This window comes from Nicotiana sylvestris, chromosome 9 (genome assembly GCF_000393655.2).
Source record: "Nicotiana sylvestris chromosome 9, ASM39365v2, whole genome shotgun sequence".
Taxonomy (NCBI): Eukaryota; Viridiplantae; Streptophyta; class Magnoliopsida; order Solanales; family Solanaceae; genus Nicotiana; species Nicotiana sylvestris.
In genome coordinates this window covers 113,199,983-113,272,071 of record NC_091065.1, presented here as the reverse complement: position 1 = coordinate 113,272,071, position 72,089 = coordinate 113,199,983, and the positions used below count along the sequence as shown (strand labels likewise).

General features: G+C 38.8%; 2 protein-coding genes across 2 annotated transcripts; both read right to left on the bottom strand.

The window, feature by feature from the left end:
* Window positions 1–13,009: 13,009 nt before the first annotated feature.
* On the bottom strand, window positions 13,010–18,154 carry LOC104241933 (putative disease resistance protein RGA3). Its single transcript, XM_009796901.2, has 2 exons — window positions 17,426–18,154; window positions 13,010–13,271 (listed from the first exon to the last, which is right to left on the bottom strand). The coding sequence occupies exons 1-2, from the start codon at window positions 18,045–18,047 to the stop codon at window positions 13,249–13,251; spliced, it is 645 nt and encodes a 214-aa protein (XP_009795203.1). The 5' UTR covers window positions 18,048–18,154; the 3' UTR covers window positions 13,010–13,248.
* On the bottom strand, window positions 17,204–20,892 carry LOC104241934 (putative disease resistance protein RGA3). Its single transcript, XM_009796902.2, has 2 exons — window positions 20,474–20,892; window positions 17,204–20,374 (listed from the first exon to the last, which is right to left on the bottom strand). Exons 1-2 carry the CDS (start codon window positions 20,642–20,644, stop codon window positions 18,152–18,154), a joined length of 2,394 nt encoding a protein of 797 aa, XP_009795204.1. The 5' UTR covers window positions 20,645–20,892; the 3' UTR covers window positions 17,204–18,151.
* Between the last annotated feature and the right edge of the window lie 51,197 nt (window positions 20,893–72,089).

The following is a 72,089-nucleotide window of genomic DNA, read 5'->3' as shown; positions in this document are numbered from 1 at the left end:
CCTATGGGTGAAACTAACTTAGGAAGTGCGTTTCCTATTGGCAAAACTAGACTTAGGAAGTGCGTCTCCTATTGGTAAAACTAGACTTAGGAAGTGCGTCTCCTATTGGTAAAACTAGACTTAGGAAGTGCGTCTCCTATTGGAAAAGACGTGAAACAAACTTAGGAAGAAATGCATCTCCTATGGGTAAAAACTTTAATGATTTCAAATTAGGAAGTGCGTCTCCTATTAATGACATATTCATTTAGGAAGTGCGTCTCCTATGAGTGAACCATTCCCTTCTTTTTTTTTTTTGAATTATTTACTTACATGTGTTGTCTTCCCTCGAAACTGTTGGGGATTATTTTGATGGGGATGAATTTTCCCCTTTTTTCTCTTTTTTTCATTATTATCTTTTTTTTTTATTATTCTTTTTTTTTGTTTTGTTTTTTTCATAGCTTTTTCCTTCGAAGACTACCTCCCTTGAGAGTCGTTTTGTCTTTCCCCGAAAGGAACCGCTGTGGATACTGACTTTCCAACCTTGTGTTGGACTCCTCGCAACTGCTAGGGATAACGCTGTTGGGGAATTATTTACTTACCTGTTGGGGGTAAAATGTTATCAGCTGGGGGTACCTGACTTCCAGAAAATTTTCTAAATGGAAGGAAAATTTTCTGCCCCAGTTCGATAATATCCCTTGTGGCATGCAGTTCTGGCATCAATGCCATTTCCGTTACCTGCTTCAAATCAAACAAAATTTGTTAGTTTAAAACATGGTGGTTGGTTGCGATACTCCTACTGGGACGATGACATTTGCTGGGGATAATCCCTTTCTACCGGGGGTATCCCTCTTCTTTTGTGGCATAGCTCGGAAACTGGCATTTCCCCGACTTTTAGTCTTGTATGAATTTCCCACAAATTCATGCTCACTGCTTTCCTTGCTTTGTTCACGGGCCTTGGCCTTGAGGTTTATAACCTTGGTTTTGGCAAGGGTATCCCTCTTGACACTCGTCAATCTTTTTGTCAATTCCCTTTTGCTGGGGATATTTTTGTTGACACTTGCCTCACGCTTGTTCCTTGCTGACTAAACCACTTGGATGTACTAGTCAGATCTCATTTTGGAAAGCTGATGGCCTATTTTGAAGTCAATTCACACTTGTTCTGACCAAGCAGACTCTATTGGGGATTTTTCTATGAAAGGAAAAAGATAAAAAGGGACAAAATAAAAAGACAAAGGAAGAAGCTGACTCTTTAACGAAAGAAACTATAAATAAAAACCTATCAAATGCAGATACCGACTCTAATGGTCATGACATGCACATGTGGCCTATCCTCCGCCGTCAATCATCTTTCAAGATCTTCAATTGGCGATTCCCCATCTGATTCTCAATCTTATTCGACTTGTAGTACCCGAAGGGTTTTCACTATCAAGTCTCTCTCATTTTTTGTTCTTTTCTCAGCTTTCATCGCCTTATGGTGCCTGTGAAGGTTTTCACCAATAAGACTCTCTCGTTTTATATCTCTCTCCAGCTGGGGGATTTGGAGTGTTGTCGGTACGACTCTTTCTGTTGGGGATTAGAATCCTTTCTGCTGTGGAACAGAATGTTATGCTCACCGGTAAGACTCTCCATTTGTCTGACTTGACATCTTTTGAAGATTGATCAGAAGGTCTTTCTTTGGACTGTAATGTGGGTTTTGGATAGGCTAGAAAGAAAGGGTATAAAAGGCTCAAAAAATACATTAATTTTGGGTTATTAGTTACAACCTTCGGAATTAGATTTATTTACAACAAACGCAACTTTTGCCCCAGTTTCTTGTTTGGGGATATTTTAATTGATTTTTTCATTTTTTCTTTCAAAACTATGACCGAGCCGTGAAGCGCCTACGTATCCTCTTTGAGGAATCAGGTCAAACGTAGTTCCCAATTCCTCTTTTTTTTCATTTGACTTTCTTTTCACTCATTTCTTATCTTTCTTTTCTTTTTCCTTTTGCTTTTTTTTTTTTTGCTTTTTTTTATATTTTTTTTTGCTATTCTCTTTTTTTTTCTTTTTTTTTTTATCTTCCATGTTCGCATCTTCTAGTCGTTGCTACTTATTCCGAACGAGGGGTATGAAAGAAAATAAATAAGGCTCAAAAGGGGTAACGAAGGATAAAAGTGTTTGGGTAGCAGAACAAAATGCCTTCGTCATTCCAGTCTTCAAAACATGCCAAGTGCAAACAACACAATTTAAACTTGTAGTCTCTTCTGATGGTGCTGGACTTGACAATTATGTTAAACGTTTTATTTTTCCTTTGTCATTTCTAAAGCACCGTTGGGCGACACTCTCATTATCATGACCGACCCTCATGCCAATTTGGCGAATCTTGCTTTTAACGGTTTTCTTTGTGTTTTACTTGCCCCAGTTCCATATGACTCGAGCTCTGAATAATCTCAACCGTCCTTATTTCCTTTAAATGGTCTGATCGCCTTTCCAGGGTTTTATGATTAACTTTTAAGATTAGGCCCAAACTGTGTGCGCATATCATGTCACTAGAATCGGCATTGAATAAAATGATAAAAGGACTAAACCAAAGAAAACTGGAAATAAAAGGGACCGAATTTTGCATTAGATTACCGGTGAAATGGTTTGAATGACAAGACAAACAAAACAACCAGAATAAAATTCTAACACAACCTCGACGTAACTTAAACAAACTTATATGACAAAATGGAAAGATAGGAAGGTTTGACACAAGACAATATTTGGATTACAACCCTAAGAATAATCCGGACAACAGAAATGACAACAAAATAAGCCACCAACATCTTCTCTCTTGCTAACCAAGGAACGGAGCGGCCTCCCATTTCATCAAAAACTGGCATCTTAGCCACTGAGCTTTGCATCAATACTACCAAGACCATTACCAGCTTCAATATCATCAACCTCCGTCAGCAAGTCCCCAATAGGATTCGAGTGCTTCTGTTATCAGGCCTGATCCCAGCAGAGTGTGTATCATGAGATGCAAGTAAAGGATTCTGGGTGTCATTGTCTGGCTTACCACAAACCAACCACCTTAACTTTATTTGCAAAACAAACAGGTTAGAATGGACTCAGTCGGTCCTCATTATTGACAACATCTTTTTTTTCTTTTTCTCTTTTTTCGATTTTTTTTTTCATTCATTTTTCCCTTTTTTTTTCTTTTTTTTTCTTTTTCTTTTTTCATTCTTTTTCATTTCTTTTTTTTTCATTTCTTTTTTTTTTTGGCTTTTCTTTTTGTTGTGGTCGAATCTTAAGGAGATTGCCTACGTATCATGACCTCGCATGAATCAGACCTTGCGTAGTTCGGACCAATAAAAGATAAACAATACTAAACATTTTTTTCAATTTTCATATTAAAACAAACTGGGTTTCAAAGGTTTGAAGATGACCTACAAGCTGGAAAAAAAATCAAACAACCCAAAGATTTACAAACTCCAAAAACAAATGACCAACTCCCTTTCTCCGTTTGACAAATGCAACCAAACGGTTATTTTTGCAAATGTGGCCCCTTCCAAATTCATATGAATTTTGAGGCCGGGGAGGATTATTTTATGACACTTTACAAACTTGTCCGTTCTTTTACGAAAATAACCTTTCGACAACTGAAAGATACTCTAAGGCTATTTCGGCAAGAACGGTTTAAGACGCGACCGAAGCTGGCTCGGCTTATTTTGACCAAAATCCAAACGGTATTCACCTGACCGCTGACTCTTTGTTTTTTTTTCTTTTCAAATTGCAATAAAAACCTGGTGTTGCAAACACGGCCCTTCAGCGCCTCGGGGACGAAGATTTTTAAGGCTGTGTGGGTTCATATCTCAAAATGACCCAAAGGTGGCTGTTTATGCCAAGTCAGCCTTCCGGCGTCCCTTTCGGGAACATTCGGCTATTTATGACAAAACAGCATCACCTGACTTATTTATAACTCTTTTTTATCGTTTTTCAAATTAGAAAAGTCAATATTGCAAACACGGCCTTTCAACGTCTCGGGGACGAAGATTTTTAGGCTGTGGGGGTCAACTGGACCAAGTCTTAAAAATGACCCAAAAGTGGTTGTTTATGCAAAGTCAGCCTTCCGGCGTCCCTTTCGGGAACATTCGGCTATGTCTTGATAAAACAGCGTCACCCGACTTCTTTATGAAATTTGACATATATATTTTGCTATTTTTTTTGTAAAAGGGGAAGTTGGACATCACCCGACTTATTTATGAAAAAATCTTGACATGTTTTTTTATTATTATTATTATTTGTTTTTGGCTTTTTAGCAAAAGGGGGTTGGACCCGATGAGGGTTGCCTACGTATCTCACATCCGGTGAGAATCAAACTCACGTAGTTCGGGTAATCAAACTATTTTTGGAGAAGACATTTTTCCATTTTCTATATTTTTTTTTTTATTATTACAACAAATAAACAAACTATAAACATAAAACATTCCTTCTTTTTTCATTTGTTTTTCTTATTCTAAAGAAAAGAAAAATGTTTTTTTTTTGGATTTTTACCTTGCTTAAAAAAAATATTTTTTGAATTTTGAATTTTAAAGAAGAATCAAAATATTTTCGGATTTTTTTATTTATTTTTTTATTTTTATTTTTTAAAATATATTTTGAATTTTGAATTTTCTTTTGATTTTTTTTTTGGATTATATATATATATATATTTATTTTGGAAAAAAACAAGACAGAACAATGATGATTTTTTTCTTCTATTTTTCCTTTGCTACTAATAAGACATTTTTTCTCGTTTTCTCAAAATTTCGGCAGAGTTTTGATACTACTCGGACATTGGTTTCTTTTTTCTAACAATAAGTAGCCACATCTCTACACTGTTATTTTCTCCTCTTTTCCACTATTTTCTAATTTGTGGATGATGAAAACATACACCATCCTTTTTTTGAATTTCCAATGTTTCTTTCTATATATATACATATATATTTTATTTTTTATATTTATTATATTTTCAAAAATGTGGCATGGGGGACATAGGGAATTTTAAGATTTCTTTGGATTCCGCAAATGTTCCCCATGTGCTTTTCAAAAATGAAGCGTGGGGGACATAGGGGAATTCCAAGGCTTCTTGGATTCCACAAATGTTCCCCATGCTTTGATTAAAATAACACCATGTTGGAGATGACCAAATGACCCATTCGCCCTTGACTAAATACAACATGTAGCACATAGGATGCCGAAAGATGGTCTATTATTTTCAGGTTGCTTGTCCTTGACGGACCCAACCCCTATGTTGAGTCCCCTAAGTCAAATGCACATGATGCAAATAAACGTTCCTACTAGGGATCCGTCATGTGGCTTTGTTATACTAGGTTCAAAAACTTGGGTCGGTGTTCTAGACAGTGTACTCGAGCGGACAACTCGAGCTGAGGAAGGAGCTCCTTTCCGGGAACCAAAAGGCCAGCCGACTTAGAAACTTTCCGAGCCTCTTTTATTTAGGGTATGACACTAACAGAATAGGGAGTTTCAACCAGTAAGCACATCCCCGGAGGTAAGAAGAGAAAGGTTTCGGCACAGTTTATATACAGTTCAAATAATATCAAAGTGGTAAAAGCAGCATTTAGCACATTAGGCTCAAAACATGTAAAAATCAGATAAAGCCAAATATAACAATTTATCTAAGCTCGAATTCTTAACCCTGAACCATTGGTTCTGGGTCCAAATTCCCCAGTGGAGTCGCCAGAGCTGTCACACCTCCTTTTTACGCACCCGCGAGGGCGCAGGGGAGTTTTTTCCAATTAAAGGACAATCGAAACGGGATTGGTTTATTTATTTCAGAGTCGCCACTTGGGATATTTAGGGTGTCCCAAGTCACCAATTTTAATCCCGAATCGAGGAAAAGAATGACTCCATATTACAGTCTGCGTACCAGAAAATCCAAATAAGGAATTCTGTTAACCCGGGAGAAGGTGTTTGGCATTCCCGAGTTCAGTGGTTCTAGCACGGTCGCTCAACTGTTATATTTGGCTTGATTATCTGATTTTATACATGTTGGACCTATGCGCAAATTTTAAACTCTTGACCGCTTTTATTATTATTTTTACGAGAATTGCAATGTCGTGAAAATATATCTCGAACCACGTTACATCAATGCATCCGTGGTTATTGACATATCTCGACTCGGTTGAGATTTGAATTTGGGTCACATAAATGTGCACCCGAATTACGGAAGATAAATTATTAAAGACGTGCCTAACGCAACTAGCGTATTGTTATTTTGGGGAAGGCCGTAAAATTCGCTAAATGGCATGTCCCGAATTCTAAGTGTTTTAATATATATACATTCAGAGGGCCCCGCGACTTGTACATTTGTTTGTCGAGGCTCGTCTCATTTATTATTAAAGAATTTGCAACGTCATGGAAATGCATCTTCGGGCCACGCCATAATCAATATACCCGTGATTTGAGACACATTTCGATTCCGTTGAGATTTGGATTTGGGTCACATAAATGTGCACCCGAGCTTAAGGAGATAATATTATTACAGGCGCGCCTAAAACAACTAGCGCATTACTATTTTGGGTAGGGTCGTGAAATTTGCTAAACGGCCCGTCCCGGAATCTAAGTATTTAATACGTATATTTTTGGGAGGGCCCCGCAATCTGTGCGTTTTCATTTGGCGAGGCTCGTCTCATTTTTATTATTATTATATTTTTTGTTTTTTTATTTTTATTTTTTTTAAAAGGGTAAACTTAAAGTTACTACATTTTTATTTTTATCTATTTAAAGAGTTAATTCAAAGTTATTAAAATATATTGCAAGCCATGTTGTACGTAACGCACTAGTGGTTTACGACAAGTTCTATTTAACTATGTTCCAAATTGGAGCCGGGTCACATGAGATGCACCCCCGGTTCCTTTAATCTAATTAAATACAAACAACAATATTGCCACAAATCACTGATTTGACGCTATTTATAAACTATCATTCTTTTTCCTCTTAATCTTGTTTAATGAAATATAAGCTGATAATCTAACAATAAATGACAAACATCTAACAATTAGTGATAAACAAAAATATAAAATTAATAATAGAACATAACATTAACAATCAATGATAAACTAACATGACGAGATAAACTTTAAAATACGGCAAATATATTACTACTACTCAAATTTACCGAGACAAGACATGGAAGCAAGGAACACACCGAGGCAACAAAAATAACATGAATACTCACGTTTAACAGCAACGTCGAGTTTCAACATCTCGAACTCGCCAAAAATGGACAGCAACAACCTTGACGTACCGGACCTCGACGGAACTCATCCCGGACAGAACTTCTGGGCTGTTTTTTGAACGTTTTCGTTAGGTTTCAACTTGTGCGTATGTGTGTTTTCTTGGTCAGTCATGGCAAGGGGGAAGGGTCGTTCATGACTGAACTCTGCAAGCAGTTGTTTGGACGTGAGGGTGACGACGGGCAGTAACGACGGAGAAGCTGGACGAGATGGGTGGAGTTGGTTGCGATGAGGGGTGTGACTGGGTTTTGGTCGTTGATGGTGGCTTTGGGGTGGTTGACGGACTGTTTGGTGGAGCTGGAGCTGAGGGACAGCGACGACGCAGCAGGTAGCGATGCAAACTGCTGGTTTTTCCGGTGGTTGACGGGGAGGGCTCCTAGGTTTTTTTGCTAGGTTTTTTGGTGAGGAAGAAGGTGATGGGGGGAGATGGCGTCGAGGTCGTTAATGGGGGTGGATGGGTCGTGGTGCAGGTGGTTTCATGGGGTAGCTGGGCTATTTCGGACGTGAGTTTTTGGACGAGGTCAACGGAGGGAGCTGGATGGAGGTGGGCGATGGAACTGGTGGTTTTGTTGGTGGGGCAGACGAGGGAGGTGGTCGTTTGGAGGTGGTCCGTTTGGTGATGCCTGGTGATGGTGGTTTTGGTGACGGGGGTGCGAGGATGGTGAACGACGGAGGGAGCTGGAGTTCCGGCGTCGGGGGGTTGCGACTGTAGGGGTGTCGGGGAAGGTGACGGGTGGTGGAGTTGGTGCTTGGGTGGTTTGTTCATTTTTTTTACAATAGGTTTTCTCTTCTAGGGTTTTTGTTCTTCCTCTCTTGAGGAAGAAGATGATCAACAGTGGAAAAAAAAACCAATCCCTCAAAATCCTGTCCGTTTCTCAATTTTTCAAAAGTCCCGTCCTTCCAAATGTGTTTTGTCCGTGTATTTAGTACCCTTGCCCAGGAAAATGAGCCCCACGCGTGGTGGGGTTCGAGACTTGTGTCCCCCACGCGTGGTGGAGTTCCCCGTGTGTCGTGGACTCGGATTATTATGAACTAGGTCCGAAAATTAGGCCTAAAACCGGGTAGTTTGAACCCGAATATTATTCTTTTGCCCGGATCCAAGAATAAGAACACGACGTTACTTAACTAGTCCTATGTAAACAAAATAACTACCAAAAATAAGACTAATATTTAAACAAAACTATATCTTTTTAAGTATATTTTTCAAGATTTAAAATAGCTACAAAATATTAATAAAACTATTTTTTGTAATTTTCGTTTTTATATAAAAATAAAATATAAAGCAATATATTTTTATATTTTTCAGAATTAAAATGACCATAAAACATTAATAGAACTATATATTTTTGTAATTTTCGAATTTATATAAAGTACCAAAATAAAGTGCAATTTTTTGTATTTTTTCAAGTTTATGAGAAATACATAAACTAAAATTTATATATATATTTTTTGTAATTTTTCTTTTTGCAGCGAAATAAAGCAAAAATAGTCAAAATAGCTATATTAGACCTAAATTACATATTTATGCTTAAAATGTGAAAATTCTCGAGGAGGGTCAAAAATCAGGTGTCTACACAGAGTACCTACATATGATAGTAAAAGGTTTTTAGTTACTATTGTAGATGATTTTTCCAGATTTACTTGGGTTTTCTTACTTGTTTCTAAGTCTGATACAGTGGTTGTCCTTAAAGAGTTTCTAACAAAGGTGAAGAATGTGTTTTCCACTACAGTTAAGACTCTTAGAACTGATAATGGTAGTGAATTCTTTAATCAAGAAGTTCACAGTTTATTGTCATCCTTGGGCATTATTCATCAAAGTACCTGCACCTATACACCTCAGCAAAATGGAGTTGCTAAGAGAAGGCACAATACTATCTTAGAAATGGCCAGAGCTTTGAGTTTCAAGTTGTTGTGCCTTTGAAATTTTGGGGAGATTGTGTATCTACAGCTGTTTACTTACTCAACAGACTTCCTTCAAGGGTCATTGGTGGCAAGTAACCCTTTGAGATGCTTTATTTGCATGCTCCCAACCTCACTCATCTTAGAGTATTTGGCTGTTTGTGCTATGTAACTTCACCCAAGGAGTTGGACAAATTTGCTTCCAGAGCAGTACCTGGTGCGTTTCTAAGTTATTCCTCAACTCAGAAGGGATATAAGGTATATGATCTTCACTCAAAAACCTTCCTTGTAAGCAGAAATGTGGTGTTTAAAGAAGATATCTTTCCATCCAAATGCTCACAAACATCTGGCACACCTATGTTTCCTGTTCTAGATCTCCTTCCTACAGTCACTAAAATACATCATGCACCTGAATCCTATGATACACCTATGAGTCCACAAACTGACACATATCCAACTGACATACACCTTTCAGAGGAACCTCTCTCCTTAGATCCTTCTCTCCCTCCTTCTCCTTTGACAGAAGAAACCAATACCTCAGAGTCCTCGCATGCTCCCTCTGTGAGTCTGAGAAGATCATCCAGACCTAGCAGACCTCCTTTGTGGTTACAAGATTATGTGACTCCTATCTCCACTCACACCTACCTGTATCCTATCTCCTCATGTGTTTCCTACAATGCACTCAAACCTGCTCACCTTCATGCCCTATCCTCCTACTCCTCTATTACTGAACCACAGCCCTTTAAAGAAGCAGCCTCAGATCCCAAGTGGATTGCAGCTATGAAGCTTGAAATAGCTGCTCTAGAAGCCAATCACACATGGAGTATTATGTTTCTGCCTATTGGAAAATATCCCATTGGATGCAAATGGATTTTTAAGATAAAGTTCAGGCTTTAGGGGAAGTTGAGAGATACAAGGCAAGACTGGTGGCCAAGGGCTATAGCCAGAAAGAAGGCTTTGACTACTTAGAAACCTTATCTCATGTAGCCAAAATGGTTACTGTGAGGACTATCATTGCCTTAGCAGCTGCTAAACAGTGGGTTATCTATCAAATGGATGTGCACAATGCCTTCCTCAATGGTAACCTAGTGGAAGATGTCTATATGCAGATACCTGATGGGTTTGCTAGACAGGGGGAGTCTCACAAGGTCTGCAAACTACACAAGGCCTTGTATGGGCTCAAACAGGCCCCAAGGCCATGGAACAAGAAATTGACAGAAGCTTTGCTACACATGGGTTTTCAACAGAGCCACTTTGACTACTCCATGTTTACCAGACACAATGGCAGTGATCTAGTTGTTGTGCTGGTGTATGTAGATGATCTACTGATCACAGGCAACAATGTGATGCTATTAAATCAGACAAAAACTGATTTGCAGAGGAATTTCAAGATGAAAGATCTAGGTGAGCTAAAGTTCTTTCTGGGCATTGAAGTTGCTAGATCAAAAGAGGGTATAGTTATGTCTCAAAGGAAATATGCCTTGGAACTTATCTCTGAGTCAGGTCTAGGGGGAGCCAAGCCAACAGGCACACCTCTAGAAGTGAATCAGAAGCTAATATCTCAGGAGTATGACAAAGCTATAACAGGCACAAGAAGTTCAGAAGAATCAGATGTTGCATTCAAGGATCCAGGTAGCTATCAAAGGCTTGTAGGGAGATTACTCTACTTAACTCTGAACAAATCAGAAATAGCATTTGTGGTTCAAGTCCTGAGTCAGTATATGCACAGTCCAAAAATGTCTCATATAGAAGCAGCTTTGAGGGTAGTGAGGTACATAAAAGGAGCTCCTGGACTAGGACTCTTCATGCCAGCACAGAATACAAATGAGTTATCTACATACTGTGACTCTGAATGGGGTTCTTGCCTACAAACTAAGAAGTCAATCACAGGGTATATAGTGAAGTTTAGAGGTGCTTTGATCTCATGGAAATCAAAGAAGCAAGAGACTGTCTCCAGAAGCTCTGCAGAAGCTGAGTTTAGGAGCATGGCATCATGTACTGCAGAAATAGTATGGTTAAATGGGTTGTTCAAAGAGCTTGGAGTTCAACTAAACTCACCTGTAAAGCTTATGTGTGATAGCAAGGCTGCAATTCAAATTGCAGCAAATCCCATTTTCCATGAAAGAACTAAACATATTGACATAGACTGTGATTTTGTTTGAGAAAGGATAGTGTAAGAGGCATTGAAAACTCAGCATGTAACAACTAAGGAGCAATTAGCAGACTTACTGACAAAGGGCTTGGGCAAGGCTCAACATGACTACCTTCTGAACAAGCTCGAAGTGAAGAACCTCTTCAAGCCTTCAGCTTGAGGGGGAGTGTTGAGAGAACTGGAGTTAGTAAACTATGGTTAGCTAGCTATAGTTAGTTAATCTAATTATTGTGGTTAGTTTGGCAGTTAGTGTATGTAAAGTGTATAAATACACAGTAGGAGCGTATGTACAAATTAGAGAATTCATTTTTTCAATTCTCAATAGAACAGTTACTCACTTCCTCTTCTTAGCCTTCTTTCTAAGCTAACCACGATCTGAGAACTTCCAAAACTATGGAAGCTAACAGCCTTTGGAGTAAAGAACCTAGGAGTAGTTTGTTATATTTTCAAAAAGCAACTTAAGATTAATATGGTCAATTTAATTATTAATTAATATTAAAAGTTGAATTTCTTAATATATATGAAAAGTGCCAAAAACTTAAAGTGGAGCGAAGAGAGTAATCATTTTGATATACTATGTGTAATGTAGCAAACAAGTGGGTACCACGAGAAATGCAACTGTAAAAACAGAGACTTAAAGCAGTGTAAAACAGTAAAATTCCAAGTATCACAGCTGCCAAATTCCCTTTACAGTAGGAGACAAATTGGAGGTTCAGTTTTCAAGATTCAAATACGAAGTTGAACTTGAAACTCCAAAATAATTGGGCTTTTAGCTCCTGTCTCCTTGCAAGAAAATTACATTCCTTTGCCTACTTTCATATGGTTTTACATTTGGCATTATGAGCAGATCTGAATGCTTCACTTGAAATTCTTCTTGTTCAACTTTATGTGAAGTGAAAATGATAATGGTAAAAATAGAAGGGCAGCCCGTGCACATAACATCTCGCGTTCTTCGAAAAAAGGTCGCATCCCATGACTCCAAGGGATGTGATGCAAGCATTAGTAGTTGCATCCACGGCTCGAATCAGTGATCTATACATAGTAAGGAGACAATTTTACCATTGCTTCAAAGCTTTCCTTTGCAATAATAATATGGGGGAAGAAAAAACCCTAAGAGGTCTGGTTTTTCTCTTAGTTTTTATTTTTCTTTATAGAGCGTGGGGAAGTCTATAAAGAGAAGAGAAAGGAAAAGGACTGCTAAGAAACTCGAGTATAGGACTAAATAATTATTAATGGATGAAATGAAGATCTAATAGGGATACTATTATTAGAATATTAAGGTTTAGTACATTACTTGACCTTTCGGAGCTGGGTAATCCCTATAAGGCTTGTATGGTTCATAATATAAAGATACAAAGAAGACAGAGTTAGATAACATTAATTATAAATAAATAAATAAAAAGAAAAAAAAACATAGATTCATTCAGCCTACTTCCATATTTGTGTAATCCATCAGCTACTTGGTTGGCGTTTCCGAAGATAGAAAATATGGTATTGTTATATTTCCTAGCCTGGTCAAGGCTAACTTGCAATCATCAATATTAGCATAATGTTCATTTTTATTCAGTTTACAAAAGTTAGTATGTCACGATCCGGAATTCCCACCATCGAGACTGTGATGGCGCCTAACATCTAGGCAAGCCAACGTTAGAATATTATAAACCAATTTTCTTCACGTTTCAATAACTACGAGTAAACAAACTTAAACAAGTGGAAATAATTGCGGAAATAAGTAAAGAGTCTCATTATTTACATATACTATTACCAATATTGTTGCTATTGCCACCCAGAATTCGGTGTCACAACTCACGAACATACTAGAATTTTCTACAAACATCAGTATGAAAGAAATTACAACTGTTTTGAAAAGAAGGAAAACAATAATGTAGAAATGTAGAAGGGGACTCCAGCAGGACTACTTTGGGTCTCCAAACTGTGAACCGATAACCAATCTCTCAATCAGCCACTACCTGCTCCAAAATCTGCACAGAAAGTGCAGTATAAATACAACCGACCTCATGTACTGGTAAGTGTCGAGCCTAACCTCAACGAGGCTATGGGCAGGCAATTACAATATAACCCACGCATACAGTACATAATAAAGCAGAAAGAAGAACGGAACAAAATAAAATAGTAACTTGCAAGGAATGAATACATAACTTCAGTATCTCATCAGTACCCAACTATAACCAATCCTTATGTGAAAGGCAAAAGTACAGAATAACTTCACAGTAGAAGAAAGATACATAAACACATAAACTGATGCGGCGCGCATCCCAATCCCACCATATAATCAATATCAATATGAACATTCACCCTTATTACTCCATATCAATCCACCCTTATTCCTCCTGTTGCAGCGTCCAACCTGATCCCACCGTACAATAGTAATTCACCTTTATTTCGCCTCAATATACCACCCTTATTACTCATGTTGCGCCGCACAACCCGATCCCACCATATAATAACATTTCACCCTTATTCCTCTTGTTGCGACGTGTAACCTGATCCCACCATATCAGTACCAATCACACAATAAAAACAGAAATTTTACGATTTAGCTCAAAACTCTTCACAATATTTAAACCTCAAACTAAAGCAAATGGAAAGCTATACAATTATGAAACTTCACTCAAATTGTACTACTCAACGGAACCAATCCAAAATATACCATAAAGCACCGATAACCGACTTGAGCCAATAATGTGAGTCAATGAAACTACGAGATAGCTATACCTTCAATAATGAAAAATAATATCTAATAAGTAGCAATTAAGTATGGAAATACCAGTGAAACATGTAGCAGTTAAGGCAGGAAGCAACATATTATGAACGGAAAGAAAACAAGCAAAACAGATAGATTGGGCGCATAGGTACTCGTCACCTCACCTATACGCCACACACATGGATTTTCACATAGCAATTACGTCGGGGATCCCTAATCCCTGGAGTCAAAGTTAGACACAACACTTACCTCAATCCAACGACCAACTCAAAGCTTAATTACCGCTTTTCCTCTAGTTTCCACCTCCGAACCACCCGTATCTAGTCATAATTAACTTAATAACATCAATTATCGCTAAAGAAATCAATTCCAATACGTAATTATAAGTTTCCCAATATTTCCCCCAAAAAGTCAAAAATCGACCCTGGGCCCGCTTGGTCAAAACCCGAAATTCGGACCAAAACTCGATTATCATTCACCCCCGAGCCCAAATATACAATTAATTTTGGAATCCGACCTCAATTTGAGATCTAAATCCCCAAATTTCGAAATCTCCAATTTCTACCAAAAAATCCCCAATTCCACCATGAAAACCTTAGAATCTAGGTTGAAATCTTGGGAAAAGAGGCAACAGATTGAAAAAAACTAGTTAAGAATCACTTACTTATGATTTGGGGAAGAAAAAGTCTTTGGAAAATCGCCACTTGTGTTTTAGGTTTTGAAAAATTGAAGAATGAACGAAAAATCCCGTCCAAAATTATTTTTGACCGGTTGCAGGTATCGCATTTGCGACCATTTGCGAACCAGGCAAATGCGAACTTTACCTCGCAAATGCGAAGACTGACCTGAACCTGCTAACATCGCAAATGCGAACAATTATTCGCAAATGTGGCCAGTGCTGATTGCAATTGCGATCCTGAGCTTCGCAATTGCGAAGGTCTCCTCCCAGCCCCATTGCTCGCAAATGCGAGGCTCACATTTGCGAGATGCGAAATCAGCAGACCTGAAGAATACCAACAAAATTTTCTAAGTTCAAATCACTCTGTAGCCTATCCGAAACTCACCCGAGCCTTCGAGGCTCCAAACCAAACATGCACACAAGTCTTAAAACATCATACGAACTTGCTCGTGCGATCAAATCGCCAAAATAACATCTTGAACTACATATTTAACACCAAAACACATGAAATTCCTATTTTCACAACCGGACGTCCGAATCACGTCAAATCAGTTCCGTTTCTCACCAAATTTCACAGATAAGGTATAAATATTATTTTGGAACTGTACGGGCTCTGGAACCAAAATACGGACCCGATACCAACAAGATCAAACATTAACCAAATTCTTAAAACCATTTGATTTTCAGTCTAACAAATTTCATCAAAAATTCATTTATCAGGCTAGGGACCTCGGAATTTGATTTCGGACATACACCCAGGTTCCATATTTTACTACGGACCCACCGATACCGTCAAAATATATGGGTCCAGGTCTGTTTACTCAAAACGTTGACCGAAGTCAACTAAAATCAACTTTTTAGGCTAAAATTATTATTTCATCAATTTTCCACATAAAAGCTTTTCAAAAACGTGTTTGGACTGCGCACGCAAATCGAGAAAAAATAAAATTAGATTTTGAAGGCCGTTCTAAAACATAAGATGACCTTTTCGGTCATCACATAGTAAGAGGAGGGTTTTCATTTCAGTTGTTCAGCAATTTGGAGGATCATATTGGTACACCATACACGTTAGGGCCGTACATTCAATTGACATTGTAACAACATTATGGATAGTGGATACCAAGCACTTTTTTGTTTATTGTTAAATATATTGTTGCATCTGTTTAGCCAAAAGGTACCAAAAACAGAAAGGGAATAACTCTTGCCACTTCAAGTTATGCCTAATATTATCATTCTTACTTTCACTTTCTATCCGAGGAAAAAGGGTTGTGGATGTGTTCGTTGTCAAGGTAAATATTTTTCTATTTTTATCTTTCAAGATATTGCATATAAAAAGAAAGATAGCCAGTCCTCTTGGGCGGTCAAAAATTTCATGTTAAAAAAAGGACCAAGGGGGCTTCTATCATAAAAGAGGAGTAGGAGCTAGTTTCAGGGGCAGAAATGAATGATTACGAGATGGACAATGAGACAAAGGAGAGCACTTAGACAATTCACATTGAGTATGCTCATAGGAATTCTTCAAGGCGTATTACGGTTTTCACCGAAGGGTGGATCGAAGCGATTGCAGTAGTATTGATATTTTGTTGAAACTCCCCCATTGGTCCAAACAGCTTTTTTCATACTTACATTATCAGCATTTTCCACCTAATTGCAGCCTATGCAGAATAAACAAAAGCAAAGGAAGTGATCTATCTTGTTCACAGCTTTTAATTTACAGAACCATATGTAGTTAAACGTGTGATCTTTAACAAAAAAATCAATTCAACAAGAATAAAAAAGTTACATGTATAAAGATACAGGGAAAACAAGTGTACAAGGAAAGATCTCAAGGGAAACAAATGAATGGATAACAGTATGATTCTATATGAACCTTTTAACTGAGAAGTCAATTTGCCAACTCAATAAAGCTTTTGAATGAGAAACCAAACTGATACTGCTATCTTCAATGTTCAGACTGTCACTTAATCTGCTAGCTCACCCAAACTAGTCGGCTATATGAATCCTTTATATCCATTCTACTCTAGTGGGATGTATTTCATTTCAATACTCAATAATTTATTTTTTAAAAAGAAATTAAGGATTCTCTCGACGTTATCTACAAAAAAATGCAAGGGGTCCCTCAAACTAGAGGTTCTTTAACTCCCACTATAATTCTCTACTAACATACAAATCTACGACGAAACATAAAATTCTCCTGGCAAACCCAATAAGTAATGTAAGTTTAATAACAATTACTCTACCTATGCTCGCAAAGTATAGTTGGTCTTAAGTCCCAACGAATAACAAGGGTGGCAGAATGTTGCTAGCCAACGTAAACCCAGTCCGATATGAGGTTCAGACTATTAAGGACGAATTCTTTTCCATATCAAAAGCAAGAAACAGTGCCTTTGCTATATGTTATTCCATGTTGGTTTTACCATCTACTTTAGCTTGTCGAATAAAATGACCTCCTTCTTAAAATGCAAAACTATCATCAAGAAAAGTCAAACTAACATACAACAAAACTGGAGTACTTTATATTAATATTATATTTGATATAACATCTTATCCTGAATTAGTATTATAAGAAGTATCTCAATACATCGACAATAAACTCAATCATCTTCAACATATTTCTTTTAATCTCTGTGAACCTCAACTCCGGTTGAACAAACTGAGAAGTAAGAGTATATAGTGTTCTGATTGTTTCAGCGAAACCAGAAAAAGTAATTCATCTAAAATGCATCACTTACCTGTCATAGCTTGGATAAATGGGCCATTAATCTTGATGAATGGAACATGTTTTATCTTGTGCCAATCTTCTCCGACATCCTTTCTGCATCTTAATCCCAAGTTTGGACAGCCCCATATAGACAGAAACTGAAGCTTGGTTAGCTTTTTCACTGATTCTGGAATAGAACTTAGATTTTCACAGTACCACAGCTCCAATTCTCTAAGAGAAATGAGATCTCCTAGCCATTCTGGGAGCATATACATCTTAGGACAGCTCCATATATGCAGAGTTTGGAGATATTTAAGGTTTTGCATAGTCATCGGCAAGGTTGTCAAGTTTTCACAGTCAGAGAGTGATGCATATTGAAGAAACTGTAAACTTTGTAATCCTTTTTCCAGGCTAATGTTACGACAACCATGAATGGACAAGGACTTCAAAGTTTGAAGTCCACATGAATCGAGCACAGAACTGAGACTGTTACAGTTACTGATGCTTAATGACTCGAGACAAGGAAGACCTTTCAGCTCACTCGAAAGACTTTGAATCTCTGCACAATCTCTAATTTCCACGGACAACAGATTGATATTATTTTTCAGCAACCCTTCAGGTAAGTGTAGAATTTCCAAACATCCACTGATCATAAGATGAGTAAGGGAGGTAATCTTGGCTGCTGCCTCTACTAGTAATTCACTGCTACAATCAGACAATTCTAATGAGTCAAGGGAGGGAAGATCTGGCAATTTATTCAAATAGGGACATGCCACGTAAATTTCTTCAGACAATGAAGAATAGTATGATCTTTATTAACTGACCATCCCAATAGATTGGGCATATTACGGAGGGTCAGTTGCTTCAGTGATGCAAATTGAGTTGCCAAATCCTCTTCACCAGAACTATTGCAGAAATACATTGCGGAATCCATCCCGTCAACAGTGAGAACCTCAAGAAAAGGCAACTTCCCTAGTTGACGCAGCTCCACACACCTGTGACATTTTAAAAGCCAGATTTCCACAATGTGTACCAAGTATATATTCATCAACCAACTGGGGAAATTTGCACCAATATAACCCTCTATGTGTAACTTGCTCAAATCAGAATTTGGTTGAAGGCTCTCAACAATGCGCTCAACATTTTCTCTTGTGCCCATTTCTTCAACTTGATCCCATATTAACTTTAGAAATTGGATGTGCCTCTTCCCTTTCAAGTTAGCATTTTTGGCACATATCTCACCGGACAAATTCTCAAGGTTCTTTATCATTAATTCACCATGAAGATCAAGTCTCTGCAACTCGGAAATGTCACTAGCAGCAGCCTTGCTAACAATGTAAACTGGCAATGTTTGCAGGGATCTCATTTTTCCAATGCCACGAGGTAATATGGTTAAGGATGTGCATCCGTATATATCCAGATGTCTAAGGTTCACCAACTTTCTAATTTCTGCAGGAATTTCTATCAGATGGTTGCAATGCTTAAGTATTAAAGCTTCAAGATTAAGGAAGCAACAGATAGACTTTGGCAATGTTCTTAGCAGAGCATGTGAAAGATTGAGGTATCGTAGATGTAATAAAGTACCAACTGACTTAGACAACTTCTTTATCCGACTACCACTGCAATCTAATTCCCGAACAGATTTAAAGCTCAAAAAGAAACTCTTGGATAGTTTCGTGATATTTCTCTGCCCATCCAAAAGAAGAAACGATCGCAGCTTTTGAGCACTCCTCAACATGCCAAGTTTTTTGGGTACCAGCTCACTTCCAAGCATTGATAAGTGGCGTGTGGCCACAGGAATGATAACTTCCTTGCCAAATTCTGTTGTTAAACAATCAACACCACCTACAGATTTGGAAAGATCATGGACAAGATCATGCATGTCACAGTCAACTATATTCCCATCAAAATCTCTTCTCACATTTTGGAAGAAAGAGTGCCACAACAACTCATTGAAATAACCATTCCCAGCTTCTTCAGGTGGCATGCTTTCAGAGGATGGAACAAATCCTTCCGCTATCCATAGGCATATCAAGGTGTTTTTATTTATCCTATAGCCCTTAGGAAATATAGAACAATATGCAAAACATTGTTTCAGATGTGTCGGCAAGTACTCATAACTTAATCTTAGGGCCAAAAGAATTCCAGCTCCGTCTTCATGTCCCATAAGATCCCACATTGCACAATCTCGGATGAAAGACCACTCAGATTTCTGATTCTTCAAGCACATTAAACTTCCAAGGGCCTTTGCCGCTAAAGGAACCCCCCTACATTTCTTGGTGATCTCTTTCCCGAGCTCTTCAAGAGCTAATAATTCTTTTTGCCTATTCTTGTATGCCAGTTCCTGAAACAAGGACCAGCAATCATCATCCGAAAGGCCTTCCAAACGATATGGATTTGCTTTGCCCATCAGTAGCGCAGCCTTCTCATTTCGAGTAGTCACTAACAGCCTACTCCCATCCAAACCATTGTGAACTAAATTCTTTAATCTCTCGTATTTCTCATGATCATCATCCCATACATCATCTAGGACAAGCAAAAATTTCTTGCCCAATATTAACGCGTGGACACGCCGCAGGATCGCCTCCATCTCTACAAGGTTACAACTACTACCAGTGGCATATTCTATGATTGCGTTAAGAAGCCTTTTCACATCAAATCCTTTTGAGACACAAACCCATATTCTTGTATCAAATCTATCTTCTACAACAATATCATTGTAAACCAATTTTGCAACTGTTGTCTTCCCAATTCCTCCAATTCCAACAATGCTAACAACCGGTACATCAGATTCTATAAGTAGCTTGACTATGTTTTCTTTATCCTTATTTCTACCAAAAACCTTTGATTCAATTACATAAGAGTCTGATTGTGGTCTTTCACAAGAAAAACCTCCCTGATAAACGACATCCCTAAAATGGAATTTGGCTCTCTCATTTGCAACCAATTCTAACTTTTCTCCAACTTCTTTCAGTTTCAACTTCATACGGTAACCCAGACAAAGTAAAGTACCATTCAGATAAAGAGAACTCACAGCATAGGAAAAACAATAATGGGTTTCTCGGTCATCAAGAATTACCTTATGGCGGAGCAATTCAGTCAAGTATTCATCCAATAAATCATCTGCTTCATAGACAATGTCTTTGAGCTTCACCAGCCAGTTCTTCAAAGATTTATCTCTCATTTGCCTATCCTCAGCATCTTGTAGTACAGCTTGAATTGTTGATAGTGTGCTCTGCAGATTTATCATCTCCTTCTTTGTACTTCCTAGCTGTCCATTTTTTTGGAAAATTTGGGAAGTTATCTTTTGGAAAGGACTTCCATTAGAGCTGAAAGTACTGCTTCTGCCATGGTTGGTACTGAAAATTGTGGCTGCCTGTGAGAGTATCAACAACAACAAGTAATTTCCTTAGATGAAATACTACTTTTCTTGATCACACTGTAGTGAAGACTATGAGTCAAATAAGCTTCCATGCTTATTACATTGAAATATCTTCTTCTTTTTTTTCAACTACTTGTACTAAAGTTAGTAAAAGAAGACATGTTTTAAACTAATAAACTCCACAATTTGTTAGTGTATACGGTCAAAATCGAGGAGTATGATTTTGGAGTCTTAAATCGGGGTATAGACTCGAGTCCGGGAGACTCGAGGGTAGGGCAGATCCGGCTAAGGGACACCTACCTCGAGAAAGCTGATCAAAGGCCTGACACAGCCTGCGTCGAGGACACGAGGACAGTATAATCTCGAAGTCAATCAAGAAAGAGAGAGAATTTCTCAAGCACGAGTGGATCTAAGCATTAATTATAGGATAAGGGTTGTACAAAATAGTACAGGTCCATACTAGACCGTCACACACCTGTACCAATAGGATTCTTTATCTTTATGAGCAAGGTACTATATTGGAGTTTTCCCCTCCTATATAAAGGGGACCCCAATCATTTTGTAAGAATCAAATTATTTATTGCAATAGAACATTCTTATTCTTCTTGTTTAACGTTCTCTCCAATTATTCTTCAGCTTTATTGCATTTACTTCATTGTTCATACTTTATTACTCTTAGCTGACCTCGAGGCCCCCTACTGTTCCAACAACACTGATTTGGTTCTTTATTTCTTCTTACTTAAGCTCAATATTACTTGTATAATCACGAGTATTAGAATATATCACGTATCTTTAAAACCACAAAATATCTTTAATTGTTAAACTCATTTTTTGAGGCAAACAGTTTGGCGCCCACCGTGAGGCTAAAAATAATAGTGATTATTTTAGTGCTAGTTTTCTGATAACACACGTTATTCTTCACACTTTTTCTTGTCAAAGATTCTTTGAATTCATGTTAAAATATGTCTAGCATACAAAATGCACCTATTCATGACAGTGAAGGACTTGGAGAAAACAACGGCATAGGGCTCGGTCCTAAGGGAGTGTCAAACGTGGAGCCAGTTAATATTAGCTCTCACAACGCTCTAAACCCAGAAGCAGGTAAGGAATGGACGCATGGAAGCCCAGGCTGGAGGTCAGGAAACACGAGGACTGGCAGAAAGAGGAGTCAGTTTCCAGGTGATATTCGAGACGCTACAAGCTCAGCAAGTCGCCATCGCTCAACTTCAGATTCAGAACTGGACTCCTAACACCGCTGAACCGGTAAACACACAGCACAAGCCTGTGCTCGAAAGGCCCGATGAAAGTGGCATGGGGACTGACCCCACAATCATGAAAATGCTCAAGAAACTGACTAAAAGAATCGAGTCAGGAGAAAAAAGTATAGAATACAACGATAAAAAGGTGGAAACTTACAACTCCCGGGGAGACCAAATACTAGGAGCACCTCCAGTTTTGAAGGGACTAGATGCCAAAAAATTCGTACAGAAACCTTTCCCCTCAAGTGCGTCTCTGATGCTCATTCCCAAGAAGTTTCGCATGCCTGATATACCGAAGTACAACGGGACAACGGACCCTAACGAATATATTACTTCGTACACTTGTGGGATCAAGGGAAATGACTTGAATGATGCCGAAATCTAGTCAGTATTATCGAAAACGTTTGGAGAAACATTATCAAAATGAGCTATGATCTGGTATCATAACTTAGCTCCTAACTCTATTGATTCATTTGCTATGATGCCTTCGTAAAAGCACACGCCGGGGCCATAAAAGTGGCCACAAGAAAATCAGACGTATTCAAGATAATGTAGAGGGACGATGAAATGCTAAGGGAGTTCGTGTCCTAGTTTTAGATGGAAAGGATGGAATTACCCCCGGTCTCCAATGACTGGGCGGTTCAGGCCTCCATGCAGCATTTGAATGAAAGGAGCTCGATAGCATCTCGATAGCTAAAACAGAACTTGATCGAGTATCCAGTTGTGACATGGTCGGATGTTCACAATCAGTATCAGTCAAAAATTAGGGTCGAGGATGACCAGTTAGGAGCCCCCTCGGGCTCAGTTCACCCGAACAAATTCGCAGTCAAACCCCCAAGGGATATAGATCGGGGATCACGATTCAACACGGAAAGATATCAACCGTACGTTGAAGATAGAAGGAACATTTCAAGGTGCAATGCACCCCAGAATGATCGTAGAATAGACCGAGGCCAGAGCTCCCGGGGATTCTTGGGTAAAATCGGGTCTGACAGGCGCCCGGGGCCAGTGGAGGCCCCCAAGTTATTAGAATACAACTTTAGTGTTGACACCTCAAATATCGTCTCAGCAATTGGCAAAATTAAAGATACTAGATGGCCTAAGCCCATACAGATAGATCCTTCTCAAAGAAACCCCGACTTAATGTGTAAGTACTATGGCACTCACGAGCATAAGACCGAGGATTGCAGACAACTCAGGGAGGAGGTAGCTTGGCTATTTAACGAGGGGCAACTTCGTGAATTTCTCAGTGACCAGGCCAAAAACCATTTCTGGGAAAGAGATGCAAATAGGAAGAATGAACTTGAAAAACCCCCAGCATGTTATTCATATGATCATCGGAGGAGCCGACGTCCCATTGGGACCTACATTCAAACACACTAAAGTGTCCATCACAAAGGAAAACGGGGCTCGGAGCTATGTGCTCGAGGATGCCCTATCATGTTGCGACAAGGAAGCAGAATACGTATCCCATCCTCACAACAACGCCCTGGTAATTTCTATCCTTTTTAATAAAATTCAAGTTAAACATATTTTAGTGGATCCAGGTAGCTCGGCGAACATAATCAGATCGAGGGTCATGAAACAACTCAGTTTGTAAGATCAGATTGTACATGCGTCTCTGGTGCTAAATGGCTTCAATATGGCAAGTGAAACGATGAAGGGAGAAATTATCTTGCCTGTAAACGTAGTCGGGACCATATAAGACACTAGATTCCATGTCATCGAAGGTTACATGAGGTATAAAGCACTCATTGGGAGACCGTGGATACACAATATGAGGGCAGTGCCTTTGACTCTCCATCAGATGGTGAAGTTCCCGACAGAGAAAGGAGTGAAAACAGTCCACGAAGAACAGCATGCTGCAAAAGAGATGTTCGCAATCGAGGAAGTGGTGCCGATACCGGAACCCTTGACTTCGTAGACATCGACCTCAAAGGGTAAGCAGGTGGCAAAGTAGTAGTCACAACTCCGAAAAGGAATTCTCCAGATCCTCGAACCCTCGCTATTTCCGGAAAGCCTGATGATACCAAGCCAACCGCTGAAAGGAAAGGTACACCTGAGAATGGGAAGTAGTCCCCGCTCTCAAGAAAATAATCATTTAGTTTCTTGATTAATGATATAGATTACATTGCTTCGATTTGACAGGGATTCCGCTCGATAGATAAATAGGTAAAATAATTAAATCTTATATTGATGATATGACTAATTAAGTCCATGTGCGCAGAGGACCACTCTAATTCATTTGCAGGAAACAATCAACATTTCGGGGCAATACAACACAAAGCTCATTCTAGAAAAGCGTTCCCTCAGAGCTAGGGCGACTGAGCTTCTCGGCCTTCGCGGCATCAAATCAGGGCACCAAAGTCATCCCTGATCAGGCCAAGGTCCTCGGAGATATCATGGCCACGAACAACAAGACCTCGAAGTCACTGGTACAGGAACTTACAAGCTCGGCACAGTGGAGTCTCTCAAAGACTCGTGCTCTCGAGAACGCCCCTTCCTACAAGAAGGCCGCAGGTTATAGAGCATATGTTGAACTCTTTTTCTCTTAGTTCGGATTTTGTCCCAACTGGGTTTTACCGGCAAGGTTTTTAATGAGGCAATACCTATATGCTACCCAAAGAACGACCGACAAGTATTCAAGGTTTCTTTTCAATCAACCTCGAATACTGGGGGCATCACCCTCGGAGGTCACATTTTTGGGAAAAATATTTCACGCCTAAATGGGCCTCGATAGGAAAACTTTGTAATGGGCCAAACGGTCAAACAATCCATGTCTATATAGAATAGTCGAGCCCTGGTAGCTAAAAATGTACGCATGTATCGACTATTCGAAGAAACATTTAGGTTATATCAAAAATACTTTGTGTCTCGTACAAGCTCTACACTTACAATCCTACGGGAAACGGCTTAAAAACCAAACATAGAAGCACCCGAATACTCGAGGATTGCCATCGAAATTCGAATTAATAAGACCTCAAAGAGGCACCCGAAATTCGAATTAACAGACCTCAAAGAGGCACCCTTTCGAAACAAAGGCCAATACCAATACTCTCGGGGTTTTAATTTCTCGAACAAGTTCGGGAAGTTATCAGGGAACAAGTCCAAATGACATGCCCAAGGCTACGACCATACAAAAGACTACGATCATATAAAGGCTACAGCCAAATAATGTGGCTCGGAGACGTCCGACTTCCGCTATAAATTAAAAGGCCTTCAAACACTTCATAAAAAACGGTTAAATCAGGCTACCCTCGGCAAAAGCTAAATACAAAGGGCTTCGATAAATTCAGCCCTCGAAAATTCCAAGGGCTTTGATAACATCGACCCTTGGAAGCACCTTAAGAGGTGTTCGATTACGTTTACACAAACAAATCACCAATAAGGTTCCAATACACGAGACCTTCGAAAAACCTAGGGGTACAAAAAACACATGCCAATGCATAATTAAAATTTTCACTAAGTCTTTTAAGCCGAAATGAGAGAAAAATTATATAGCCATACTAAGAGGCCGAATCAGCCATCTTAAAGAGCTTGAGGGACAACTTAAAGAGCCTAAGGGCCAACTTAAAGAGCCTAATGGGCCAAATTAAAGAGCTTAAGGGCCGAGATATAAAAGCCTAAGGTCCATAGAGCCTAAGGGCCGAGATATAAGAGCCTAGGGGACAATCTAAATAGAGCCTAAGGGCCGATGTATAAGAGCCCGAGGGCCAACTTCGAAAAGCTTGAGAGCCAGAAACTTATAACTCGAATCTCCGACCCGAACTCAAGGATTCACAATATCCCGGGCTTACCTTGGAACAATTTAAAAACTTAGCTCGAAGATTATTATATCTATCAATAAAAATCTAAAGGTTTATGACACCCCGAGCCCTAAAGACCAATAGTCAGATTGGTCATTCAAACGAAGTCTTCCATAAATAAAGGCAATGTTAAATCCATCTCAAACCAAATACAAGACAAAAGTTCCCCTTGTATTTCCATAAGATGATTACAGGGAATATTTACACAAATGGGGGTCTACAAGAAAGCAAAATGGAGTAACCTAAAACTACTTCGGGGTCACATCCTTAGCAACCGCATCTTTAGGAGTTGCATCTTGGAGAGCCCCATCCTCGGCGTCCTCATCCCCGTCTCCTTCACCCTAGGAGGTACTGGCTGAATCATCCTCATCGGTAAGTACAACGGCTGCCTCTTCTTCCAAAGCCTTCTCTGCTTCAATATCGGCCGAAAGGTTAAAGCCGCGGGCATGTATTTCCTTGAGGGTCATCCTCCGGGACTGTCGTCTAGCATGGTCGAGGTCATTTGCTAATCTGACCCCCACCGTAGAAGAAATCTCCCTTGACCGAGCATTAGCTGCCTCAGCATCGGCTTGATACAAAGCAATAATTGCCGCAGCATCGAATTTGGCCTTGGCCAGCTCAGCAGCAGATCTGATTTTAAGCTCCTCGATTTCAAGACCCCGATCTAGGCTCTCCTCCTTCGCATCTCGAAACTGGCATTCAAATGAAGCTAACTACTCTTTTAGAGTTTCCTTCTCAGAAGAGAGATCATCCATACCTCAACCCAAGGGCGTCAGCTTCTTTTATCTTAAGCTCCTCCCGAAGCTGTGCCTCCATATCGACTTTCTGACTGAACTGCAAAATTAACAATGTCATCCACTAAAACAAAATGAGTGCTTAACAAACTCTGTGGAACTATCTTACCTTCTCAACATATTCGGCTCGATCTTGGCACACCCGCATCAACTCATCTCGAAGAAGGTGAATCTCCAATTCTTTTTTAGCATATAAGGCTTTGACGGTGTCCCTCTCCTCCGAAGTTTTCTTAAGCTCGGCCTCGCACTGAGCAAGCTCGTCTCGGGACTTGGAGAATGCCCTCTTATGGAGCACTGCTGCCTTCATAAAGAGGGCAGAAAAGAACATTTAGAACATCTAAAATAACGGCACAGGCATAAAAATAGAAAACTTGTTCAAAAATGAAAAAAGCATCTGGGTCGGGGCCATCGTCAAGCCCTGCGAGGCATTCTTGAAAGATGTCGTTCCATTCATAGTTTACTTGCACTCCAAAAGATTTCATATTCAGAGCCTCCTGGATTTTCCTCTCGAAGAACTCGAGGCCAAGGGGAGAATCGTCCACGTTGATCACCCGAGTGATCCTCTCGGGGCATTTTCTTTCATTTAGAGAGGCTCGGGGTTAGGACATTTAACCTCGCCCTCTTAATGATCCCCTAAATGAGGTGTCTTCTTTCTGGACAATGGTTCGGGGACTTTGTTTGAACTCCCTTCGGAGATCTCTTCAGCTCTAGAGTGGGCCTCATCGACTGCTACCGACTCGATAGGCTTTGAAGCATCGACATTCTTTCCTTTACGGTTTACCAACAAGCAATCATCATCTTCTTCTTCCTCCTGTTCCCGAAGACGTTGGTCCATTTACGGAGATAAGGCCATTGCATCAACCTTAGGCTTTCGAGCCAAGCTTTTCTTCGGCTTCGGAGGATTTTCAGATGCCTCTCTTCTCCTTTTTCTTTCTTTAGGAGGCTTCGGAACCTCCGCTTCATCAACTGGGGCCGGCCTCAACTCAACGGCATCTCCGAGACCTACTTGAAACCAAGGTAAGTATCCCATAAAGAAAGTGTTGGAAAACTAACGAAGAACTCGCCATGGTTTTTCTCCTCCCATCAACCCTTGGCCAAATCTCGCCAGCAATGCTCCGAGTAAGGGGAGGGGGAAGCCAGCTTCTGAACCTAGCCCTCGAGGTCCAAGACCCCACTGGGAAACCAAGCAGCAGCTACATTAACATAAAGAGTTTAGGACAAAGGAAAATATAAAGTCAAGAAAAGAAAAGGAAGTAGGGTATACTCACGCTTCATGTTCCACTCCTCGGGGAACGACATCCAATTAGCAGGAATAAGATCGGAGGTCTTGATTCGGACAAACTAGCTCATCCACCTACGGTCTTTGTCCTCATCGATACTGATGAATAGATATTTTAAGGATCGGCATTGAAATTTTATCAAGCCCCCATGATAAAGTCGGGGACTGTACAGTCTGATCAGATGATCGAGGGTGAAGAACATACCCTCAATTTGGTTCGAAAAGAATCTGATTAAGTAAATAACTCGCTAGAAGGAGGGGTAGATCTGGCCGAGCGTCACTTAGTATCTATGGCAAAAATCGAGGATAACTGGGTCTATGAGACCTTGAGTTGGGATTGCATGGCCCAGCATAAACGGGTAAGTATATATGCTTAAGTACCCCGCCTTAAAAGTAGTAATATCCTCCTCAGATAAAGGAATCACTATTTTCTTATTGTCCAATTTGCAATCCTCCTCTACTTTCTTGAGCTCGGCCTCGGTCACCAGACAAACATATCGAGGCATGGGCTCACATCGGCCTGGTGTCGAGGTAGGTCTCTCAATTTTAAAATCGCCTGTTATTTCACATGGCAGGGGAATACACTCCTCGATACTAGGAGGCACTACCGGTTTACCTTTGGTCGATTGAGAAGATGATGAAGCTTTTTCCTTTTTAGGGACAGATTTAGAAGTTTTAGCCATCTCTAAAGCGAAAGATCCTAGAAGATGGAAAATGTTGTTATAAAAGAGAAGGGAGAGTCCAAGGAAATTACAAAGGATAAATGAAACTTTGGAAGCACTGAGGGAATAAAGTTTGTAAGGTTATGGGGTTTGTCTATTTATAAGGATCGTTTAAACGTGCTAAGGAAGCCAAAGGGCCGACCGTCAGCCGCCTACAATTAATGCTTTTGGGAATCGTACAAAAAGCAACCCTTCAGTTACTTCAACCGCTTATGTCATGATGTTGGCATCAGGACCTATGCATCGAGAATTAGTTTGTCAGAAATCATTAAGGGCCATCTACAAGTTGAGTCTGAGTGGACACTCACTCGATTATTAAGCCCGAGGGCTACCCGAGTTCGAGCAAATTCTCATTCGGGGTTTATCTATAAAGCCTAAGGGCTATCTTCATTTCAAGTTTGAGAAAATACTCATTCGATTATTAAGCCCAAGGGCTACCCGGGCTCGATAGAATTCTCACTCGAGGACTACCTGTGCAACCTAAGGGCTATCTCTATTTCAGGTTCAAGCAAATTTTCACTCAATTACTAAGTCTAAGGGCTACCCGAGTTTGAGCAAATTCTCACTCGGGGACTACTATAAAGCCTAAGGGCTACCTCTATTTCGAAGTTCGAGCAAGCTCTCACCCGATTACTAAGCCCAAAGGCTGCCCGAGTTCGAGAAAATTCTCACTCAGGATCTATCAACGAAGCTTGAAAAGGCTAGCTTTATTTCAAAAATCGAGACCTTGCTCTCACTCTACTCGGACTCAAGAGTCCTGGTGACCTAAGCTCGCATCAAATCAATCCGAGCTTAGTCTGAGGAATAACGAAGAACTTTAAGAAGTATTATATTAATCAATTAAAAACCTAAGGGTTTATTAGGTTCTGGGTCCAGTATTCGGACTAATCCTTAGAGTTATACACTTGGATTTTTCACAAACAAAGGCAGAATGGAATTCAACACGTATCAAAGAAAAAATTGAGAAATTCTTATATTAACAAAAGATGTTTACAAAACCCACGAGGGGCCCCGTACACAGAAACAAAGAAGCAAAAACAACAACCAAAGGCCTAATCTGCTTTCGAGGGTATATCCTCAAAAGCGACATCTTCGAGAACCTTTTTTCTAGGGGACTCCATTTCGATCTTTAGAACGGCGCCTTCAGGAACCTCCTCCGAAACAACAATAGATGAAGAAAAGACTATAGTTGTCATGACCCAAACCGATGGGCCACAACGGAACCGGATACCTTACTCAATCGAGTACCAACATAACGTATCTTTCATATTATTCTATCATAGGTAAATTAACCGGAGTAAAGCATGAGAGAATACAAATTCATAGATATGAAGTACGGGCCTATAAGACCGGCATGATTCTTTATATACTTGAAACATAGGCTGATAAGGCCATACAAGTATCTGTAACATAACATATGTCTGCAAACCTCTAAGAATACATAATATCATAAAAGTTGGGATAGGGTTCTGCCATCCCAATCAATACATGTATTAATCATACTTACCAAAGAAGCAACTCCAGAGCAAATGGAGCGCACCAACACCTTCCGTTGAGCTGATAGCCTACTTGGAGGACTCTCTACATGTCTATCAGGACCTGCAAGCATGAAACGCAGCATCCCCAGGCAAAAGGGACGTCAGTACAAATAATGTACCGAGTATGTAAGGAATGAAAATCAGTAACTAGAGACATCTAAGAAATATGGAGTAAAAGACTCAACTTATATATCTGAATAACTTTGTGAATCATTTAATATTATAGTTTCGTGCATATGCGTATAAATGTCATGTAATGCATAGGTTTGTACGTACATAACATCATCAAGCCTCTGAGGGCATTCCATCATATCATTTCAGCCACTGTGGGCAATGTCATCATCGTATACCGGCTGATCAGGTGGTGGTGTGTATATAACACTGTAACCTTTTTCCATATCTCATATACATATAATATACATATATATGCGTATATAACGCTATCTGGTCAAGGGTCAATGTACATGAATGCAATGCATGAGAAGTACATCAATAAAATCTCTTGGAGTGTCATAAGACCATTATGCCTTTGGATAATATCATGAAGTAAACTTTTTCAACTTACGTATTTTTCTGATACCCATGAACAGACGATAGAATAATATGACACATGGAGAATCAAGAATATAAGCATCTCTAGCATTTCTATGAATAGAGTCATTTATGGAAGTTGTGCATTTGCATGTTTCGTTTTTATCGTATGGATCATGCCAAAAGAAAGAAGGGATAGCCTTAACATACTTGAGCCGATTCTCTTGACAATCCCTCTAATATGCGTCAATCACGACAAAACATGTAATGGCGGATCGAAGTAGGGGAAAATCCGTATAATTTTCTTGAGAAAGATTGCATTGTACTCCCTTAGAATCGCAATCCTCACGTTGCTAAGTTGTCTTGTATAAATTTTGTAGCAAATTATATTGCTAACACTTTGTATAATTTTACACTTCATACATGTTATCTTTGAAATTCTTTAGGACAAAAACAATTTCAAGACTTCGTAATAATACAAAATTGCTAGTACATAGCAACAAAAACGTCCAAAAGTCACTAAAGCAACAAACCAAAAAGAAATTTGCTGCCATCTTAGGTATTTGTGTTGATTCTTCAATCAATCCATATAAAGCACACAAACATTGAAGCTTCCATATTTGCTGAAGCATTGTTTGATATTGTAGAGATTCAAATATGAATTTATAGAGGTCTCTTTTAATCTTTAGGTGTGGGCCCCACTTAAGATGACTTGGCTACCAAAATTCATCTAACTTAGCCAACTTGATTTGTGAATAATGAGTCATTTGACTGCTTATATCTTGCTGCCACGTTGGAATTCAAGGGCTTATCCAAAAGACCCTAATTAATTATCCACCAAATTCTTAATTAACTTGGTAATCCCCCACTAATCCAATAATTAATCAATTACCCGTATAATTAAGAATTATCTCAAATTACTTCAAATACTACTCACTTTTAACACACTTTGTACACCTTACTATTATGGCCATGTGGTACTTTGTATGGCACTACTTCATAAATACCGAGTATTATAGCTCGGACCGTATTTTATTCCAAAGTGTCAAATTTCGATGAAATTCTTTTTCTTCGATTTGCTTACCCTTTCACCTTCACGAATTTACTCATCTCTTGTTGAAATAGCATAATGCTTAGAATCTCAAAATAATCTCTTTCCCGAACTTACGTCGATTAACTTACAACGAAACTTCAATGTACGAAAATGCAGGATGTAATATCTCATTTCTGAGCTTATATCAATTTACTTATGGAGTAATTTCACTTACGAAAACATGGGATGTGACATCATTCCCCCTTTGGAACATTCGTCCTCGGATGTTGACTGATGCACTTATCGTTTTCATAACTTATGTCTTCCGAATACTTTAGTACTCTCCTTGCCACCCAGAAAACTGTTCTGTGAATAAATCCAAAGGCCAGGGCATTCCCCCCTTTAGGACTATTCCTCACACCATGACTTGTGGTCGGAATCCTTCCAATTTCGTAACTATTGCTACCTTCTATCATACAATATGTACGCCTTTGTCCTTGTATGTGGGCATATGCGACTCTTCTTTCCTCCAGCTTTTAGCCAATCTCTAGGTCTCACTTTGTGAACATATACATAACTATAACTAGGTTCCCCTCTGGGAATCTATAGGTATATTGAAGTTCTTCACTTGGTACTTTGTTGAACTTGCGAATATTGCTATACTTTATTTCATAGATGTGTTATCCCTCCGTATGACTTTACTGCATCAAGGTAGGTCATATTATACCATAACTCTTACTTTAATTTATCGTTACTAAGGTCTGCTACCAAACTCCAGGTTAGTTTCGTTGTTTATCCTATTTATATAAATCTAAGCCCTTTAATGTTTCTTTATTATTGTTCATCTTAAGAATGATGGCCTAATCACATCTCATACTTTGTAACTTTTATTCATCCATTATTGATTCACCTCAATATTGATCTACAATTTACCACTGATAACTTGAAACCTCTTACGTAATTACTAGGGCTCACGTCTTATCGGGGAACATCTGAAATGATTAGACTGATCCACCTGGGGCGATACCATGCTTTCATAACCGTATTTCATAGCATCCAAATATGATTCACCTTATGCGGGCATTTTAATCCTGTACAATTCATGAAATCCCTTTCTTCTCTTTTTTTTCTTTTCCTCAAATCATAACTCAATCGAAGGCCCAAATGTCATCCTTTATCTATCACAATTACATCCTCATTCTACTACCAGGGAAACATTCTTTTTTTTCTAGATATTATTAGTCTTAGACTCCTTTGGGTTCGTTCAGGCTATACTGAACTTTTTGTAATTTAGGGAATCCATTAGCTCTTTTATTTTTCCTGGGCTTAATTCCGAGGACTTATGTATTTCTCGTCACCTTCTTACTCGCCCTTTCTTGTCATTACTCCTATCTTCCTAAAGCCTTGTCGCTTTACCATACTTCGGTTTGCGTCCTACATATATCTATTCATACTACTCATAATCTTCCTTCAACTTGCTTGCATCATAGATTTCCTTATGTCATTCGGGAACATCAAGAGAGACATTACATTGTTTTTAACTCTTCATTACTCCCTTAATTAGCCCTTTTGGTACTTACAAACCATAGGTTGGGAAGTATTCCACTGACGACGCTGCTATTATTCATGGATACCGAATCCCCGCACTTCTAGCCTTTTATCCACAGTATGGACTATTCACGACCTTCTACATTTTGAGTATCTTGTATGTTGTTCCCTTTTTCCTTTCTTACCTTAAAATCTTGTATCGTATCTTCTATCTCTTTCATGACCTCCCTTCCACATAGGTATAATTCACGTTCACAACTTGAAGCTCTATTATAATACTCGCACCTCTAGACATACACAATTCGGTGGGAGCTTCATACTGACTTCTTATGAAGCTAATACTTCTTCTAATTGCCTTTATCATAGAGCCGTTATAGAATACGGTTGTTGTAATATCTCCCTTGTACCTTTGATAGTAAGAGTACTTCTGCAATATTCTCAGTCACGATTTCTATAATTTCTGGGTCCAATAACCGAATTCATGATGTACTTCGTTGATATATCTCTTTAGTTTCTTCCTTCTTCTTATCAACATTTATGTCGGCTTAAGTTATCTCCCGCTTAGGGGTTCATGGTATTAGTTATTCTGTTTAGCTATTTATGGGCGCTGAGGAATATGCATGCTACAATCCTTTAACAATTTAATCCTTCGTTTATGACCTGGGCTCAATTCTTTCTTTTAATATATACCAGAATCTTCTACGGCTGTATATGTTGCATGCATAAACTCCAAACCCTTAAGTGCGTTCATAACATAACCAACTCTGGATCATTGATCGAATAATTTCTTCCGTTCCATCTTAGCTTTCTTTCAAGGTAAGCTATTACTTTTCCTAGTCTTTCTGCCCCCATGGTTCGTCCATACGTAGCTTATCTTTGTGCCCACACATGCTAGAGTTTTCGTGCAACTCATATTATCTCAAATATTACTTTTAATTTTACTTCACGTTCATTAGCCACAGTAGGTTCCACTTTCCTTTGGAGTGCTTCCAATGTTGTTGTAAGACTGTTGTTACACGTCCAATTCCTCTTTAGGTCGTTGTGCTTTGGTAGAAGTCTTCTTCCTTATTTCCTCAACTAGTCCTTCATTGTGGTAATTAGGGAGGGATCCTCTGACTCTTGTAAGGCTGCGAGCTTATCACATCATATGATTGACGGAATTTTTGATGTTCTTCCTCGCTTATAATTACCCGTAGTTACTTATCTCCACGCCCTTACGCATGTAGGGTTACTCCTGAACTAATGTTTTGACTGTCTTCATGGTGGAACTTTCTTTTATTTCCATAACACTCATACATTACCTTTTTAACTTCCCCAACTCCTATATAGATATTTTTCAAAGATCATTATGTCATAACTGTGAGGCTGAATTCCCCATATTGGGGTTCCCTATGTTTATCTTGCACGATCTGTTGATTTGTCTGTATTCTCTTGTCTGGACATAGCCAGGCTTTTCTTGAATCAACTACTAATTACTTGTTGTCCCATTCACGTATCAATATTCCGTGTACTCTTTTTTTTTTGGTCATTTCCTTTGTCTTAAGTTACCTCTCACGCTGGCTCCTTATTAATCAATAATATCTCAGGCAGGAACCCTTACTTCCTCTCCTTGACGTCGTGTTTGCATAATGCCCTGGTATTGTAGCATATCTGTAGGCTTTGAATAAGTGCAATCTCATCCCTTTTTTGTTTTATCGCATTCTTCCTTTACCATTCCATAATTACTAGAACCACTTAATTCTGACGTAATTTCACGCCATTCAATATTCCCCCTTTAGGGGAGTACTATGAGTTGGAGCTATGACAATCTGCCTATAGATGTTCTACCTCTTTATTTTTGGCGTCCTTTCACATCATCGATGACCCTTACTCTCCTTGTGGTAATCCTTCTGTACCAAAGATAGCAACTTTCCTTAATCGTGAGGGTGACACTTAGTATAACTGGAACATACAGTCCCTTAAGCTTAACTTTGCTCACATTGCTTGCTTTAGGGAAGGGTCTTCCTGAATGATCATTCTTTAAATTTCTCATGAATCTTCTTCTGTTCTCCATTCTATTATCGCCGAAACAAAATCAGAAATTCTCCTGGTGCCGACTATTATCCAATCACTCAATCCCTAATTCATGTTTAGTTTATCTTGTTCACTGACCCATACTAATTTTTATTATCCTAGGGTCTAATTTTTCTTTCCGGTAGTTGCGTTAGAGTCACGAACTTATTTCTCGAAATGAGGATGTGACTTTATGGCCTATACTTTTTTGTTGTTTCAAGGCATGTCATCTCTCATCTTTTCCTTCACTTGACTATAGACTCTGTAATACTATCATTTTTTTGTTCTATCGTTGTCATCCACGTATCACATTTTACTCATAATGCTTCATTGACTCTCTTCTTATTTCCCGCTAACTTCTATGTCTATCACTTTATTCTGAAAACTCGAACAAACATTCTTCTGCCTCTAGCTCCCCTTGCTCCATCCACTAGCTCTTCGGGTTGCTAACGTTCTTTGTTTACTAGGAACGAGAGCCATGCTAAGGTAATATTTATCCCTTCTAGGCTTTTAGTGTCTATCCTTGTAGTACTCATATCTAGCCATACTATTTTGGAGTGCACCATCTGGGTATCTCACGAGGAGATCTATTAGCATATTTGCAATATCCTTTCGATATGTCAACTAACACAAACATTTTATCCTCTATTTTTGGGTCACTCTAACCCCAGTCGGATCCTGATATTCGTCCTTCTCTTATACTGCTTCCGTTGGCTTCCATATGGAGTAAATAAGATAGGTGTGGCCAATTGTACATACCTCTGCTACCGTTGAAGGTAACTCAAAATGCTTATATCTCTCGTCTTGAATGGTAAATAATGATAGTCTTCATTAACTGGGCGCCTCGTACCCTTCTTCACCTTGCTTCTTTTATTTGTTGATACTTGTATCTATTTTCTGAATCTCTCATTGCCTTTCACCATAGGGGTGGATAGATATTCTTGCCTTATGGATCCTTATAAAGAGGCTTACATGGCACTGTAGCCTCTTGCTTATAAGTGTGGTGCATGACACACTCATAAACAAGACTCTACTAGACACGACTTGTACACACAAGATCTAATGAAGACCTTACATTTTCTCATCATAAACATCATGAAAAATCGAGTTCCTCTGACTCAACTCTTCCACAACCGCATTCAATCCCTTACCAACCGCCTTTCTGGATGTAGGCATCGTCGTATTATGAATAAGATAGAATTTAGGAAATTGAGTTCTTACAACTGAGCTCTACCACACGATCTAGAGTAAGAAGAAAGAGTGACAGTCCTAAAGCCACTGTAGCCTCTTGCTTATAAGTGTGGTGCATGACACACCCATAAACAAGACTCTACTAGACACGACTTGTAGACTCCCTAGGATAGAACTACTCTGAGATCACTTTTTTCATGACCCAAACTAATGGGGCGCGATGGGCACCCGATACCTTACTCAACCTAGTACCAACATAATGTATCTTTCATATCATTCTATCATAGGTAAATGAACCGAAGTAAAGTATGAGGGAATACAAAATCATACATATAAAGTACGGGCCTATAAGGCCGGCATGATTCTTTATATATTCGAAACATAGGCCGACAAGGCCATACAAGTGTAGACATGTGATTTTTGACCCTCCCCGAGATTTTACCTATTTTAGCATGTAAATATTTAATTTAGGCCTAATATCGCTATTTCAACTAATTTTGACTCTTTTACTTTATTTTATCACAAGAAAATGAAAATAACAAAAAATAGTTTCATTAATGTTTTGTAGTCATTTTTAATCTTGAAAAATGCCAAAAATAGTTTTTCTTTAACGATCAGTCTTATTTTAATAGTTATTTTTACTTAAGTAGGATTAATTAGTAAATGATGTAGTATTTTTAGTTTTGTTCACGGAGAAAGAATAAAATTTGGGCTCAAACAACCCATTTTAAGCCTAATTTTCGGACCTAGCCCATAATTCTCAAGCCCATAATTCCTAGGCCCATACCCCCTAACTTAAAAACCCTATAAAACAGACAAGACCTAATTTCCTAGACCCTAAGAGCTTCAGCCGTTGGCACCTAGAAGAATCGAATCAAATCTATCTTCTTCTAAAAACAAAAAAAACCTAGAGCAACTAAAAGAGGGGAACGCCGATCAGCCGCAAAACAAAAATAGACCCTAACCCCTTTTTTGCTTATAGCCTTATATACACATACTAACAATATTCTATGGTTTTGTCTGTTGAAATCCATAACTAAGATTGTAGATATGTAAATTCCTTGATAAAAACAAAAGTTCAGTCCATTTGGAATTTTGTCCCTTGTTGGGTCTTTGTGGCTTCTTCGAGCAGAACCATTTGAATAAACCAAAGCAACATTTACAACAGGCGTTTGGTGATTCGGGACTTTAAGAGCAGCGATCCTTATGTCATTCTCAACCTGGGTAATCAAATTCGGCTGGTATTTTAATTTTCCGGTGAGGTTGTCCGTCGAGGTCTTCGTACGTGGTCCGCGAGATCCAAACGATTTGTTGCCGTACATTTGAGGCTCATTTGTCAATATATCGGAAAGCTTATTCAAAGGTTCTTCATTTATCCTCTTGTCTAATTTTACTTGAGTATAACTATTCCATTTTGTGTCCGAATGATGTTTATATTGTTTTGAAATTCATGAATTTGGTTCTACTGCCTTAGGTCGTAGCATCTCTCTTGGTTATTTTAATTAGTTTATATTTTGGTGAAGTATATGGCCTCTATTCTTGAATAAATGCATTAATTTGTTAGAGGAATTAAGTTGGCAAAATCAGTAGTTCGTGTTAGAACCTTTAATGAGCTTCTGGAATTTATTTTTGAATAATAAGGATTGGTTCTGCCCTTTAATTTAGAGTTGTCATAAGTTCTTCATAGAGAGACTCTATGATTCAATCATTGGTCACAATAGGTAAGCTACTGCGTAATTGATAATAGGTTAAATCTAGGTAATTTGGCGATTGTTTATGCTCCCACTTGATTATATTCCAATATCATAATATGGTTAATTGATGAAAAATAGGCTCTAATTGTGAATTGTATATATTGCAGGATGAGGAGCCCAGGTGATGCCTTAAACAGTTGTGATTGGAACCATTTTGGAGCAAGAAAGACCCCTAAGAGCTGAGTACGCTTGAAGACGAGGAACAGAAGTGATGAAACACAGAACTGGACATGCGCACCCAGGTGCGCGACCGTGCTACTTTTAGCGCCTCCATGACAGAATCTCAGCCAATTAGCGCGGCCAGGTGCGCGGTCGCACTAGTCCAAAATCCGGGAAGAGTTATTTAGGAGCAGAATTAGAAATCTGGAGGAAAACTCACTTAACCTATATAAAGTCAATCTCGCCCAAGGAAGAGAGGAGAGTTTTTTCATAGTCTAGTTCAAGAAATAGAGAGACAAGAGGCAAGGAGGAGATTTACCATCAAGTTCTTCTTTTCTTCTCTTGGTTTTTGCTATTTGGGATGAAATTGAATCTATTTGTGATGAACACTAGCATGAGTAGCTAAAACCCATTGTTCTAGGGTCATAGGTGAAACATGAATGTTGTTGTTTGAAGTTTAATTTGACAAAGTTGGTTTATCATATTGGGTTGTTTATTTAATTCTGCTTTTAATTATTTTGCTGAGTAGCTAACAGTGAAATACTATCTACGAATCTTTAGTTGAACTCGAAAGTGGGAACTTTAGATTGCATATAGAATTAAAAAGAGCAAGTTCTTGAACCCGGGCCTCGGGGAACGGTTTAGCAATTGGGATAGACATATACCCAATTGCCTTGTTGGTTGAAATTCAGGAATTGTAAATGCATTCTTGTTAATCTTAATTCCATAGACATATAGGCATTGAGTTTACTTGAATAGGCGAGTAACAACTCGACAGATTCTTATGAGTAACATTAACCCTGTCAATCAACAACCCAGGTAAATCGATTAGTCATTTTAAACTAAGAACATAACACGATTGTTAACTAGCCTGTGATCCTGGAATATCCTCTCCTACTGTTTGTTACTCGAAATTGTTATTTGTTTGGTTAATCGCTCTAGTTAGATTATTGCTTGGTAGTTTAGGTAGTAAAACAATTACATCTCTATTTTGTGAAAAAACCTCTTGGATAGACAAATTAATTGAGTTTGAATTAGTCAACAGTTAATCATAAGTCTTCGTGGGAACGATACTCTACTCACTACTCTATTACTTGACGATCACGTGCACTTGCGTGAGTGTTTTTGGTCGCAACAAGTTTTTGGCGCCGTTGCCGGGGACTTAGAAATTAGCTACTTGATTGAGTTGAGCTTTTATTATTTATTTATTCAAGTTTTAATTTTCAGTTCACTTTGTTTGTGTCAATACAGGTTTTCTTTTCTTGAATGCGAAGAAGTAGAAGCGCAAACAATCTCCTTCCTCTTGATCCCGAAATTGAACGAACACTTCACAGATTGAAGAGGGAGTGGACGCTAGAACTATAATTGAAAGAGAGGTGGACATCGTAGTTCAACCACAACCAATTGAGATGGCAGGTTATGAGGAACGCGCGGTGATCGAAGCCGCAAGGCCCAGTCTGGCTAATATGACTCAGGCTATTGTGAAGCCTGATATCACTGGGCACTTTGAGCTAAAACAATACATGGTGAAGCTGATCCAATCCACAGGGCTATTTCTAGGCTTACCTCATGAAGACCCGCAGAGGCACATTCAGAATTTCTTGGAAATACGAACACTTACAATTATCTGAACGTTTTCAAGGACTATGTCAGGATGACACTTTTCCCCTTTTTACTGATCGGGGAAGCTAAGGAGTGGTTGAATAAGGAGCCAGCGAATTCAATCCGCACTTGGGATGATCTGGCAAGGAAATTCTTAATCAAGTTTTTCCCCACTAAGAAAACAAAGATATTGAGGAGTCAAATTCTTGGGTTTGAACAACGAGATGGCGAGACACTTCGTCAAGCATCGAAATGGTACAAGAAGATGCTCAGAGACTGTCCTCATCATTGCCAGACGGACGAGGTATTGTGTTACACCCCATATTTTCGTATATGAAAATACGCCATAAATAAATTAATGAGAACCCGAAAGTGAGATCTCATGTCCTGCAATATTACATTACGGTGATGTCACGTTTCGCAATATTAAGTTACAACGATATTGCACCCTGAAGTATTGTACGTTAAAGATTTCATTTTCAGTTAACCGACGTAGAATCGGGAATAAGATCGTCTTGAAGTTAACGTACTTACGCTATTTATAACAAGCGATAAATAAGTGTTATGAAGAATAAGAGGGTACACGGATTAAAGAAAATGAGTTTCGTTGAAAGTGGTCAATTTAGAATAAAATACGGGTCGAGCGATAATACCCGATAATTATAAACTAGTACCATGTAAGGTACCATATGATCACGGTAGTATAATATATAAAGTATATATGAAGTATTTTAAAAATAAATAGAATTTTAAGTAATTTGTAGTAATTTTTAAATTATGCGGGTAATCGATTAATTACCGGGTAGCGGGATATTATCTGGTTAACTAATAAGTGGATAAAACTTAATTAATTATACTCGAAAAGACATGTGGCAACATATGAGTTGACTAAGCAATTAAAATAGCCTATGTGGCAACCTAGGAAATGATATTATCCAAAAGCAAGATATTTGTTCAAGTCTTAAAATTCCAAAGACTAAAAAAGTGACGTTACTCATTCAGAAAGAAAACAAGAGAGATTTCTTTCATAAATTTGAAACGTTATCCTTACAAGTCCTCTTTCCAAGATTATTTCATTTCAAAAACAAAAGTCTTCATTCCAAGATTATTTCATTTCAACAACAAACTCCATTCAATAATATTTTCGTTCCAAACTTCAAACAGATAACGTTTTCCTCTCAATTTCAAGGAAGCCAAAACTTTTAATTCGTTCCAGAATTTTTAAGAACTAGAAATAAGTTTTCATCCATGAATTTCTAAGGAGTAGAGGCAAATTTCGTTCAATCTACGAAGATTTCCAACGAAATATTATACGGAGTTTTCCCTACTCCAAGTATGTTAAGGTCCCCCCTTCTTTTCTTTTGGCATGATCCATACACTAAATTTAAATAGCATACTTGCAAAGTCGTGATGTCTATTAGTATTACCCAGAAGGGTACTTAGAAATTTAAGTAATGGAAAGGCTCACTCTGTTGCTACACAAAAAAAAAATACAGAATATGACATACCATAGAGTAATATATATTAGATTGGTAAAGAAAGAGGAAAAGGAAAAATGATTTAGTTATGGTTATGCATGACATTGGAGGATACAGTTTAATCGTAAAACAAATATGGATCTTTAGGAAAAAGAAAATGATAGACAAGCTATCAGCACCTTTTTATAACAGTAGTCTCCATAATCATAGTAGCTTCTTTAAGTATGAAGTAAATGAGCTTCCGTCCCTTTAATTTCAAGACACAACTAATGATGGTTAAATGCTAATGAATTTAACCTTTTAGTATGTTAAGGCTAAGCTCTTCTTTCATTTGGCATGATCTCGTCATTACATTCACATCCCGGAATTTACGTATATTTTGCTAGTCTTGCAAATTGCGTATATTTTTCTAATGTTGTAAGTTATAATATTCTCCTTATCGGGATTTCATATTTAGTTGAGTATTTCCTTCTTCCAATCAAGAGAGCAGAGAAGTTACATATATACAATATTAAAAGTATTTTCATTACCATCGAGCTATAATCGATGGGCAGGCCCCTATTGGGCAACCTCTGATCAGATGACAAGTTATATGACGATCCTACTGTGGTCGAGCGCATATGAGCGAGCCCAGTTGGTCGGGATACATAGCCTAGTATGGCCGAGCGCTTATGAGCGAGCCTACTACGGCAGAGCAGATATATATATGTATACCGAGCCTTATAGGGCCGGACAACTATTTTACTTACTATATTGAGGGAGTTGAGTCAGTATCAGCAGGTAAGCATATCTTCAGATTATCTTTGACTTCTAGCTACTTGCAGTTATTATATTATGAGTTCAGTTTCAACTTTCAGTATATTGCCTTACATGCTCAGTACATTATTTCGTACTGACGTCCCTTTTTCTGGGGGCGCTGCATTTCATGTGTGCAGGTCGGACAGACAGATGAGTAGGCCTCTTCAATAAGTGTTGCCCGAGTTTAGCTTGATCGATAAGCTCCATGCCTTTCGGAGTTTCCAGGTCTAGAGCCTTATGTATATATTGTATATATATGTATATATATCATGAATAGGTCGGAAGGCCATTCCGATCACAGTGTATCCATCAGTAGAGGCTTGTAGATATATCTTGTCAGTTAGTGCAGTATGTTGAGCATTTAGGCCTTGTATGTATATTTGGTTGGTTTGTCAGCTGTAATAAATATAACGGCCTTGTCGGCCAAGTTTTATATTGATATTTAGTCAGCATTCGCAGTTGTCTTGCAATGTGGCCCATGGCCAAAGTATGAAATCACATGTGCAGAGTTCCTTAGTCGTAAGTTGGTACGCAAGGATAGGTGAGGCATTGAGTGCCGGTCTCGCTTCTAGGTTTGGGGCGTGATATATTGGGTCACACTTTTGTAGATGGGTTAGATGATGTTTCAAAGATGAATCTTGATTCAGCTTGTGGGGGTAGTTGCATGGCCAGACCGTACAGTGAAATCCAAATCTTGCTGAATAACTTCACTGCTAATGATAATAAATGGCAAGGTGATGGTGATTCACGAAAGGCAGTTAAGCAAAAATCAGCTGGGTTACTTGAGCTCGACGAACTGTCAGTCATGAGAGCCAATATTGCAAAGCTGGCCAATCAGATGACTAGGATGACAATGCAACAGCCACAGACAATGCAACATGTACAACAAATGACTATTTGTTGTGAACTCTGTGGCGACAGTCATATGAGTGATATGTGCCCCACAAATCCAGAATCCATCTATTTTGTGGGGCAATAGAACAGAGGTCCACCGAATCAGTATGCACAATACAAGAATTCTTACAATCCAAATTGGAGGAATCACCCCAACTTCTCATGGGGTGGAAATCAGCAGAATCAGAATCAGCATAAACCCCAAGGGAGTTTCAATCAGCCTCAGAGACCACCCCAACAAATGGAAGAACGTACCAATGATTTGCTAAAGAAGTTGTTGATTGACAATCAGCAACTCAGGACCGACTTCAGAAATCTTGAGAGGCAAATGGGGCAGTTAGCAACAAATCAAAACACTAGACCTACAGGCGCTCTCCCTAGTGATACAGAAAAAAACCCTCAAGTGAATGCAGTTACACTTAGAAACGGGAGGGAGCTAGAGGAAGTGCCAAAGAAAAAGAAAGACAAGCTCATACCTGAGGGAGAGTTGATCCCTAAAGTGACTCACGAGCCAAAGAATGCTGCTGAAATTCCAGAGCCCGTGGAGGCCCCAAAGCCACCACCACCTTTGCCCCAGAGATTGCAGAAAAAGAATGATGATCACATGTTCACAAAATTTCTCTCTATGTTGAGCCAAGTTCAATTGAATATCCCACTTGTTGATGTGCTTCGTGAAATTCCAAAGTATGCTAAGTACATAAAAGATATAGTGGCACACAAGAGAAGATTAACTGAATTTGAGACAGTGGCACTTACTGAGGAGTGAACTTCAAGGGTCCAAAATAAGCTCCCTCAAAAGTTTAAGGATCCTGGCAGCTTCACGATTCCTGTGCGCATTGGTAATATTGATGTGGGTCGTGCTCTTTGCGATTTGGGGGCGAGCATAAATCTGATGCCCCTGTCTTTGTTCAAACAATTGGTCTTGGGAGCTCTAAGGCCCACTACTGTGATGTTGCAGTTGGCTGATAGATCGATAGCACACCCTGAAGGGGTGATTGAAGATGTGTTGCTGCAAATTGGGAAATTTTTCTTCCCTGCTGATTTCATTATCCTCGATTATGAGGCTGATGAACTGGTTTCAATCATATTGGGGCGACCTCTCTTAGCTACTGGTGATGCAATTATCATAGTGCGAGAGGGAAAGATGATTTTGAGGGTAGATGACGAGGAAGTAGTTTTTAATGTCTACAAAGCAATCCAACTTCCCCGCCACTATGAGGAGCTCTCAATGATATCTATTATTGAGGCTGATGAGCAGATTCATTATCTGAGTGTATATCTAGACGATTCTCTAGAGAAAGCATTTATGTTGCTTGATAGCCTGTGGGCTGATGAGGAGGTTGAGGAGATGATGCACATCCTAGATACATCTTGTGTGTACATGCAAGGGATACACCCCTTTGAGCCTTTGAATAGGCCAGAGGGACCTCTTCCAAAGCCGTCAATTGAGGAAGCCCCAAAATTGGAGCTTAAACCTCTTCCCCCTCACTTGCAATATGCTTATTTGGGTGACTCTGACACTTAACCCGTTATTGTTTCTTCTGACTTGTCTAAATTGCAGGAAGAAAAGTTGTTGAGAGTGCTACGTGACCACAAGTGAGCACTTGGGTGGATGATGTCTGACATTAAGGGCATTAGCCCAGCCTTTTGCATGCACAAAATCTTCATGGAGGATGGACACAAGCCCAGTGTAGAGCAACAACGCTGACTCAATCTAATCATGAAAGAGATGGTAAGAAAAGAAGTGATTAAGTGGCTTGATGCAGGTATTGTATTTCCTATCTCAGACAGCAAATGGGTAAGCCCAGTTCAATGTGTACCCAAGAAAGGGGGGATGACTGTAGTAGTTAATGAGAATAATGATTTAATCCCTACAAGAACTGTCACCGGGTGGAGAATTTGCATTGATAATAAAAAATTGAACAATGCCACCCGGAAGGACCACTTTTCCCTCCCCTTTATTGACCAAATGCTTGACAGATTAGCTGGCCAGGAGTACTACTGCTTCTTAGATGTTTACTCGGGGTATAATCAGATTGCTATAGCCCTAGAGGACTAAGAGAAGACCACATTTACGTGTCCTTATGGCACGTATGCATTCAAGAGAATGCCCTTCGGTCTTTGTAATGCACCTACGACTTTTCAAAGGTGTATGACGACCATTTTTACTGACATGGTTGAGAGGTTTGTGGAAGTGTTCATGGATGATTTTTCTGTGTTTGGATGTTCTTTTGATAACTGCTTGATGAACCTTAATAAAGTACTTGCTAGGTGTGAAGAAACTAACTTGGTGTTAAACTGGGAAAAGTGCCATTTCATGGTACATGAAGGTATAGTTTTGGGACACAAGGTATCTAAAGATGGTTTGCAGGTGGACAAGGCAAAGGTGGAAATGATTGAAAAATTGCCCCCACCGATATATGTCAAAGGCATTCGCAGTTTCTTGGGCCATGCAGGTTTTTATCGTCATTTCATTAAAAAATTCTCGAAAATTTCCTCTCCCTTGTGCAGGTTGCTTGAGAAGGATGTCGCCTTCAAATTTGATGCTTCCTGTCTAAAGGCATTTGAGGAGTTGAAGGGAAGGTTGGTGACTGCACCAATCATAATTGCTCCGGATTAGGAGCAACCATTTGAGTTGATGTGCGATGCGAGTGACTTGGCTATTGGAGCTGTTTTAGGGCAAAGGAGAAATAAAATCTTCCACTGCATCTACTATGCGAGCAAAACTCTGAATACAACTCAGATGAACTACATAGTCACTGAAAACTTGCCGTGGTGTGGGCATTTGACAAGTTCAGGTCATATCTAGTGGGGACCAAAGTCATCGTCTACACAGATCATTCAGCTATCAGATACCTATTTGAGAAGAAAGACGCTAAGCCGAGACTGATTCAGTGGGTCCTCCTCTTGCAAGAGTTTGACCTAGAGATCCGAGATCACAAAGGAATAGAGAATCAAGTGGCTGATCACTTGTCTAGATTAGAAAATCGGAACCATGTAGCTGAATGGGGTGAAATCAAAGAAACATTTCCTGATAAGCAGTTATTGGCAATCACCTCAAGCACAACCACATGGTATGTAGATTATGTGAACTTTATTGCAAGCGGGGTGACACCACCAGAATTGACACCCAATAATAGAAGAAGGTTCATGCATGATGTGAGGCTTTACATGTGGGATGAGCCATTCCTATACAGGCTCTGTGCAGATCAGTTGGTGCGAAGATGTGTTCCTGAGGAGGAGATGAATGCCATTCATAGCTGTCACGCCTCGCCATACGGAGGTCATCGTGGTGGAGAAGGGACCGCCCAGAAAGTGCTACAATCAGGTTTCTATTGACCAAAATTGTTTAGGGATGCACACACCTTTGTTAAAATGTGTGACAGGTGCCAAAGAATCGGAACGATCACAAAGAAGCACGAGATGCCGCTGCAAAACATTCTGGTAGTGGAGCTTTTTGATGTTTGGGGAATTGACTTCATGGGACCGTTTCCGTACTCCAATGGTCATAGGTACATCTTGGTGGCAGTCGATTATGTGTCTAAGTGGGTGGAGGCCATTGCTCTTCCCACTAATGATGAAAAGGTGGTGGTAAGCTTTGTTAAGAAGCACATCTTCACACACTTTGGAACTCCCAGAGTGTTGATCAGTGATGGAGGAATGCATTTCTGCAACAAACTGCTGAATAATGTTCTTGCAAAGTACGGAGTCAAGCACAAAGTTTCCGCTGCCTATCACCCCCAGACGAGCGGTCAAGTGGAAGTGTCAAACAGAGAGGTAAAGCAGATTCTTGAGAGAACAGTGGGTGCAAATAGAAAAGACTGGGCAGGGAAGTTAGACGATGCATTGTGGGCATATCGAACTGCATACAAAACTCCCATAGGTACTTCTCCGTATAAGTTAGTTTATGGGAAGGCATGTCACTTGCCCGTCGAACTTGAACACAAGGCCTATTGGGTAATTAAAAAGCTGAATATGGATGGGGACTTGGCCGGCGAGAAGAGGTTGCTGCAACTCAACGAGCTTGACGAGTTTCGTTTGCACGCATATGAAATGCCAAATTGTATAAAGAGAAGACTAAGAGGTGGCATGACAAGCACATCCAACATCGAGAGTTTAATCCAGGGCAAGAAGTTCTTTTGTTCAATTCAAGGTTGAAGCTTTTCCCAGGAAAGCTTGAATCTCGTTGGTCAGGCCCTTTTGTTGTGGTAAGTGTGAAGCCTCATAGAGCTATGGAGTTGTGGGATATGAGTTCAACTGGTACTTTCTTGGTGAATAGTCAAAGGATAAAACATTACTGGGGTGGTGACTTTGCACGTCACAAGACCTTGGTGGACTTGACTGATGCTTGAGAACGTGTTGAGTCGTGTCGCGACGTTAAATCAGGCGCTAGATGGGAGGCAACCTATTGAATTGTTGTAACCGTCGTGCCATGATGTTAAATAAGGTACTGGTTGGGAGGCAACCCAATGATAGTAGTAGTGTTAATTTTGTGTTTTAGGAAGAGCTAACCAATGCAGGTGACAAAGGGCAGGTGCTAAGACCATCGAACGGGGTAAGAACAGGTGAAAAGTTGAAGAAAACAATCGCCCAGGTGCGCGACCGCACTACTGGATGCGCTAAACTGCAAAGTTTCTACCTTGGTCGCGTTGTTGAATGTGCTACTAGCGTGACTGTGCTACCGGACGCGCATCTGGGCACGCTAGTAGCTCTTGGGTTCTGTATTGGACGTGCTAAATCTAGCGCGCTCGCGCATCTGGGCGCGCTAGTTCCGGCGTTTTCAAGTGTATTTTTAGTTTTTCATTTTTTTATTTTGTTTATTCTTTAGACTCAATTACCCCTTTCCCCCATCTAATAAATGCCCTAATAAACGCCCCCCGGTACCTGAACCCCCCATTCAACAAAAGAAAACCCCTCCCCCATTCCAACTCAAACACAAACAAACCCTTCCTCCAAACACTCCCAAATCCCAAAACCACCTGTCCCCCATCTCATGACCCCCCCCTCCCCCGAGTTCACTAGCATCTTCCCCATTCTCCTTCACCATAGGTATGAGCCCTAGTTTCTTTCTTCTTTTTTATTTCTCTCTCTATTTTTTTCAGATTTTTTTGGTTGTATTCTTATGCCTATGTTGTAGTAGTTGTACTTAGATTTTGTAGAGAAATTGGTGCAAGATGTTGTAGTGTTGGTGGATGATAAGTGTGGGGTGGAATCCCACTTGATATGTGATGTTGGTGAGTGTAAGTGGGTGATTCTTGTTCTAAAAAGTTTAAAAAGGGGTTGTGAAGGCCTAATGCCAACAAGGTGTTTGTGGAAAGGTCCCAATGATCGTGATTATATAGTTTGTGACCCCTTATGGATGTGAAGTCTGAGTAATCGCATTGAGTCACAAAATTCTGTTGGGTTGTGCTAATGTGTCTCCGTTTTACAGGCATCATGACTCCATCTAGGAAATGACGCGCCACAGGGGCCTCGTCGAGCAGCCAGGCTGGTTCATCTAGGTCACGAGGGGCTGCACCTGCATGCTCCTTTGATAGTTCCAAATTTGTTTCGGCCAATGCTCAGGCCTTCTTTGTGGAAAAGGCTCGTAAAAAGACAATTCTGGAGAGAGGTATTCACGTCAGACAACTCTAGAGACACTGCCCTCACATGTATGAGGAGTTGGTGAGACGGGGGTTGCACACATTCATCAATGAGCCCTGTGAGGGCTATGCAATGGTTGTGCGGGAATTTTATGCGAATGTGGCGGAGCATGATAATGGAGTAGTCACGGTGCATCGAAGGGCAGTGAATGCTTCTGTTGAGGCGATACGAATGGCCTACCAGCTGCCTCCACCTCCGGTTAGTTATGATGACTTCTATGAATACGGCCGCAACCCAACGAACAAAAAGTGGGCGCAATTCTTTGAGACAATTTGTGCACCCGGGAAAGAAGTGATCTGGATGGACTATGGGGAGAAGTTTCACTCCTCAGCACTCACCTTTGAAGGGAAGTGCTGGTTGTACCTCATAAACAACCGCTTGATTCTGTCTCACAATACTACAGAGGTCAATGGGCCCCGCACTGCGTTGATTTGGTGCTTTATAAATGGTCACGACTTTGACGTGGCCAAAGTGATGCATGAAGAGATATTCGTCTGCAGCCAAGTCAAAAGGTATGGGTTCTTTTTCCCTTCTTTAGTTACTCAACTATGCAAGGATGCTCAGGTGCCCGAAAATCTAACTGTGGATGGGTTGGTGAAAAGGGAAGGCCAATTCCGTGCTGATAAGGTGACCACGGGCAAGGAGCCAGGAGTAGTAGAGGAGGAGGCGAGAGGTAGCCGGTCTGCGAGTAGTAGCTCTGATGATTCTTATGACGGAGAGGATGCTGAGGAGAACATGGGGACAACACTGCAGGCTCAGGAGCAAAATATGACAGCAACAGGACCCTCTGGGATGGCAACATCTTCAGGAGCTGCCCGGGTGTCCCGTTTTACTGCGATGGAGGCGGGGATGGCTGGTTTGCGAACCTCCATGACTGATTTGGGCACTCGAGTAGACACGGTAGCTGACCGACAAGTGCAGTCGGAAAAGAAATTCATGGGTTGGCTGCGAGCTCTGGGTCGTGCGTGCCACGTCAACCCAGACACCGTCTCCGACCAGGAGTGAGCCTTCGGGGAAGTTCCTTTACCTCACTGCTCTTTCAAATTTTAAGCCATGAGGACATGTCTTCATTTTTAAGTGTGGGGTGGGGATTCCTTTATTGTATGTATGTGATTGTATCAATTGACTGTTGGTTTTGTTCTGTTTCATTTTGCTTTGATAATCTTGATGCTGTTAAGTAGGAATCGTTAGTTTAAAATAGATATATGGCTCGTCCCGAGGATGGATCCCTGTCGACGGGGTTCTTGAGGGACTGAGTCGGGAAAAAAAGGGGCAAATACGTAGACTCTTCCTGATGACGGATCTTGTAGACAATTTTCTTGAGGGAAGTTAGTCTAGAGAAAACACCAAAAAGATTTTTTTTTATTTTTTTCTTAGATAGTGTAGCAACTCCCCCTTGGTTTTTCTTTAGGCCACGGTTTTTTTTCAAGGGTTTAACTTGAACCGGGTATAGGTAGTTTTCTTTTTATTTTGTAGATTAGGTTAATGGGCTACGAGCTAGAGAATCAGAAGAGAACCCACAGCGTTGACACACATGAACACAATAGACCCTAGAGTCTAACGCTTAGTCTTATTTGTTGAATCTCACTAAAGTGCCTTAATTTGTATGTTTGTTGCTGAATTGAGTGCTCGTAACGGAGCGTCTTGATGAGCTGATCTGTAATGAGTCTTATGCCATGTGTGGTGAGGTTTTTGTGTAGTCCATGTATTGTACTTGTGTCTAGAACTTGCCCGGTATGTGAGTTGAAGCGGAATTTTAGGTGATGCTCGATTTGAAAAATGATTTTAGGCTTTCTTTGATCTTTTTGAGCTTAATTGCTTGTCATAAATAAAATTTGTCCCTAGTTAACCCTTTTGAGCCTATGGACTTTTGTTTGGCACCCGCATTACGAGCCTATACCCTTTTTGTTCTTAATTGAAATTGTTTTGATCCTTCTACCTCTTAAAGCACTTTAATTGCGAGATGAGCGCTAAAAGAAGTAAGAAGGAACTAAGTGTGGGGTGGCTTTTGAGTGGAACCAATAAAAGGAAGAAAGGTGCACTTGTTTTGTAAACTAATACACCACTAGCGGAAATTGAGTGAAAAGAAAAATAAACTGAAGAAAAAAAAAAGAGGAATACATTGTGTCTTGTTCCAGCAAGTGGGTATGAATTAATATAGTGCTTAAAGAAGAAGGGGGTATTTGTAGGGTGATATTGTTTATGGAAGTGAAGTGGGTTGAAGAATTTGCGTTAAAGTTGCTCATGTGATGTGTTAAAGTGTTTAGAAGGGTTAGTCCATATTCCGAAATATATCCTACCCGTCCTTTAGCCCACATTACAACCAGGAAAAAGTCCTAATTGATTTTGGGTCGAGCAAGCCTACATTAGTAAAGATTTATATTAAGGGCAAGCTTATGGTACCAATTGCATGCATGTGACTTCTTTTGTGAGGGTGAGTGATTTCTTTTATATATATGAGCATATGATACGAATGTGTGGATTGAATTCAATTTTCGTTGATGTGATTGTGAGGGCATATGATTTGTGACGGAAAAGAAAGTCTTGACTTCTATGTAGAGTACGTTGAGGAAGTATGAATATTGCATGGCACTTGAAAAGTCGACTTTTGAGGCTAGGATTGTTCACTGCTAGGCGTAATGTATGTAAATTGTTCTGGGTGTAGGGCGTTAGGGGAAATGGTTGAGTGAAGGAACCTTTAGAATGTTAAGTTTGATTGCTCGAGGACTAGCAATGAAGTAAGTGTGGGGTGTTGATAATAGGTTAAATCTAGGTAATTTGGCGATTGTTTATGCTCCCACTTGAATATATTCCAATATCATAATATGGTTAATTGATGAAAAATAAGCTCTAATTGTGAATTGTATATATTGCAGGATGAGGAGCCTAATTGATGCCTTAAACAGTTGTGATTGGAACCATTTTGGAGCAAGAAAGACCCCTTAGAGCTGAGTACGCTTGAAGACAAGGAACAAAAGTGATAAAACACAGAACTGTACATGCGCGCCCAAGTGCTCGACCGTGCTACTTTTAGCGCGTCCATGACAGAATCTCAACCAATTAGCGCGGCCAGGTGCGCGGTCGCGCTAGTCCAAAATCCGGGAAGAGTTATTTAGGGGCAGAATTAGAAATCTGGAGGAAAACTCACTTAACCTATATAAAGTCAAGCTCGCCCAAGGAAGAGAGGAGAGTTTTTTCATACTCTAGTGCAAGAAATAGAGAGAAAAGAGGCAAGGAGGAGATTTGACCATCAAGTTCTTCTTTTCTTCTCTTGGATTTTGCTATTTGGGATGAAATTGAATCTATTTGTGATGAACACTAGCATGAGTAGCTAAAACCCATTGTTCTAGTGTCATAGGTGAAACATGAATGTTGTTGTTTGAAGTTTAATTGACAAAGTTGGTTTATCATATTGGGTTGTTTATTTAATTCTCTTTTAATTATTTTGCTGAGTAGCTAACAATGAAATACTATCTACGAATCTTTAGTTGAACTCGAAAGTGGGAACTTTAGATTGCATATAGAATTAAAAAGAGCAATTTCTTGAACCCGCGCCTCGAGGAACGGATTAGCAATTGTGATAGACATATACCCAATTGCCTTGCTTGGTTGAAATTCAGGAATTGTAAATGAATTCTTGTTAATCTTAATTCTATAGACATATAGGCATTGAGTTAACTTGAATAGGCGAGTAAGAACTCGACAGATTCTTATGAGTAACATTAACCATGTCAATCAACAACCCAGGTAAATCGATTAGCCATTTTAAGCTAAGAACATAACACGATTGTTAACTAGCCTGTGACCCTGGAATATCCTCTCCTACTGTTTGTTACTCAAAATTGTTATTTGTTTGGTTAATCGCTCTAGTTAGATTATTGCTTGGTAGTTTAGGTAGTAAAACAATTACATCTCTATTTTATGAAAAAGCCTCTTGGATAGACAAATTAATTGAGTTTGAATTAGTCAACAGTTAATCATAAGTCTTCGTGGGAATGATACTCTACTCACTGCTCTATTACTTGACGATCACGTGCACTTGCGTGAGTGTTTTTGGTCACAACAGTAATATTATATTTTTTGCATAATAAAATCTAATGTTGTAATGGCTTTCGGCCAACACTTGTTTCAGTCACAATAGGTAAACTTCTGAATTCTGTTTTGGCTACTTAATAAGTGAACAAGATCTTATTTTTATATGGCTATTATAATAAAGTTAGCCATTAGGTGGAAATAAGAGTTACAATTGTTCTTGATTTAAGATCTCTTTTTTTTCACTTCTTCTAATTTAATTGTTAATTAGCTGCCTATCTTTTCAATTTACTTGCATAATTATCCTAGAGGAAATAGCATGTTATTCCCTTCTTGCTGATTAAGGACAGAAGCTCCCTTAGGAGTATTTTCATTCCCCATTTTGCTCTGATTTCGTGAATAAATAAAGCTGCCCACTTTTTCCATAATAGATAAATGTCCTGTTATTTTAAATATAGACTAGTAGTAATCTGATCCTTGTAAATAAACGTAGCTAGCCCATTTTGCTCATTTAGTTCATAATAAATGATTGTTCTACATGTTTCAAAATCCTTAGTATGCCTTTATGCACAGTCTCATAACAAATATATCGTGATTGTGTACACGTTCGTGTGACATGATTATGATTCATAAAAATAAAATCGGAGTATGCATTCGCGCAACTTCGACTAAACTTTCTTAATAATAGTAGAGCGTTATTAATTATGGACATGTTCGCGTGACATGATTTTTTATGCACCAAACAAATGGGTACACGTGCGTGTGACCTGTTTCAAGATCATTTTTAATTAAAAGAAGCAAATGCACATAGGTTCTAAAATAAGTAATTAGACAATTTGATTAAGCCAAGTATAAATCGCTAAGCGACCGTGCTATAACCACGGAATCCGAGAATGCCTAACACCTTCTCCCGGGTTAACAGAATTCCTTACCTGGATTTCTGTATTCGCAGACTGTAAATAAGAGTCAACTTCCTCGATTCGGGATTTTAAACCGGTGACTTGGGACACCATAAATTATCCCAAGTGGCGACTCTGATTTTAATATAAATAATCTCGTTTCGATTGTCACTTAAATTGAAAAAAACTCCCTTGTACCCTTTCGGGGGTAGTATAAAGGAGGCGTGACAGCTCTGGCGACTCTGCTGGGGACAAGAACCCAGAACTTCTGGTTCAGGGTTCAAGAATTCGAGCTTGTTTTTATGATTTTATTTGGCTTTATTTATTTTTAATATTACTATATTCTGTGAACCTTTTGTGCTAACTACTGTCTGTTTACCGCTTTAATATTATTTGAATTGTATATAACTGTCTTCTTACGCCACCCCTCTGAGTCTTCTGAAAATGGTGTTCACATTCGCGTGGCCCGCTTTTTCTGTAGAAGTTATACCAAATAGAACAAGGCTAGGCCAGCAACAAGGCCGGGTAGACTTCAGTGCTCCCGGTACGTTGCCCCCTCTTCGGCTCGAGTTGTCTGCTCGGGTATGCCAGGGCAAGAACATAACCCCAGGTTTTAAACCTAGAATAACATAACCTCATGTCGGATCCCTAGTAGAAACGTTTGTTTGCATCACGTGCATTTGACTTAGGGGACTCAACACAGGGGTTGGGTCCGTCTAGGATAAGTGTACCCAAAATAAAAGATCCTCTTGATGCATTCTATGTGCTACATGTTGCATTTCTTCAAGGGTAAAAGGGTCATTTTGCGAACCAATGATAATTAAGGGCAAATGAAAAAAGAAAAAAAAGAGGGTGAAGTGTGAAGATAAAGCAAGTAGGGCCCAATTATGTTTTCTGTTACATTTTTGTTAAGAAAAAAAAAGAGCTTGAAAATTCAAAAAAAAGATTTTGCATTTTTTCATCATTTTTCGAAAATCAAAAAAAAATAAAAAAAAAGAGTTTACAGGTTTCATCATTTTTCAAAAAAAAAAGACAAAAAAATTATTTTCTCTAAATTAGTTTTTTTTTTAATTCTCGTTTGTATCCAATCTGCCCGAACTACGCATACCTGATTCTCGTCTTTCGGAGCGTGATACGTAGGCAACCCATATAAGGTCCGTTATTCCTAGTGAGTCCTAGGTTCTTGGCTTCGCGGGGTCTTAGCCAAATCTTGCATTTTTAGCCATTTTTAGCCACATAGGTTAATTTTAGAAAAATAGTCACAATCATGTATTGAGTGTGTCCAACGGGAAGGGTTGTTGTCTCACATAACTTCTAGGTCTTTAACTTTATTTGGTCTTAATTTTCTCATACAGGTGTGAATTTACTTATCAGAGTTTGAGCATGACAGACGCCCTAGGACCATCCAGTCAGGATCGCTCATTCAAGAGTTGCTTAAGGAGATTTTTCTTTTATGGTTTGAGTCTATTTTTCTTTTTATGTCGTCTTTTACCTTCTAGTTCTGTACAGTAATGTCGAGTCTTTTGTTATTGTACTTTCTACTTTGTATTTGAAAAAGTGTGTTGTAACTCAAAAATCAAAAAAAAAAAGAGATTTTGCATTTTATATTTCTGTTAGAAGTTTTATTTAGAATACTAATTCTAGAAATAAAATAAAAAATCTTTTGAGGTGGTTTTCCTTTAGGAAATTAATATCTAGAACTCAAAATAAAAAATTACTTTTATACTTCCTTTTAGTACATTAAGACTAAAAATTCAAAAAAAAAAAGAATTTTCTTTTAGTACCTCTTTAAAAAGTTTTCTTTGAGGTATTAATTCCAAAAATTCAAAAAGATTTTCTTTTGAGGTTCTTCTTTTGGAAATATATAAAAAACAAAAAAATATTCTTTTTATTTTTGCTAGATCTTTAGGATATTGTACATAGAAGGAAAAAAACATACTTTATATGTTGTTTATCTTTAAAGTTTCTTCCTTAGGTAATCAAAAACTGAAATCCAAAAATATTTTTTTATCTTGTTCATTTCTTGTTTCGAAATCTTTTTCAAGGATATCAAATGAAAATTCAAAATATTTGTCTTTGGTTTATTCTTTAGATTTCCTTCCTAAAAAAAAGAATCAAAAAATATTTTTCTTTCTTCTAGGGTTTTTTCCTTAATAATGTCTAATAGAATGCTTGTTTCAATATATATATATATATATATATATATATATATATATATATATATATATATGCTCGTTTAAGCTTGATTTTAGAATAAGTTATAAAACATTAAGTCTATAAAATTCAAAAAAAAAAGAATTTGCTTCTTTTATTTCTCATTTTCATAAGAGTAGTCATTAAGGTAATAAACAAGAAAAGAAAAAAGAAAAAGAATATGAAAACGTTAGTTTGTTTACTTTATTCTCGTTCTTCCCGAACTACGCAAAGATCTGATTCATGCGGCATCATGATACGTAGGCAACCTACATAGGGTTCGATCGAATCATTTATTTATTTAAAAGAAAAAATAGAAAGAAAAAAAAAAGAAAAAAGAAAAAAAAGAGATGAAGTTACGGGATGTGAGAAATGAGAGGAAAGAAAAGAGTGATAATTAGAAGAAAAAAGGGGAAGGAAAATGAGCAAGCCAAGAAGTGCTAGAAAAGAAAAGAAAAGAGGAGATTGAAATGAACAAATTGGGATGATGCCAAGTGACCTTATGACCCTCGAAGTCATTCTTGAACCGTTAATTGTTGCTAGATGCATTGCACGTAATCTGATAGTTTTAGTTGTTAAATTCCCTAACGCTAATATGATGACTTCATTTTGTTCCTCTTTGTTATCCTCATTATAGCAGAAGGGTGGTTGGTTTGTGGTTCTTAAACTGGTAACTCTTCCATACAACACAAGGTCAAAGAGCAAGGTAGTCATGGCTAGTAAAGACTTGGGCACAAGAGTTGTTGACCCGTCGAGAGAGTTTGTGGAGTCGGAGTCTGAATTGAAAGGGGAGGTCCAAATATTGAAACATCAGATGGTAGAAATGTATCAGTCTTGGATCAGGGGGCATCCTCCAACTTCATTCCCTACTAACTACACTGAAAACCCTGCAACTATCCCACCACTATCACAAATCCAGATTCTCATTGCTGCTGATATCACCCCACAACCTTTTTACACTCTACCCACCTAAACCACCTCATATCTCGCTCCTTTGGACACTCATGATCTTGTAGCTCCTCCTCCAACTACTTTTCCTCGATTCTCTAACGAGACTGTGTTCAAAGTCCCTGATGCCCAACACTATGCTCTAGAACCAAATTTCAAAGTCTCGGATCCATACTCTCATGCTCCTCATTTTGAGCCTCCCGGTGAAACTGAAAAGCCTGCTAAGACAGTGGAGCAAGATGAGATATCCAGGAAGGTGAAAATCTTAAAGCAATCTTTAAGAAACATGCAAGGGATAGGGAGTCAAATGAGCGTGGCTAACAAAGACTTGTGTTTGTTTTCTGACGCCCAACTACCTGCTGGGTTTAAGATGCCAAAGTTTGATTTGTATGACGGACATGGAGATCACGTGGCCCATCTGAGAGGCCACTGCAGTAATATGAGAGGTGCCGGTGGGAAGGACAAATTATTGATGGCATATTTCAGTCAGAGTCTAAGTGGGGCAGCTCTGGAGTGATACACTAGCCAAGATGCTAGGAGGTAGTACACGTGGGACGATATGGCTCAGGCCTTTGCCAGGCACTTTCAGTACAATATAGAAATTGTCCCGGATTGCATGTCCCTTGCCAAGATGGAAAATAATCCTAATGAAAGCTTTAGGGAATACGAGATCAGATGGAGAGAGCAAGCTGCCAGAGTCAATCCCCCGATGGGAGAAAACGAGATGGTCGAGTACTTTCTTCAAGCTAAAGAGCCAACTTACTTTGGGCATTTGATCTCGGTTGCAGGTAGGCCTTTTAATGATGTGGTAAAACTGGGAGAAGATGGGCTGAGTTCGAGCAAGATCATGAGCTATTCTGTTGTAAAAGCCACAACACAAGCAATTCAGAATGACACAGGAAGCTTGCTGGGTCAGAAAGAATATGATGATGTTGCCATGGCCGTCTCAGGATCGAGACATAGTTCAATGGGTCCATCTCACCAATATACTCAGCCTCAACCCCAACCCAAACCTATCCCCGAGCTCCACATAATCCACCTCAGTATTATCCTCCGAACAATGTCCGGTCATCTGTTCAACCACCGGGTCACTCCTTATGGTGAGCGCCAGTACCGCATAATGCACTCTTTCCTTCATAATATTTTCGAGCACCCAACAACCCTAGAAAATAGGGGCAGGGAAGTGGAACAAAGGTAAAGAAATAGTTTCATGCCAATTGGGGAGTCATACACAAGCTTGTTTGAAAAGTTAAAGCATTCTGGCCTGATTGAGCAGCTCCTCGGCTATACTCCAGACCCATATGCAAAAGGTTTTGATCCTACTGTACGATGTATGTACCACTCTAACGTCCAAGGGAATAATATTGAAGATTGTCGTGCTTTGTAAAGGGAAATAGAAAGAATGATTCAAGAAGGGGTAATTGTGATCAAGGACAGTGATAGGGAGCATGCGAATCCTCTTGGGAATTTGCTGACTGAAGTTAATGATATTGAAGTTGGTAATGGTCTTGGCAATATTGATGTGGAATCCAGTGGCTAAGATGTCATGCTTGGTAATTGGAAAGACACTCCATTTCTTGGCTAGCCGGGGAGGAGTTGTGGTGGTTTATTTTGTTGTCATTTCTGTTGTCCGAGTTATTTTTAGGGTTGTAATCTGGATATTGTCTTGTGACTCAAACCCTTCTATCCTTTTATTTTGCCTAGTTTGTTTAGTCGTAGTAGCTCGTTTAGTGTTATCTGATTTTATTCCGGGGTTGTACCCCAGTTTATTTTGCTTGTCTTGTTGTTCAAACCCTTTCACCGTCTGTCTAATGCAATTTTCTATTTTCTGTTATTTCTAGTCATTTTTGTTTAGTTCTCTTTTCCTTTTATAGTTCTTTTCATACTGGCTCTAGTGACATGACATGCATGCATAATTCTAGGCCCAGTCTTAAAAGTTAGTTTGATCATAAAGCAATAAAACAATTTTGAAGATGATAGGCACTTGAGGGAAATAAGTACAAATTTGGACATTTTGAGATCATTTGAAGCCCGAATCATGTGAAATTGGGGCAGATACAACAAGAATTTGTTACAAGTGAGTGCATCCCAACAATTTGAAGCAAGAAACTTTGAGTTCAAGTGCATCTCAAGTTACAAGATAAAGTCAAGAAAGTTTTCTCCGAATTGACGGAGGATATCCATTGTGAAGAGGGAATCACCCAACGAGGGTTCTGTACTTGACAAGGCGCTAAATAAAAGTGGAAGGTATATCAGTGATATCAATGTCGAAGCCACAAAAGAAATATTGTGCATGATCTTCAATTTTCATCCTCAAGTTGCATGTGTTGTACTTGGCATTTTCAGGGATTGGGAGGCCCTCTTTCAGCTACCCAAACACTTATACCATTTGATACCCTTTTGAGCCTGTACTGATTTTTTTGACATCCCCTCTTTTGGAATCAAGTTAGAGTCATAAAAAAAAGTTCATGTCCCCATAGGTTTATTTTAGAAAGTTCATTCCAAAAGAAAAATTCAAAAAAAAAAAGAAAAAGAAAAAAAAGAGAAAAAAAAAAGAAGAAAAAGAAAAAAAAAAGGAAAAGGAAAATAGTAACAAAAGTGGTTTTGTGAACTACGTTTGACCTGATTCTTATCACCACAAGATACGTAGGCAGCCTTACAGTTCGGTCATACCAAATAAAATATTTCATAATCCCATAAAGTCGAGAGTGGGACAGTCTTTCTTAGAAATTCCATCTTAAAAAGAAAAAGAAAAAAAAAGAGTCAAATTCCCTTGTTTCAGAATTGGGACAATGTTTTTAAAATGGATTCCAAAAGTTATAAATAAATTAACCCTGTTATCTTAGTTGGTTTGAGCCTTTGTGATATCTTTCCTTTCTAACCTTGTCCAAAAGCCACATTACAGTCCAAAAAGACCTCCTAGATAATCTTTGAGAGTGCTGAGTTAGCCATGCCAGGAGCGTATGATGTTTTTACTATGGTCAATGCCTTGTCATCTACAGAATCGAAGGAAAGAAGAAGAAAAGAAAAAAATGAGAGAGTCTTATCGGTGAAAACCTTCATAGGCACCATAAGGCGACGGTAAGTTTAGAGAAAGAACAAAATGAGAGAGGTTTGATGGTCAAAACTCTTTGGGCACTACAAGCCGAATAAGGATTGTGAATCAGATAGGATAATGGGAGCATTGAAGCCCAGTTTCACGACTCAGAGGTACAACAAGAGTTGAACATTAGACTTGCTTGACAGATTAGGCCATTTAATCAAAAGGTTCATGTTATGGTCATTAGAGTTGGTGTCCACATCTGATAAGTTTCTACTTTGTAATTTTCTTGTTAGGTATCATCTCTTTCCATTGTCCCTTACTCTGTTCCTTTTGTCTTGTTTACTTCCTCTTCTTGAGTTTGTTCGGTCAAAACAAGTGAGAAATGACTTCAAAATCTGCTACTAGTTTTCCAATTGCATAAAGCAGAGTCTGGTTAGCATATCAAAGTGACATAAGTCAGGAAAGAGCAATATATGCACTGAATGGATAACAATCGGCGTGCTTTGAGATTCATGAGAAATGAAAGGTTCTGTAAATGTTAATTCATGAGCAAATGCAACATATAGAAGGTATTGAGTCTGAATGAATCAGAGGTATTTTTTGTGATAAGGGTGACAGAGAAAGTGGTTAGTAAATAAACAAGCAATGTCATGCAAGGTGAAATTAAAGTTATCATGGCAAGTGATGGAGCAATCGCCCGCAAAGTCAAGGCCACAAACCAACCACCATGTTTAAACTCACATGTTTTCTTTGTCTGAAACAGGGACGGAAGCTATGTTCATATCAAAGCTTGGAGGCTTGAATTTTTCAGGTGTAATGCCCCAATTCTGCTTAAGCAAAGGCTATTGGGAAGATCACACATCACCCATAGGAGAAACAATGCCTAGTCTGGGTTTTCAAGTTATATTTTGTTGTAGGATACGCACTTCCTAAATTGAGATTTTACCCCTTGGAGACGCACTTCCTAGATTGGATCATATAAGTTTGAGTAACTAAGGTTTCACCCTTAGGAGACGCACTTCCTAGCCTGGGTCTTTCAAGTTATGTTTTGTTTTAGGAGACTCACTTCCTACATTGAGTTTTCCCCTAGAAGACGCAATTCCTGGTTCTAATCATTAGAGTTTTACCCCTTAGGAGACGCACTTCCTAGCAGGGGTCTTTCAGATTATACTTGTTAGGAGACGCACTTCGTAGCTTTGGTCATTTAAATTCATTCCTAAGAGACGCACTTCCTAGTTTGAGTCATTAAAGTTTCACCCTAGAAGACGTACTTCCTAGTCTGGGTCTTTCAGGATACACTTTTAGGAGACGCACTTCCTAAATTGAGATTTCACCCCTAGAAGACACACTTTCTAGTCTGAGTCTTTCAAGTTATATTTTTATTTTAGGAGAAGCACTTCCTAAATTGAGATCTTACCACTAGGAGACACACTTCCTAATTGGTTCATTTAAGTTCATTCCTAGGAGACGCACTTCCTAGTTTGAGTCATTGATGTTTCACCCCTAGGAGACGCACTTCCTAGTCTGGGTCTTTCAAGTTATATTTTTGTTTTAGGAGACGCACTTCCTAAATTAAGATTTTACCACTAGGAGACGTACTTTCTTATTGGTTCATTTAAGTTCATTCCTAGGAGATGCACTTCCTAGTTTGAGTCATTGATGTTTCACCCCCAGGAGACGCACTTCCTAGTTTGAGTCATTGATGTTTCACCCCCAGGAGACGCACTTCCTAGTCTGGGTCTTTCAAGTTGTATTTTGTTGTAGGAGATGCACTTTCTAATTTGAGGTTTCACCCCTAGGAGACGCACGTCCTAGTCTGGGTCTTGCAGGATACACTTTCAGGAGACGCACTTCCTAAAATTGAGATTTCACCCTAGGAGACGCACTTCCTAGCCTGGGTCTTTCAAGTTATGTTTTGTTTTAGGAGACGTATTTCCTACATTGAGTTTTCCCCTAGGAGACACAATTCCTGGTTCTAATCATTAAAGTTTTACCCATTAGGAGACGCACTTCCTAGCAGGGGTCTTTCAGATTATACTTGTTAGGAGACGCGCTTCCTAGCTTTGGTCATTTAAATTCATTCCTAGGAGACGCACTTCCTAATTTGAGTCATTAAAGTCTCACCTGTAGGAGACGCACTTCCTAGTCTGGGTTTTCAAGTTATATATTGTTTTAGGAGACGCACTTCCTAAATTGAGGATTCACTCATCGAAGACGCACTTTCTAGTTTGGTTCATTCAAGTTTCACCCCTAGAAGACGCACTTCCTAGTTTGGTTCATTCAGGTTTTATTTTTAGCAGATGCATTTGCTAGTCAAAGTTTTTTGGTGTTACTCATAGAAGACGCACATCCTAGTCTAGTCTTTAGTTTACTCTCATCATTGTATTAATAGTATAAGTGGTTTACAATATTGCTAACAACTCACAAATCTTCCTAGTGCAAACTGGGGCAGAAAATTTCGTTTATTTTATTTGTTTTGATTGCAGGCACCCACATGGAACACAGAAAGTTTCAGCAATCAGGCGCCAATCGAGAGAACAAGGGAAGACTCAAGTTTCAAGGGAAAACAGTTCAAGTTTCAAGGGAAAGCAGTTCCGAAGGAAGACAGTTCAAGTTTAGCAATCAGGCGCCCACCTGGAGAACAAGGGAAGACAGTTCAAGTTTCAAGGAAAAGCAATTTCGAAGGAAGACAGTTCAAGTTTCAAGGGAAAGCAGTTTCGAAGGAGGATAGTTCAAGTTCAGCAATCAGGCGCCCACCTGGAGAACACGGGAAAACGGTTCAAGTTTCGAAGGAAGACAGTTCATGTTTTGGTGATCAGGCACCCACCTGGAAAACAAGGTAATTCATTTCAGAATGCAATTCAAGTCAGCAACAAAAGAAGCTCGCGGCAAGAATGCGAGTCAACAGTCCGAGATGATCAACGGAAGTTAGTCACAATCCAGAATAAAAAAAAAGCCAAGAAGTGAATCCAAATGCAGAAGTTGATGAAAGATGTGAGCTACTCAAGACATGACTGAAGTCACAAGCATGGTATGTCCGGTTTTGATCTGAAAAGCTGATGAAGAATGAACTAGCACCTGCAACTAGCAAGCGTCAAGGTTCAAATCCAAAGTCTTCATGAAGAATCATTCAAGACTCAAGATCAAGCTTCATAAGACTTATAGATATGAATCTTGTAACTCATAGTTGACAGGCTTAGTTAGTCTTTTTCATTTTTATTTTATTTTGATGTAATAATAGGACCGCGGACCGAAACCTCGACAGAACGACATCTCGACCGGCTCTCCATCATACTTCATCCCCTTATTCACTTTTAAACTACACGTGGCCTGATTCCTTTATAGCCAAGGATATGTAGGCAGCTCAGATACCAGGGCTCAGTCATATTCTCCTTCCTCTTAGTTTTTGGTCTCCTTAAATAAGGGTCGGGTCAAAAAACCCGTCTAGTCGTCCTTTGTCTGAAAACTCTTCGCGTTTCCAGTCAAAGAGGGGCAGTTGTAGACATGTGATTTTTGACCCTCCCCGAGATTTCACCTATTTTAGCATGTAAATATTTAATTTAGGCCTAATATCGCTATTTCAACTAATTTTGACTCTTTTACTTTATTTTATCACAAGAAAATAAAAATTACAAAAAAATAGTTTCATTAATATTTTGTAGTCATTTTTAATCTTGAAAATGCCAAAATAGTTTTATTTTAACGATGAGTCATATTTTAATAGTTATTTTTACTTAAATAGGATTAATTAGTAAATGATGTAGTATTTTTAGTCTTGTTCACGGAGAAAGAATAAAATTTGGGCTCAAACAACCCATTTTTAAGCCTAATTTTCAGACCTAACCCATAATTCTCAAGCCCATAATTTCTAGGCTCATATCCCCTAACCTAAAAACCCTATAAAACAAACAAGACCTAATTTCCTAGACCCTAAGAGCTTCATCCATTGGCACCTAGAAGAATCGGATCAAATCAATCTTCTTCAGGGAAAAAACCTAGAGCAACTAAAAGAGTGGAACGCTGATCAGCCGCAGAGCAAAAATAGACCCTAACCCCCTTTTTGCTTATAGCCTTATATACACATACTAACAATATTCTATGGTTTTGTCGGTTGAAATCCATAACTAAGATTGTAGATATGTAAATTCCTTGATAAAAACAAAAGTTCAGTCCATTTGGAACTGTGTCCCTTGTTGGGTCTTTCTGGCTTCTTCGAGCAGAACTATTTGAAGAAACCAAAGCAACATTTGCAACAGGCGGTTGGTGATTCGGGACTTCAAGAGCAGTGATCCTTATGTCATTCTCAAGCTGGGTAATCAAATTCGGTTGGTATTTTAATTTTCCTGCGAGGTTGTCTGTCGAGGTCTTTGTACGTGGTCCTCGAGAGCCAAACGATTTGTTGCCATAAATTTGAGGCTCATTTGTCAATATATTGGAAAGCTTATTCAAAGGTTCATCATTTATCCTCTTGTCTAATTTTACTTGAGTATAGCTATTCCATTTTGTGTTCGAATGATATTATATGGTTATGAAATTCATGAGTTTGGTTCTACTGCCTTAGCATCTCTCTTGGTTATTTTAATTAGTTTATATTTTGGTGATCTATATGGCCTCTATTCTTGAGTAAATTAATTTGTTAGAGGGACTAAGTTGGCAAAATCAGTAGTTCGTGTTAGAACCTTTAATGAGCTTCTGGAATTTATTTTTGAACAATAAGGATTGGTTCTGCCCTTTAATTTAGAGTTGTCATAAGTTCTTCATAGAGAGCCTCCATGATTCAATCATTGAGTCACAATAGATAAGCTACTGAGTAATATTATATCTTTTGCATAATAAAATTTAATGTTGCAATGGTTTTCGACCAACACTTCTTTCAGTCACAATAGGTAAGCTTCTGAATTCTATTTTGGCTACTAAATAAGTGAACAAGATCTTATTTTTATTTGGCTATTATAATAAAGTTAGTCATTAGGTGGAAATAAGAGTTACAATTGTTCTTGATTTAAGATCTCTTTTTTTCCCACTTCTTCTGATTTAATTGTTAATTAGTTGCCTATATTTTCAATTTACTTGCATAATTATCCTAGAGGAAATAGCATGTTATTCTCTTCTTGCTGATTAAGGACAGAAGCTCCCTTAGGAGTATTTTCATTCCCCATTTTGCTATGATTTCGTGAATAAATAAAGCTGCCCACTTTTTTCATAATAGATAAATGTCCTGTTATTTTAAATATAGAGTAGTAGTAATTTGATCCTTGTAAATAAACGTAGCTAGCCCATTTTGCTCGTTTAGTTCATAATAAATGATTACTGAACATGTTCCAAAATAGTTAGTATGCCTTTATGCACAGTCTCGTAAAAAATATATCGTGATTGTGTATACGTTCGCGTGTCATGATTATGATTCTTAAAAATAAAATCAGAATATGCATTCGCACAACTTCGGCTAAACTTTCTTAATAATAGTAGAGTGTTATTAATTATGGACACGTTCGCGTGACATGATTTTTGATGCACCAAACAAATGAGTACATGTGCTCGTGACCTGTTTCAAGATAATTTTTAATTAAAAGAGGCAAGTGCACATAGGTTCTAAAATAAGTAATTAGACAACTTCCTCGATTCGGGATTTTAAACCGGTGACTTGGGACACCATAAATTATCCCAAGTGGCGACTTTGATTTTAATATAAATAATCTCGTTTCTATTGTCACTTAAATTGGAAAAAACTCCCTTGTACTCCTTCGGGGTAGTAAAAAGGAGGTGTGACAATAAATATCAGTATACATAACATCTGTCTACAAGCCTCTAAGAATATATAATATCATAAAAGTCGGGACAGGGCCCCGCCATCCCAATCAATACATGTATTAATCATACTGACCAAAGAAGCAACCCCGGAGCAAATGGAGCGCACCAACACCTTCCGCTGAGCTGATAGCCTATTTGGAGGACTCTCGACCAGTCTATCAGGACTTGCGGCATGAAACACAGCATCCCCAAGCAAAAGGAATGTAAGTACAAAAATGTACCGAGTATGTAAGGAATGAAAATCAATAACTAGAGACATCTAAGAAATATGGAGTAAAAGACTCAATATATATATCTGAATAACTCTGTGAATCATTTAATATTATAATGTCATGCATATGTGTATAAATGTCATGTAATGCATAGGTCTGTACGTACATAACATCATCAAGTCTCTGAGGGCATCCCATCATATCATTTTAGCTACGGTGGGCAATATCATCATCGTATACCAGCTGATCAGGTGGTGATGCGTATTTAACGTTGTAGCCTTTTCCCATATCCCATATACATATATACGCGTACATAACGTCATCTGGTCAGGGGTCAATGTACATGAATGCAATGCATGAGAAGTCCATCAATAAAATCTCTTCGAGTGTCATAATACCATTATGCCTTTGAATAATATCATAAAGTAAACTTTTTCAACTTACGTATTTTTCTGAGACCCCTAAACAGACGATAGAATAATATGACACATGGAGAATCAAGAATATAAGCATTTCTAGCATTTCTATGAATAGAGTCATTTATGGAAATTATGCATTTGCACGTTTCGTTTGCATCGTATGGATCATGCCAAAGAAAGAAGGGATAGCCTTAACATACCTGGGCCGGTTATCTTGACAATCCCTCTAATACACGTCAATTGCAACAAAACACGTAATGGCGGATCAAAGTAGGGAAAAATCCAAATGATTTTCTTGAGAAAGATTACACCGTACTCCCTTAAAATCACAATCCTCACGTTGCTAAGTTGTCTTGTATAAATTTTGTAGCAAATTACATTGCTAACACTTTGTATAATTTTACACTTCATACATGTTATCTTTGAAATTCTTTAGGACAAAAACAATTTCAAGACTTCGTAATAATACAAAATTGCTAGTACATAGCAACAAGAACGTCCAAAAGTCACTAAAGCAACAAACCAAAAAGAAATTTGCTGCTATCTTAGGTATACGTGTTGATTCTTCAATCAATCCATATAAAGCACACAAATATTGAAGCTTCCATATTTGCTGAAGCAATGTTTGATATTGTAGAGATTCAAAAATAAATTTAGAGATGTCTCTTTTAATCTTTAGGTGTGGGCCCCACTTAAGATGACTTGGCCACCAAAATTCATCTAACTTAGCCACCTTGATTTGTGAATAATGAGTCATTTGATTGCTTATATCTTGTTGCCACGTTGGAATTCAAGGGCTTATCCAAAAGACCCTAATTAATTATCCACCAAATTCTTAATTAACTTGGTAATTCCCCACTAATTCAATAATTAACCAATTATCCGCATAATTAAGAATTATCTCAAATTATTTCAAATACTACTCACTTTTAACATACTTTGTACACCTTACTATTATGGTCATGTGGTATCTTGTATGACACTAGTTCATAAATACCGGGTATTATAGCTCGGACCGTATTTTATTCCAAAATATCAAACTTCAACGAAATTCTTTTTCTTTGATTTGCTTACCCTCTCACCTTCACGAATTTACTCATCACTTGTTGAAATAGCATAATGCTTATAATCTCAAAATAATCTCGTTCCCGAACTTACGTCGATTAACTTACGACGAAACTTCAACGTACGAAAATGCAGGATGTAACATCTCATTTCTGAGCTTATATCAATTTACTTATGGAGTACTTTCATATACAAAAATATGGAGTGTAACAATAGCCTATCAAAGAGCAAAAGCTTTTGACAAGCAAAGAAAATTGTGGCCTGGTGAAAGACTTGGTGAGTATATGTCTCGTCAGCACTACTATTGTGAAGCCACTTCTTGAGATATTGTACTGGTGTGGGATGCAAAAGTTAGTAGATAGTTCCACCTCACTCCATAGAAAGCAAAAGGAATGAAGCGCCACACCAGGTTGAAGTTATGAGAGATAAGCAGCGGTATAAGGACCACATATCTTCTGATACGGAAAGAATTTGGTGCCCTTCTCTCATTGTTTCGGGCCAACAACAACTCAGTATAATTTCACTTAGTGGGAAAAATCTTTGAAAAAGAGCCATGGCATAACTGACAAAGTTGTTGTCGTATGACCTTGTGGTTACAGGTTTGAACCATAAAAATAGAAGGTTAGAAGAGGATATAGAGAAGGGAAAGGGCTAAAGGCTGTTTAAGAAAGAATGAGTGAGGTTTCAGTTCAAGCAATCCCTTATTTATAGAGAGATAATGACATAACTGACAGCGCAATCAATGCTTTTGGGGAAACAGATTGACGACGCAATCAACGCTTTTGGGAAAATGGACCGGTAGTATATTCAATGCTTCTAGGGAGACGAACCGATGGGATACTTCGATCTCTGCAAACACCTACGTCACGAGCATGACATCATCGGTAGGGGCTCAGGAAAATCGAGGCTCGAATCATTTCATATCATTTCATTCTAAGAAATGCGGGGACTATCTGTATACGATCAAAATCAAGGAGTATGATTTTAAAGTCTTAAATCGGGGTATAGGTTCGAGTCCGAGAGACTCGAGGCGTGGGACAGATCTGGCTAAGGGACATCTACCTCGAGGAAGCTGATCAAAGGCCTGACACGACCTGCGTCGAGGACAGTATAATGTCGACGTCAATCAAGAAAGAGAGAAAATTTCTCAAGGACTCGTAGATCTAGGCACTAATTATAGGATAAGAGTTGTACAAAATAGTACAGGTCCGTACTAGACCGTCATACACCTGTACCAATAGGATTCTTTATCTTTATGAGCAAGGTACTATATTGGGATTTTCCCCTCCTATATAAAGGGGATCCCAATCATTTTGTAAGGATCAGATTATTCATTGCAATAGAACATTCTTATTCTTCTTGTTTAACATGCTTTCCAATTATTCTTCAGCTTTATTACCTTTACTTCATTGTTCATACTTTATTACTCTTAGCTGACCTCGAGGTCCCTGGATAAGTCGAGCTGGAGGCCTCCTATTATTCCAACAACACTGATTTGGTTCTTTATTTCTTCTTACTTAAGCTTAGTATTACTTGTATAATCACTAGTATTAGAATATATCACGTATCTTTAAAACCACAAAATATCTTTAATTGTTAAACTATTTTTTTGAGGTAAACAGTTACATTCAGAACAGCTAGTGATTTGTGTCAACTAACCAATAATTTCTCTATTCATCAATTGGCTCCAAATTTGAATATCAACAATTTGTAAGGATTGATTGATTCAAATACTAAATGAAAGTACAATTGGAGGTGCGAATTTGATATCTTTCAACCGAATTAAAATCTTATTTTCACAAAAATTATTAGAATTTTTAGTATTAAAAATGTTTAAAAAGTATTAACTGTTATATATTTTTCATGAATTTCCTTTTTGACGTTGTTAAAATTAAATAATCCAGACAAACATCTATCTGCAACTACTAACGCATAACCACCAACTATCATTCCACATTCACCATTAGTAAGCTGGTTTTACTACTACCGGTCACCACGTCAAAACCATCACTATTAGTAACCATCACCACTAGGGGTGCTTATCAGGCGAATCGGGCCGATAATTATGCTTAACGGTTCAGTTTATCGTTTATGGGATTATAAATATAATAATTTGCTTGTCATCCAACAAGATAATGGGCGGATTGATATCAGATTAACAATTATCGGGTGGTTTATCGGCTAAATCAAATAGAAATTTTTGAACAATCCTAGTTCGTTGCAACACGATAGAATCTATTAACACTTTGTAATTTGTACTGCATTTATTATAAGTATTTGTTTTGGCGCCTCTGACAGTGCCTCACGGAGTAATGTTGGTGCCTCTGACAATGCCCCGCGTCGACTATACTTACCTGAGCCACTTTTATTTCCTCATTATGTTTGGATGTGTAGACCTCAACCCCACCTTATAAATACCTCCTAAACTTGGTTTTTAGATGGGGAGAGATTATTAGAGAGGCAAAAGACTACGAAACACTCTAGAGCACGAATCACAAGAGTTTTTCTCTCCGCTCTTCTTTAATTTGTAGTTTAATGCTTTTGAATATGACTATGATTGTTTATACAATTATGAATAGCTAAACTCTCTAATCTAGGATTTGATAGAACCTTTTGAAGATGAATTCTTGTTACGTTTTAATATAATTTTGCCTTTGTATATTTCTACTTGTTCAACTACGTGTTTATTGGTGTTGATTGAATGACTATCAATTGATTGTGCCTATTTAATATGTATTGCTTGAGAAAGAGTGCATATTTAGGTCATTTTCGAACAACGTCACTCCCAAGGTATATGACGGGTTTAAAAGTGGGATTAGAGATAACGAAGCTTTGACGTGATCATAGTAAGCAGTGGAATAGTGCGTGCTAGCGTAATTCGAGAGAATATGACTAGTACGTTATTGTAGTTGCTCGAGAGAGAACTACGGTAAGTCGAGTACTCATGACCAGTAGAGAAGACTTAGGCGAAATTGTAGGAGACATAGCGGGAAGGATCCCGACAATTGGGGAATTCATAAATCTAGGCGTTTCTAATCTTGTCTCCAACCCTTAGTATCCCTGGAAATTAATTTACTTCTTTAATTTGTTAGTTAATTAGTTAGACATAAGAATCTTAATATTTATAACTTAGGAATTGTTTTAGCTTGTCTTCTGAGTGATATTGAACAGTTATAGTGAAACTTTAGTTCTTTGTAGGATTTGACTCCGGACTTTTAGACCAGATTATATTTGCAGCGACCGCTTATCCTTTTTAGGACTAGAGTTGGGTGTGATCAAATTTTGGCGTTGTTGTCGGGAAACCAACGGTATAGTTGTAGTTGTATATATTGCTAGGTTTCAAGTTTGAACTTTTATTTTATTTTTTTAATTTTTATTTATTTATTCTACTTGTTGATTCGAGAAACATGACATCTTGGAGTTATGGGAGTTTAAGTGTTGGTAATTCTAATATTGATCCTCATACATATTGTGAAGAAAATCACTTGTGGCAAAATTATCAAAATATTCCCGAGAGCGAGTTATGTGCACAAACGCAATCTTATTTGTGAAATGTGTAATGTGTGTGGTGGTCAAAATGGTCACTTTTATGGTTGTTCTTATATTTCTTATCCTCTCCCAACCCCTTACTATGATGATTCTACTTTTACTTGTGAAGTTAATAGGAACAAAGAACACGGAGATGATGGCCTGAAAGAGATCAAGGATATGATAAGGTATCTTGTAGGAAATAATAATGAGACACAATTGCAGATACAAAGGCAAGAGGCAACTAGTCGCAACTTGGAGGCTCTAGCGAGTCTAATAGTTGAAGATTTTAGTACTCAACAAGTTAATATTATGGATAGTAGCCAGGAGCAGTGTGCGTTAAAGACAACAATTGAGGTGCTAATGGAGGAATCTAGATTAGAACACCAACACTTTGACCAGCTAGAATTTAATGATGTCAATGTTGAAAAACTAGAGTCACGCAAGGACATTGATGATATAAATTTAGTTGACTCTAGTATAATTTGTGTCGAGGAGGTTGAAAATATTGAAGTTGTCACGACCCAAACCGATGGGCCGCTACGGGTGCCTGAGTCCTACCTGTCAAACACCCCTAAGCATGCGTCTAAGATATGAACCTGAATAACATCTGCTGCATTATGAAAATAACTTACATGAAGGAAACATGCCATCAAGGCATATGTATGTATACATGCAGAATACAGTGGGCGGGCCGGTAAGGCTGCTACAGACAACTATACATCAAAAACTGAAAGCCGACAAGGCCACATACAACCCAACTAGACATACTGTCTATAGACATCTAATAGAAACATAATTGTACAAAGACGGGACTGAGCCACGTCATACCCATATGCATATATATACAAATGTATCGTACCAAAATCAAAGCAGCTCCGGATCAAGTGGAGCACGCCAACTCTCGCTGATCAGGGATCTTAAGAAGGGGGATTGTCAGCTTGCCTACCTGCACCTGCGGGCATGAAACGCAGGCCCCGTAAAATAGGGCATCAGTAGAAAAAATGTACTGAGCATGTAAGGCATGAAAATTAGTACGTAAAAGACATAGATGAAACATGGAATACAGAAACACATCTTTA

Excerpts from the sequence above, each read along its gene's own strand:
- LOC104241933 (XM_009796901.2), bottom strand. The coding sequence starts at position 18,047 with ATGATCAGTGGATGTTTGGAAATTCTACACTTACCTGAAGGGTTGCTG. Across the intron at positions 13,272-17,425 it reads ATTTATCCAAGCTATGACAG|ATTTTGGAGCAGGTAGTGGC; the intron begins GTAAGTGATGCA and ends CTTTCTGTGCAG.
- LOC104241934 (XM_009796902.2), bottom strand. The coding sequence starts at position 20,644 with ATGATAAATCTGCAGAGCACACTATCAACAATTCAAGCTGTACTACAA. Across the intron at positions 20,375-20,473 it reads CTGAATTGCTCCGCCATAAG|TTGAAACTGAAAGAAGTTGG; the intron begins GTAATTCTTGAT and ends TACCGTATGAAG.